General features: G+C 45.6%; 3 protein-coding genes across 5 annotated transcripts; 1 reads left to right on the top strand and 2 right to left on the bottom strand.

Moving 5' to 3' along the window:
* Window positions 1-14,683: 14,683 nt before the first annotated feature.
* SLC25A5 (solute carrier family 25 member 5) lies at window positions 14,684-18,402 on the bottom strand. Its single transcript, XM_075573357.1, has 4 exons — window positions 18,203-18,402; window positions 15,836-16,322; window positions 15,551-15,691; window positions 14,684-15,212 (listed from the first exon to the last, which is right to left on the bottom strand). Exons 1-4 carry the CDS (start codon window positions 18,311-18,313, stop codon window positions 15,055-15,057), a joined length of 897 nt encoding a protein of 298 aa, XP_075429472.1. The 5' UTR covers window positions 18,314-18,402; the 3' UTR covers window positions 14,684-15,054.
* Window positions 18,403-20,599: 2,197 nt separating this feature from the next.
* SLC25A43 (solute carrier family 25 member 43) lies at window positions 20,600-54,149 on the bottom strand. The gene is made up of 5 exons (XM_075573352.1): window positions 53,201-54,149; window positions 46,225-46,466; window positions 45,124-45,296; window positions 26,077-26,211; window positions 20,600-24,891 (listed from the first exon to the last, which is right to left on the bottom strand). Exons 1-5 carry the CDS (start codon window positions 53,470-53,472, stop codon window positions 24,685-24,687), a joined length of 1,029 nt encoding a protein of 342 aa, XP_075429467.1. The 5' UTR covers window positions 53,473-54,149; the 3' UTR covers window positions 20,600-24,684.
* Window positions 54,150-55,705: 1,556 nt separating this feature from the next.
* PGRMC1 (progesterone receptor membrane component 1) lies at window positions 55,706-69,272 on the top strand. Of its 3 annotated transcripts, none has more exons than XM_075573353.1 (4): window positions 55,706-55,776; window positions 56,514-56,870; window positions 64,471-64,626; window positions 66,740-69,272. In XM_075573353.1, exons 2-4 carry the CDS (start codon window positions 56,594-56,596, stop codon window positions 66,841-66,843), a joined length of 537 nt encoding a protein of 178 aa, XP_075429468.1. In that variant the 5' UTR covers window positions 55,706-55,776; window positions 56,514-56,593; the 3' UTR covers window positions 66,844-69,272. The 3 variants fall into 3 exon arrangements, with proteins under 3 accessions (XP_075429468.1, XP_075429470.1, XP_075429469.1); XM_075573355.1 differs by having other exon boundaries at window positions 55,741-55,776; window positions 56,487-56,870; XM_075573354.1 differs by lacking the exon at window positions 55,706-55,776 and adding an exon at window positions 56,150-56,276.
* Window positions 69,273-72,089: the final 2,817 nt, after the last annotated feature.

The following is a 72,089-nucleotide window of genomic DNA, read 5'->3' as shown; positions in this document are numbered from 1 at the left end:
TGTAGACACACACACATGTGTACACACACACACATGTGTACACACACACACGTGTACACACACACATGTGTACACACACACACATGTGTACACACACACATGTATATACACACACATGTATATACACACACATGTATACACACACACACATGTATACACACACACACATGTATACACACACACACATGTATACACACACACACACACATGTATACACACACACACACGTATACACACACACACACACACACGTGTATACACACACATGTGTATACACACACAAACATGTGTACACACACACAAATGTACACACACACACACTTATACACACACACACATACAATGTATACACACAAACATGTATACACACACACAAACATGTATACACGTGTATACACACATGTGTATACACACACACAATATATACATACACACAATGTATACACACACACATGTGTATACACACACGTGTATACACACACACACGTGTATACACACACGTGTATACACACACGTGTATACACACACACGTGTATACACATACACACACACGTGTATACACACACACGTACACATACACACACACACACATGTATACACACACACACATACAATGTATACACACAAACATGTATACACACACACACCCCAGCACCACCACATCAGCACACCGGTATCCCATGCCCCCCCAGCACACTGGCATTCTCGGCTCCCCACCATTCCCAGCCCCCATCAACACCATCAGCACCCACACATCGCCACCTTTGCACCTCCCCCATCGGCACACCCCACATCCCAAACATCCCGGGCAACGCCGGGGCTCTCAGCTAGTATATATATATATATCTTATACTATATTAGTGAAAGCACTGTATGTTTGCCTGCCTGGATGTCCGGTGTCCCTAGCGGCAATCTCATTGGTCCCTTGGGCCGCCCGCCCCCGCACACCTCTCATTGGCCTCACACACTCACACCACCCCCTTGGCCCGCCCCCCACACCTCTCATTGGCCTGAGGCGGAGTGACGGGCCAAAGGACACACACACACACACACACACACACACACACACACACACACACACACATCACTATACACACACACACACACATCACTATACACACACACACATCACTATACACACACACACACATCACTATACACACACACACACATCACTATACACACACACACATCACTATACACACACACACACATCACTATACACACACACACACATCACTATACACACACACACACACATCACTATACACACACATCACTAAACACACACATCACTATACACACACATACACAAACACACACACACACACACACACACACACATCACTAAACACACACATCACTATACACACACACACACACACACACACACACACACACGGTGTTACATACATTAGCGGGGCTCACAGTGTTAGCAGCACATCTCCCGCTCTCTTCCCCACCGGTCCCGGAGGCTCCGCCTCTTCCTCCGCCTCCTCCCTGTTTCCCCGCGCTTTCACCCCCCCCCCCCCTCCACGTGGGAGCTGCCGGACGGGTGAGGGAGCTGCCGGACGGGTGAGGAGCTGCCGGACGGGTGAGTGAGCGGTCTTCACGTCCCCTCACCCCCCTTCACCTCCCCCCACTCACTTCCCCTCCACCCCCCCCCCGGCGCCGCTACACTCAGCGGGGGAGCGGAGTGATCACCTCCCCTCACTCACTTCCCCTCCACCCCCCCCCGACGCCGCTACACTCAGCGGGGGAGCGGAGTGATCACCTCCCCTCACTCACTTCCCCTCCACCACCCCCGGCGCCGCTACACTCAGCGGGGGAGCGGAGTGATCACCTCCCCTCACTCACTTCCCCTCCACCCCTCCCCCCGGCGCCGCTACACTCAGCGGGGGAGCGGAGTGATCACCTCCCCTCACTCACTTCCCCTCCACCCCCCCCCCCCCCCCCCGGCGCCGCTACACTCAGCGGGGGAGCGGAGTGATCACCTCCCCTCACTCACTTCCCCTCACTCACTTCCCCTCCACCCCCCCCGGCGCCGCTACACTCAGCGGGGGGAGCGGAGTGATCACCTCACTCACTTCCCCTCCACCCCCCCCCCCCCCCGGCGCCGCTACAGTCAGCGGGGAGCGGCCACAACACGCTGCCTCCCGCCTCAGATCCACGTGGGAGCTGCCGGACGGGTGAGTGAGCGGCCTTCACCCTCCCCTCACCCACCCCTCACTACACTTCCCCTCCCTTCCACATCCCCTCCACCCCCCTCCACCTCCCCTCACCCACCCCTCACTACACTTCCCCTCCCTTCCACATCCCTCCCCTCCACCCCCCCTTCACCTCCCCTCCACCCCCCCTCCTCCCCCCTTCCCACCACCTCCCCCCTCCCCCCTTCCCACCACCTCCCCCTTCCCACCACTTCCCCCCTCTTCCCCCCTTCCCACCACCTCCCCCCTCTTCCCCCTTCCCACCACCTCCCCCCTTCCCACCACCTCCCCCCTCTTCCCACCACTTCCCCCCTCTTCCCACCACTTCCCTCCTCCATCTCCCCCTTCCCCTCCTCCATCTCCCCCTTCCCCTCCTCCACCTCCCCCCTCCTCTACCTCCCCCCCTTCCCTCCTCCACCTCCCCCTTCCCTCCTCACCTCCCGCCTTACCCTCCTCACCTCCCCCCTTACCCTCCTCACCTCCCCCCTTACCCTCCTCACTTCCCCTCCTCCACCTCCCCCTTTCCCCATCCCCCCCTCCGCCCCTCTTTCCCCCCTCCGCCCCTCTTTCCCCCCTCCGCCCCTCTTTCCCCCTCCGCCCCTCTTTCCCCCCTCCGCCCCTCTTTCCCCCCTTCCCCCTCTTTCCCCCCTCTTTCCCCCCTTCCCCCCTCCCCCCCTCTTTCCCCCCTTTCCCTCCTCCCCCACCTTTCCCCCCTTTTTCCCTCCTCCCCCACCTTTCCCCCCTTTTCCCCTCCCCCACCTTTACCCCCCTTCACCCTTACCTCCCCCCCCTTCACCCTTTCCCCCTCCTCCCCCCTTCCCCTCCTCCCCCACCTCCCTCTTCCCCCTTCCTCTCCTCCCCCTTCCCTTCCTCCCTTCACCTCCTGTCACCCCCCCCCCTTCGCCTCCTGTCACCCCCCCTCCCTTCACCTCCTGTCACCCCCCCCCCCCCTCCCTTCACCTCCCGCAACCCCCTCCACCTCCCTTCACCTCTCCTCACCCCCCCTTCACCTCCCCTCCGCCCCCCCTTCACGTCCCCTCCACCTCCCCTCACCCACCCCTCACTACACTTCCCCTCCCTTCCACATCACCTCCCCTCCACTTCACCCCCCCTTCACCTCCCCTCCACCCCCCCCTCCACCCCCCCCCCTTCACCTCCCCTCCACCCCCCCCTTCACCTCCCCTCCACCCCCCCCCCTTCACCTCCCCTCCACCCCCCCCCTTCACCTCCCCTCCACCCCCCCCCCTTCACCTCCCCTCCACCCCCCCCCTTCACCTCCCTCCACCCCCCCCTTCACCTCCCCTCCACCCCCCCCCTTCACCTCCCCTCCACCCCCCTTCACTCCCCCTTACAACCTCCCACCACCTCCCCCCCTTCCACCTTCCCACCACCTCCCCCCCCTTTCCTTTCCACCGCCCCCCCCCCTTCCCACCTTCCCACCACCTCCCCCCCCTTCCCACCTCCCCCCTCCTCCCCCCTTCCCACCTCCCCCCTCCTCCCCCCCCTTCCCACCTCCTCCCCCCTCCCCCTTCCCACCACCTCCCCCTTCCCACCACCTCCCCCCTCCTCCCCCCTTCCCACCACCTCCCCCCTCCTCCCCCCTTCCCCCCTTCCCACCACCTCCCCCCTCTTCCCCCCTTCCCACCACCTCCCCCCTCTTCCCCCCTTCCCACCACCTCCCCCCTCTTCCCCCCTTCCCACCACCTCCCCCCTCTTCCCCCCTTCCCACCACCTCCCCCCTCTTCCCACCACTTCCCCTCCTCCATCTCCCCCCTTCCCCTCCTCCATCTCCCCCCTTCCCCTCCACCTCCGCCCCCCCCTTCCCCTCCTCCACCTCCCCCCTTCCCCTCCTCACCTCCCCTCTTACTCTCCTCTCCTCCCCCCTTACCCTCCTCACTTCCCCTCCTCCACATCCACCTTTCCCCATCCCCCCTCTCCCCTCTTCCCCCCCTCCACCCCCTTCCCCCCCTCCACCCCCTTCCCCACTCCACCCCTCTTTCCCCCTTTCCCTCCTCCCCCACCTTTCCCCCCTTTTCCCCTCCCCCACCTTTACCCCCTTCACCCTTTCCCCACCTCCCCCCTTCCCCTCCTCCCCCACCTCCCTCTTCCCCCTTCCTCTCCTCCACCTCCCCCTTCCCTTCCTCCCTTCACCTCCTGTCACCACCCCCCCCCTTCGCCTCCTGTCACCCCCCTCCTGTCACCCCCCCTCCCTTCACCTCCTGTCACCCCCCCCCCCCTCCCTTCACCTCCCGGCAACCCCCTCCACCTCCCGTCACCCCCCCTTCACCTCCCCTCCGCCCCCCCTTCACCTCCCCTCACCATCCCCCACCACCCATCCTCACCTCCCCTCCGCCCCCCTTCACCTCCCCTCACCACCCTCCACCACCCCTCCGACCTCCCCTCCCCTCCTTCAACGCTTTTCGTCCGCCCTCCCGCCTCTGCCTTTCTCCCACCCGCACTTCTGCCTTTCACCCGCCCACCGCTCACACCCCTGCGCCACACAGCCGCCGCACGCACTAAACAGACCTGCCACACTCGACACACACCCGCCGCCTCTCACCCACCCCACACACTCGACACACACCTGCCGCATCCTGCCCCTACGCAACAATATCACTGACCAGCTGTCACCCGCACTCGCCACACACCCGCCGCCTCACACCCTAGCAGGACCCCGACCCACAGCCAGCACTCACTACCCACGCGCCACCCGTACTGAACACCCACCCGCCGCCTCACACACGATTTTCACATCACTTATGTCACCAAAATATACATTGTACTGTCAAACAAACAAATCAATATAAGCCCTCTAAAAAGCGCTGGCCTACACACTAATTAAAGTGAAGGTGGTTATATCAAAAAATGTGATTGACAATAATGTGATATAAATATAAATAAAAAGCAGCCTAAGGAACAAAAAAACAGCAGATTATTCCAAATCTGTACAAACAATACTAATACACAAATTAATCGTTCCTGGCGCTGTGAATAAAGTCCAAAAATACCGTGAACCAACAAGGCAGTCTCTAGTATAGGCTTCCTTAGGCAGGTTGATGGTCTTGATAGTGATATTTCAGACAGGGGAGTTGTAGTCCTTATGAATGATGTTCAGCTATTTCTGAAATAACAGAAAAGACAACAGGGCACACCAATTGCGTAGTGTGTTTCTTCAATTGTCTCCCTATCTAAAATCCTAGAATCCTACTTACAGGATATGGGCTAGCAACATTCAGTTGAGAGAATCTGTGACATCCGTCCCTTTCCTTCAGATCATCTCACGGATCCCACGTGGTCTGGTCTGCTGGAATCTCCCTCACTCAGTGTCGATTTTTCACTCCAACACTCCCACAGGTTCAAGAGTGGGAGGGGGGGGGGAGGGGTGGAAATTAAACAATACTAGTGTGATATCGTACAGGATTTAATAGCTCAAGAAAAAATGTTAAAATCACACTTACATAAATACAGGGTATCAAATACAGCACAAACTGCCGTCCGCAACCTGCACTGCTCCTATAGACTGCCGAGGAGAGAATCGCCGCACGCTACACTCGATACCGGAACCTCGAGTGACGTCAGCGATGCCGCAAACCGGAAACTGGAAACCGGAACTCTCCTCGCGTCAGGAACTACGGGTGCTCAGACGTTCCAAATCACTAAGCTCCTCCTCCCTACGCGTTTCGTGACCCGTTGTCACTTCGTCAGGGGATATATATTCATTGCTTGTTCAGTGCACCTTGCCTCCTCATTGCTGTGCTTGTCTCATGATTGGTGATGATAGAATTCACATATCTTGCATGCGTCGATATTCTTTTATTGTGTCAAATCGTATATTAAGACAAATCAAGAGATGAATCCATAGGGATTTACAAATGTATACTTCCATGGAAAATAATTGGAAAATATACCAGCCAGGCCTTTCACTATACGGGGATAAATCCTTTATTACACTAATCTTAAATACGTTTCTTCTTAAGTAGCCAAAATGGCCTGACCCTTGCTTTTCAGTATCAAGCTTCGATTGAGCAATTGGCTACTTTATTCATACACAGGCTTCTCCTCCAGCAATGAAATGGTTAAGATTTGTTATACATATTATAAGCATTCAGAAATTTTTATATTAAACAATGTATTATATATACACATATGCGTAACATGTAGCTAATTCAAATTTATAATCATGTAATAAACGAGAGCTATGATTACAATGGACACGCTTTCTAACACACACATCTTGTGTTGTATTAATGAATGAATTGTGACATCATAGGTGGGCGCTATATCAACGCAATGCCAGACCTACTTTCCACACCCCCTGAGAAAGCGCCCCATGAAATACGTGGGGGGTCCAGTGATGGACGTTTTCTGTTTTTAAAGCTGCAGTTCAAGCGACATCTTACATGTTTGTTTGTTTTTAAATAAATAAATTGTGTACTATGAGAAAATACTTGTAGCATTTTTTTTAAATAACTCTGAATTATATTTTTAATGTGTTATAATGTAACAGACATTTTTTTGTTTCTACAGCAACCATTTACAAAGTCACATCCCCTTCCTCTTCTGAAACAGGCTCTGACACACCCCTTTTTCAGCCCTACCCTCTCTCTAGCAGTGCACCAATTTTATCTAGTGACTGCCTGGTCACATGATCTTCCCCACAGAACTTTGCATCTTTGGTCCTTTTTCTGCTGCACTGACAGCCATTTTGTGAACCCCCCGAGCCGAATCTTCGCCGATCAATCACAGGAGAACAATCAGCAATTAAGCTAATTACTTATCATTGTGTGGCTTGTATTAATGCACATATTAAAGGGGTAGTAGAGAAGCAGCAGATTGGACTGCAGCTTTAAACACGTTTGTGTTTGAATAAAGCCTTTTTCATTTTTCTATAGTCGGGAACCTGAGCCTCTTCTCCTCGTCTGCCTGCTGTGCTGTGTGTGTTTCCGTGTTATCGTGCCTGCAGGCTGGAGGAGGGCTGCTTCAAGAGAGCCTGGGAATGACCTTGCTGTGCTCACATTTGAATGCTGGCCAAAGGTGGTCAACATTGTACAGGAGAGATTGGAAGAGCCCAGCTCGCTGATTCACTCAGCGCTCAGGTTGTGCAGAAACCTGAGCTGCTGAGGTGTCTCTGTACAAGGTGTGTATAAGGCGACTGTGAGGTTCGAAATACATTGACCTTGAAAGAGGGTATGATATATTTGTAACCCTTACTCTTGGGGAACCTGCTAATTATTACAAAACAACACAGATATGGCATTAATAAAGAATCAATACCAAATGAGAGGTGTTCACACTGCTACAATATGCAACAGGGCAGGGGTGCTCAACTTAGCTCCTCAAGCCACCCCCCCCCCCAAAAAAAAACAAGTCAGGTTTTCAGGATATCCCAGCTTCAGCACAGGTGGCTCAATCAGTCCCTGCTTCAGCACAGGTGGCTTAATCGGTCCCTGCTTCAGCACAGGTGGCTCAATCAGTCTTGGCTTCAGCATAGGTGGCTCAATCAGAGGCTCAATCGTTGATGCTGGAATATCCTGAAAACCTGACCTGTTGGAGGGGGGGGGGGGGGGGCTTGAGGACTGCAGTTGAGCACCCCCTGCTATAGGGCAATCAAAACAATATAATAATAATTGACTTAAATGACATAATAATAAACACTGGCACAAAGTCCAATAAAGTGTCTGCACATTATTTACAACTATGGTATAGATTGTATTCACTATGCACATTAGCTGCTGCTGCTGCTGCTGCTGCTGCTGCTGCTGCTGCTGCTGCTGCTGCTGTCAAATCATATTCATATTATCTGCAATTGTGAAGTATTGTTTTTCCCAAGGTTCACTATTCCAAAGGCGTTGGCAGTTCTTTTTTAATTGTGCAGCAACTTTGACAAATAAGTGTAAAAAGGGGAAGCTGCCCAGTATGGATTTTTGAATGGGGAGTTTATGGATTTTTGAATGGGGAGATTATAGATTTTTGAATGGGGAGATTATAGATTTTTGAATGGGGAGATTATGGATTTTTGAATGGGGAGATTATGGATTTTTGAATGGGGAGATTGTGGATTTTTGAATGGGGAGATTATGGATTTTTGAATCGGGATTTTATGGATTTTTGAATCGGGACATTATGGATTTTTGAATCGGGACATTATGGATTTTTGAATCGGGACATTATGGGTTTTTGAATCCAGGGATTATGGATTTTTAAATGGGGATTTTATGGGTTTTTGAATTGGGAGATTATGGGTTTTTAAATCGGGACATTATTGGTTTTTGAATCAGGACATTATGGATTTATGAATCAGGAGATTATGGATTTTTGAATTGGGAAATTATGGATTGTTGAATAAAAGGATTATGGCTTTTTGAATTGGAAGATTATGGGTTTTGTGTAACATTGGGTAAATTGCTGACCAAAACATTAACGTGCCCAGTGTTTCTCCTAATTTGTTTTATTTTGGGGGAAACAGATATATTTTAGGTGGGGTATTGCTCAGTCGCCTGTTTGCAAAACTAGAGCAGAAACAGTATCCGATTTACCAAAGAAAATAATCCCACTGGGAATAATGATATTGCATTTCCTTGAGAAATCTCACGGTACATCCTGCAACAGGGAGACTTAAATGACTTATTACTGAATAAACTCCCTCTGTATTTTTATTACCACAATGGCCTGCAATGAAGGTTGTTAAATCCGACTAGAGCTACAATTCCTCCACAATGAACTTTTTCACATGAAACACCTGATTCATCTAGAATAGCTGTGATAATATATTTACCTAGAATATTAGGAAATTGTCACTCACTCGATGGTATATACATGACGTTTCAGCTGAAGCATAGCAACGGAATGGACAAAGGTTACAGTACGTGTCAGGTAACTGGCACAGTCCCTATTGCTGATGTGTCAATAATACCGGTGTCCTTGGCAGGGGGGAGCAAAACGTGACCTACATTCCCGCAAAGGAGTTTTACAAATGGCACTTCGGTTATTGTTTGAAACCGGTTTAAATATAGAGCCGCCTTCTTACAGCTGGAGTGTAGGGACGGTGATCGGAGCCAGCACTGGATAGCAAAACATGTGCTAAGGTTTGTATTAAGGGACTTTCTGCACCACGCCTGCGCTACCTCCACGCCGTGTTATACCAAGGCGACGAGGTGAAACATTGTGTCCAATACTTAGCTACATATTAACCGAACCTCACGGTGTAGTAGGCAGACTTCCCAGTTTTATTTGATAATAGTCAGACTTTGTGTAGTTCTAGAGAAGTATTGGCGCCTTTGTGAAGAAGTGCCAGCTTCCAACCAACCGTACTGATGAGAACCAAAAGGTTGAAACAGCTGTCTGTGAGTAGGGTTGCTGACTCTGCACTTCTTTAACCCAGGCTGTGCTGAGAAAGCTGTGTGATACGGCAGGCACAAGGTTATAGGGTCCCATGTTAGGCTGAGTCCTGGTGTAGGGACGCGTGCGCGCGACGGAGCAAATGGGTCGCGCCCTGTCAGTCGAGCGATTTGTGGACTACAGATCCTCGCGATGGGGGGGGGGAAAGGGTGCGCGGCCAATAACGTCACGAGCTGGTTCGCCCTCGTTGGGCCGAACCACTCACGTTACCCGGCCGTCGTGAGACAAAGTTTAAAAAAATTATCTCGCGAAAAAACAGCCGCGCCGTTGCTCACGTGCGTGCGCTTTATCGATGTTTCCATAGACTCAATGTGTTTGATCGCGCAGTCGCTCTAAGCGTGGACGCAACCTTTGGTTGCGGCCAGGCAGGGAGCGAGCGCTCTGGCGCTTGTGTTCGGTGACGTCACGCTTCCTGCTCGGCCGGGAGATATGTGGCCGGCTAGGTGCGCACGCGCGGGGGGGGGGGCATATCGGGGGGGCGCGGCCATGACATCACGGAGCTGGTTTGTCCTCATTGGGCGAACCGCTCACTCACGCTGGCCACACACACTGCTGCAAAGATATCTCAGCTGCAGCACAGATGGCTCAATCAGTCCCTGCTTCAGCACAGGTGGCTCAACCAGTCCCTGCTTCAGGTCAAGTGGCTCAATCAGACTCAATCTTCGACTGAGCCACCTGTGCTAAATTGGGATATCCTAAAAGCCTGACCTGTTGGGGGGGGGGGGGAGATTGAGCACCCCTGCACGAAGTGACCGTGTCCAGGTAAAGGAGAGGCTGACACTCTGGTTAAAGCAGTGGTAGAGACTCAGGAATGTCTCTTTTAAGCATGTTCTTTCCTGAAGGACAAACCATGCACATTTGTTATCTGGTTTCAACCTGCCACAGGCTGCAAACCTGGCACCTTCAATCCGGCTTCAGCAAGAGAAGCTGCAACGTGTGACAGTCACATTCATTGTAAAGCTATCAATAAATGGAGAAGCTGGGTTATTGGAGAAAGACAGGTTGCTTTCACTGCACGAGACAAGAAAGTTAAGGTCACACCTTGATTTTTCGCCCCCTGGATTTGTCCTGAGCATTTTTTTCATACTGCGACACGCCTCAGCTTGCTGTGTGAATAATATATGTGTACCAACGACTTCACCTTCGCCAAAGGGGACTGCCCTGGCAATGTGAGGGTACACCGCACCAGCAAAGCCCTGGCATTCAACCGCATGCATGACCTGCCTAGTCTGGGTCCTGGATTGAGGTTAGGAGCTGAAACATATAAACAGAGATCACACTGCCTCTTTAGACTGAGCCACTTGTGCTGAAGCAGGGATATCCTTAAAACTTGACCTGTTGGGGGGTCTGGAGTTGCACACACCTGCTCTACGGTTCTGTTTTAATGTTGTCGAGTGACTAAATATTTTTGGAAGAGTAAATGCCGTGTAAATATGCAAAACAGACCTCTGATGTGTATTTTTTCTATACTTTTCCAGTTAATATAAATTCAGAGTACAGCCTAATTTATTTGCTATATTTTGTTACTATAATGAAACTTACAAACGCGCACAGCCCCTGTAAGCTTAAAATACTTTGGCCAAAGAATTGGACTAAACAACCCTTTCTTATGAGAAGATATACAGATAAGTATATAACTATATAATATGTTAAGTTAGATGTAGACAACACAAGACAAAAATACCCAATGCTACATCCAATATGACAAAAAAATATAAAGATAAATAAGGGTCATTTAGTTACATTCTTTGGGCAAAGCGTTATAAACCTGCAGCGATGTCAAGGCACGAACACTATGCAGGTCCTAATACCTGTGAGTATTCTCATTTACCTCTGCAGTATAGGGAGAAAAGTCTCAATAGACCAGTCCTGCACAGGTGCATGAAACCTGCTACTTAAAACGTGGAGAGGAGTGAGTGTAAACCCAGGGTGGAGGGGTCACTAACCGCCAAACAACTGTGACTAGTTGACCATTTACAAACACACACAATCGCTGCAAGCTCTTGCTTGGACGCAGTGGTTTCCAAACTTTTTTGGGTTAAGGCACCCCAAGTGAGATTCTGACGAACCCCCAACCACCTCAAATAGCAACTCTGTGATCGGATGCATTTTAAATTCTTCTGTATTTGATACAATTTTCAAACGACCTGAAAATGACAGGGAACCCTTTAGGGATGCCCAGGGAAACCCAGGTTGAAAAACACTGGCTTAGAGCTTGCAGGGATGGTGTGTGCAAGTTAGATGCAGCACTAGCCTTTATGTCTTTTGACCTATAATGAACCTTAGTAGGATATAGAGCATATGAAATGAATGCTTTTAAGTAGCGGCAACCACGTGCGCAGTTGTATAGCTATTCTTGGATAATATACACACAAATAAAAATTCAAATCAGATTCCCACCAGATGGAGCTTGCAATGCAAGACCTCTTGATCAAAAAAAATAATGGGCTACGAAAAAGGGGATTGGGTAACATTAATTTCATTTCCATATTTCACTTGAAATGCACAATGAAAAAAATCCCGATCGTGCATTTCACTTTTTCATTGTATTTATCCGACTTCCCCACCCAGCAGCAGCCTGCAGTAAATTGCATGCAGCAGCTTGTGGGTTTCCTGCAGCAGTGACGGCGTTAAATAAGACTGGGTGTTTCTCCGTGGGCTGGTACCGTCTTAACCAATAGAAAGCAGCCCAACAACCCTTGTGGGGACTGGCTGCGCTGTAGAGGTCATGACTCATATAATAGTATGACTGCTGGGTGCAGGCCTGGCAGTGCGTAGAGGGGAATCTTACGGTCAGCAGACAACCGCCAGTGATACAAAATGTCCTTCTGCATATCACACAGGCGCTCAATTGAGGCCCACTTTTTGCTCGCCGAGCTTTCTTCTCACCCCGATCACTACATTGTGAAATCAGACACTAGTCTCCCGTTTTCTTTCTAAAAAAAAACTTTTTTGGTGAGTTTGTATTTCTTAAGCCAGTGAGAATTCCCACCATTGTATGCATTGTAAGCTCTCGGGATCAAGGCCCTCAGTCTGTTTGTCCTTTGTGTATGTGACTTGTTGATGCAATTATCAAATCTGTGTACCCTCCCATTGTACCATGCTGCGGAACACGTTGGCACTTTATAAATAAACGATAATAATATGGAGGCTGCATCCAATATTGTAACATTTGAAATATGAAAAAAAATTGCTTTTTAACACAACCCCTTATGTTTGAGCTCACTGCTTCATTGGAACAATTATACTAACAAAAGCAGATTATTTGGTGTTTCTTAGCCTTTAAACTACAAATATAATAAGTTATTATCCTAGAGGTCGTAAGAAATAGAAGCTTGCAATTGGTTTCTCTTTTAGCTGAATTGCACTCAATTAATAAATCAAGTATATAATTTTTTTTTATTTCCACTTTGTTTGAACAAGGGCGATTAGTTTATCTATGCTGGAACGGTTATTAACAGCTACTAAGCTCAGGCATGTCGGGTATTTGTCACTGCAGTCATATTTAACATGCCCCGGCCACCACAAAGATTTGTCCAGCGTGTGGAAGCAAAGCTATGAGTTCAGCTGCTTGTTAGCAGGCACTTTGGCCATCTCTGGTTTCTAACACTATCCCAGCTATCAACTCGCTGTGTGATAAATTATTTTTATGCCCAACTTCCGTTTCACACTTGTTAGCTGTAGCTACAAATACAGCTGTCTCAGTACTGTAAGCCCAGGCTCAATTCTTTCTTCAATACTAGTCCCTAGAACAGGGGCACACACTCAACTCGTCATCAAACCCACCCCCAACAAACAGGTCAGGTTTTCAGGATATCCCAGCTTCAGCAAAGGTAGCTCAGAGGCTGTAAAAGACAGCCACCTGTGCTGAAGCAGAGATCCTGAAAAACTGACCTGTTGGTGGCCCTTGAGGCCTAGAGTTGGCCACCCCATGTCAAAAGATGGAGCACCCTGTGCTGAAGCAGGGACTGATTGAGCCACGTTTGTTGTAGCAGTGATATCCTGTAAACCTGATAGGGGGGCGCTTGTGGACTGGAGTTGAGCACCCCTGCACCGAATACATTATTTCTAACATTTGATAGGTTGTTGCAGTCATTTAAAAAGCATGGGTCACACTTTCAAGGAAGGTATGACTTTTACCCTACACTATAGCCCATCTATTCATTTTCAGCATTGGGTTTTCTTCCTTTCAGGAGAGTACATTTCTGTCCAGAACCCAGGTTTCATAATCCCAGCGATAACCTGGAGATTTGTCACTTGCCAACATTGGGATACGTTTCTCTTCATGTTGCAGGCGTTTTAGAGTTTTTGCTAGTCTGTTGAAACATTTTAGGGGACCTCAAAACTCTGCTGCAAAGACCTGTTGGCCACCCCTGTACTACAGAGACCCCATTCGTCTACCAACCCAACAAGAATGTTCAGATCATTTCCACCAAGGAGTCTTCGATAAACACATCGCATGTCTGAAATCTGCACTTAGACTGAATTCATATCTGTACCAGAATTAAAATGGTAGGGAGGTTGTAGAGAAAATTGTTAAGCTTCACTGACGAGCATATCAGGATCTTCTGCATTTTAACTTTCCTCCTTAAAAACCCAGAACCTGCCAAGGAACACAGGCATGAACCTCACTTAAGCCCTGACCAACAAAAGGGTGCCACGCTTCACCTAACATGCAGGTGAATACAGGTGTGAAAGCGGAGCACCTTTTTGTGAATCTGAGACTTTTTTGGGGGCTAGAAATCACTTGAACGTGTGTTATTCAAGATACTGCAAGTGCCGATTGGGTCACTATGGCACAAATCCCTAATGACTGAGGGACGTTTCGTTGTGGTAGTATCCTGATCAATTTCATGAATAAACTGGTGAGCAATGTGTCAAGTACATCGCAAATATTCTTGCTAATGCCATTTAACCCAAGGTTGTATTTTTTTTAAACGTTCGGCACAGCTTGTGCCTGGGGTCTTTTCATAGTGAAGGATTGGGGAATTGTTCACTTTTTACAGCTGCGGTGGTGACCGGACCTTTATTTCAGTAGAAAACTGTTCACACAACATGAATAATCAAGCACGACGGCATTGGATCCATATTTTTTATTTCCTCAAACCTAGGTTATGTAAAAACATGAGTGACTGAAATAAAAAATAAAGAGCGTTGAGTCCCATTGCGTGGCCCCCATTGCAGCCAGAGAAGCCTACACTACACTGCAAAGAGACTCACTGCAGGCCCCTCTTACAGCAATGGGGATAAAAGGGAATGGTTTATGTTAATGTATAAAGCTGGTCAAGATGCAAAATGATTGTTTCCCCAATTTTCAACCAGTACACTGTTACCAGTTGCATTTTATAAATAAAAGAGGTGGGTTTGACGAAAAACTGTCCATGAACGTTCAGGGTATATTACATAGTACAGCATGCCAGATCACGGAGGTGTCGGAACTAGGACATGTTCAGATGTACTTCTTCATCTCATCGTACAACACTAGCACGAAAGCACCACCCATGCCCCTGATCACGTTGGACCATGCGCCCTTGAAGAAAGCCTTAGAGCCCTCATCGCGAGCAATCTTCTTCCAGCAGTCGATTGTTCCACTGTACATGATATCAGCTGCACGGGAGAAGAGAAGATGGTGTTTACATTAGTTGGAACATATATAGCTGTACTCTGGACCTATGGAGCAGTGTGTCAAAGATACTAAAAAGTAGACCGTTTTAGATTACGACAGTCATTCAAAATGTTCTTGCACATGTGTTTAACATCTGACACAGCCATGTCAAGGTTTACCGGGTGCAGGGCAGACTAAGCACAATAGTGCTCGTCCTTCTACGGCTGTAAGCTCTGAATTATACCATTAAGGATATCTACAGGCCCCGATACAGAGCAGACTGGAACAGGCACATTACTTTAACTCGCCCAATACAAAGTTTCCCCGATTTCAAGCTCACCTCCTTTCCTTCCGGACTGCATCATCATACGACGACGGACAGTGTCAAATGGATAGGAGGTAAAGCCAGCAACGGCTGTTACTGTCTGAGCAATCATCCAGCTGACAATAATGTGTGTGTTCTTGGGGTCTGGAAGCATGCCTGGGGGAGAGAAAGGAAATGCAATGTTAGCAGGTTTAGAACACCAAATCTGGAGCATCTAGTGCAACAACCTTTAAACTGCTGGGTTTGCACAGCAATGTATCACAGGTCAGTAGCAACTGAGCACACAGAGCACGTCCTTACCTTTAGCTGTGTCATAGATGCCGAAATAAGCAGCTCTGTAGATGATGATGCCCTGAACAGATACGTTGAAGCCTTGATAAAGGCCTTTGATCCCATCGGATTTAGAGATCTTGACCAAGCAATCGGCAAGGCCCTTGAACTCTCGTCCAGCACCAGCCTTGCCCACATCAGCTGCCAAACGGGTACGGGCAAAGTCGAGAGGGTAGACAAAGCAGAGGGAGGTGGCCCCAGCAGCACCACCAGATGCCAGGTTACCGGCAAAGTAACGCCAGAACTGGGTCCTCTTGTCGACGTTGTCCAGGAAGATCTTCTTGTACTTGTCTTTGAATGCAAAGTTGAGGGCTTGGGTTGGGAAATACCGGATCACGTTAGCGAGGTTTCCACGCCAGAAGGATATGAAGCCTTGTTCTTTGGGTATACGGACAATACAGTCCATGATGCCCTTGTACTGCTTATCGACTGTGATCTGCTTGCTTGCATGTTGGACCTAGAAAACAAGATTAGGGAAGGAGTAAATACATGAGAAATTGATTTTATAGAACAGTTACACTGGGTAAGCATGTATAATGCCAGTAGAGCAGCCATGCTTAACTCCAGTTCTCAAGACCCCACCAAAAAGGTCAGGTTTCAGAACATCCCTGCTTCAGCACAGTCGGCTCAGTCGTCAACTGAGCCACCTGGGGTATTCTTAAAATCTGACCTTATGGCGGGGTCTTGAGAACTGGAGTTAAGCACCGCTGCTCTATGTGCATTTCAACACTGGTGATTAATTAATCACGTTCACCTCTAAAAAGACACCGCACTTCCTGTTTTAACAACTGGCCAAAAAGTATTTTTTTAAAAAGCAGCTACTAAAAAGGCTAGAAACTGTACTCATACATGTCTCTAAAACGGGAAAGGATTCATCAACATTAGTACAAAAAAAAAAAAATATTAGTATAAAAAAAACCTTTCAGGAAGTAGAGGGAAAAAAAAGGGAGCAGCCGAAACTGTTGCATAACCCTGTTCCAGGATCCACCTCCCTCCCCCACTCCCAGAGGGGCTGGCCAAATAATGGAATTAAAGCTGGGGGAGGGACAGAAGGCCCTGATAATATATGATTATGAGAAAGTGTGTACAGTAGTTGGGGCACATGAAATCAGTGACACCGCATTAGCGCGGTATACAAGAGGCCAGAAGTTTCCGGGTGCAGTTTCCTGCTGCAGGCCCAGCCCATTACCGAGCTGCCCAAAAATGGTGGTGCTCCTTCATTCATTGTGCCGGGCCGGCCGGGGGGAACACGTGGTTATTGCAGCATGTAAAATAAAAAAAGGAGGGGAGAATCCAGGGAAATTATTACACATCTGCAACTCTAAGGACAAGAGATCAGAGCCGCAGAGCAGCAGAGGGAGGGAGAGGGGTAGGCCTAAAGTGGCGCGGGTTTAAAGGAACAAAGGACACTGTATCCATACTGTCCTCACATCCCGGGGGTGCAGCATCCGAAGCATGCACAGATAAAAAGATAGGGCACCCTGGATTGGGTGCAGCATGATGGGCCGATTACTTCTGCGATGCCTTTGCACCAAGGTTGCACAGGGCCGTCTCCTTGCAGCGACCTTGGGAAATTGGGACCCCCCCCCCCGGATTCTCCCCGGGTAATCCCTCTGGTGTATAGAGACAGATCACATCCTCCCTGTCCTGCTGCTGACCCCAATCTGCATTTGCACGGAAAGGAGCCAAGGGCAGCGGGGATTAGCAGGGCCGCGCATCGCAGGGGAGGAGGCGCTAGCAAGAGATGCATCCCCGCACATTAGCAGCAGGGTGCACGCAACGCGACGCAAACACCGGCGGGTCACATTACACATTAGCGCGGGCACTGGCAGAAGGGGGCGCCGCGTAATCACACGGATTTCCTCAACTTCGGCGCAGAATAACCTTCCCCATAACCAGGCTGAGCGGATTAGCACGGCGCTAACCGGCACATTAACCCCTTCCTAGCGCCGGATGGGCCCACAATATGCTGACGTTGCAGGCACATTAACCCATCACACGCTGAATTACTCATTCCAGTGCCAGTGCCAGAAGCCCCCCTCCCCCACCCACTACCCCTGGAAGGGGGTCCCAAGAGACCCCCACCCATCATATCCTCCCCAGTAACCCTGAAAGGGGGGCACAAGAGGCACGCACCCATCATACCCCCCCAGTACCCCTGGAAGGGGAGCCCGAGAGACCCCCACCCATCATACACCCCAGTACCACCTAGAAGGGGGGCCAGAGACCTTCCCCCCACTATCCCCGGAAGGGGGCCTCCAAGAGACCCCCACCACCCCTGGAAGAGCCCCCCCCCGCAAGAGACCCCCACCCATCACGTCCTCCCCCTCCTCTCACCTGCAGGAGAAGCTTGACTCTTTCAATCGGTGCCACAGCGGTCTTAGAAATAGCAGCGGCCACACCGCCGGCCAAGAAGTCCTTGGCAAAGGAGATAACGCCTTCACTCATGGTTGGTTTGTTGGAAGGAGGCGGCGGGCGGCTGGTTAGATGCAGATGCGGCACGGAGCAACGAAGGCTGGGGAGAGCGCCGACGAAATGGCCGCTTTTTATAGCAGCGCCGGGCTGGGGGGCGTGGCCTGCCCTACGCACGCGGCCTCTTCCGCCGCCGCTGATAGGCTGAGGCGGGGGGTAGAATGCGGAGATGGAATGTCTGCCAGGTGTGCGCGCGCAGGATGGATGGAGGGCGGGAAGGGGGGTGGTCGGAACAGGAGAGGTCTGGTTTGTTGAGTGACGTGGATGGGGAATGTGTTGCTAAGCAACCAAGCTGCTGGGGTTGCTGCAGTGAGCTATGAGGGCCCACACTTGTAGTAACCAAAGCTGCTAAACCATTATACAACTACTAATAATAATAATCCAGCTGCTAATGTATAAACCAAGAACCCAGTGAAAAAGCTATTGTATTTGTATATATTATTTTTCATAAATCTGAGGTGTTTTGTTTTCTTTGGTATCCGGGTTGCCGGGGTAGAGAGGTGCAAACTTTTCCCGCCTTAAGCGCGCATCTTGCAAAATGGACACCTCTTGAATTCGTCCAGAAAGTTTGCAACCAGTTCGCTTAACGTGGGAAACGGGGAGAAACTGGCACTGCGCGTTTTATTACTTTCTATTTCCATCGACCTTGAACCCGGTGCGTGCCCCAAGACGTGGTCGTTGCGTCGTAGGGCATGGGGTGGCCACTGTCAGTCCTCAAGGTCCACCAGCAGGTCAGTTTTTTAGGATATCCCTGCTTCAGTACAGGTGGCTCAATCTTCGACAGAGCCACCTGTGCTGAAGCAAGGATATCCTGAAAACCTGACCTGTTGGTGGCCCTTGAGAACAGGAGTTGGTCACTTCTGCCCCAGGGGTCTGACACTCCAGCACAATGTAGTGGCTATGTCATTCCCAAGGAAAGCTTTTCTTTCAGCTTAGATGGCGTCCTGCGTTCCCATGCACAGGACGCAATCTGAATGATAAGGATATAGAAGAGGGTTAAGGGCCGCTGCGGTCTTGTGACCGTGCTTTGCAAGAGTGCCGCCCCGAGGTCCCACAAGCACTCAAAGGGATTACCCCACCCCCAAGTGCATCATTAAAGCACTCTAATCGATAAAAAAAAGGCGAAAATGCAAATTTTGGACAATTGGGCCCCTCTCCCTTGAACCTTTGGCACAAAAAGTCCAATATAAAGGTTTGCAGGTTTGTATGAAATTTTAGGAAGTTCGATTGCGGCAGCTTTACAAATCTCCACGGCCAAGTCCCGCTCCCGGGAGCGGTGGTCATTGCCACCTGGAAAGGCTTATTTATAAAATATAAATATATATACCATCTTAAAAGAAAATAGCGCAAAACCAGAAAATAAACCCTAGATTTAGCAGCACTCTGATACTGTGCTAGTGTTAGAGAAAAGGTCTACGCAGACACCGAAACGTCGACATGGAGGAAGGGTAGGGGTCGACCCAGAAATCAGTCAGAACTTCTGGTGTCTGTTGCCGAGGGCACAGGACGGACCCCCCTCTCAACAGTAACAGGTAGGGAGAGAATGGGGGGGAAGGTAGAGAATGGGGGGGAGAGAATGGGGGGAAGGGAGATAATAGAGGGGAGTGAATGGGGGGGGGGGAGAGAGAATGGAGGGGAGAAAATGGGGTGAAGTGATGGAGGGGAGTGAGAATGAGAGGAACGGAGCGAGAATGGAAGGAGGGAATAATAACTTTATTTCATGTAGCACTTTCCTCCCAATGGGACTCAAAGCGCGTCACAATGACAGTGTAGCGCGCGGTACGCAGCACATAGGAATTGTTACAGGCACAGGTCCCTGCCCCGTGGAGCTTACACTCTATGATTTTGGTGACTGAGGCACAGGGAGATAAAGTGACTTTCTCAAGGCCGCAAGGAGCTGACACCGGAATCATACCGCATAAATGGGGACGCTATTAGACAAATACCATTATATATATATATATATATATATATATATATATATATACACACACAGTGGTCGACAAATCACCAAAAACTCTACTCGCCGAACAAAAAAATCTACTCGCCACCTAGTACCACACGTGTGCTGCTTGGGCCAATAGGAGCTCGCCACGATGTTAAATCCACTCGCCCGGGGCGTGCAGATGTATAGGTTTGTCAAACACTGTATATATATATATATATATATATATATATATATATATATATATATATATATATATATATATATATATATATATATATATATATATATATATATATTTTTTTTTTTAGTGGTCATTTGTTTTATTAAATTATTTTCAATGTCCCAGTTTTTACGTTTTGATAATCGGCTCTCCCTAGCTAGTGTACAATGCACGTGTGGCTGTGTGCACGCGCGCCCGGCGGGGGAAAGGGGCGGCACGTGCACAGCGCTTCACCGCAGATCGCGGTCCTGGGAGAGAGGGAGAGTTTGCGACGGGAGGGGGCGTAGTGGGGGTTTTGCGGGGGCGTGGCCATGACCTCACGCTGCTGGTTTGTCCTCATTGGCTGAACCGCCGGCGGGTAAAAAATTATATATACTGTAATATATATATATATATATATATATATATATATAATTTAGTAAGATTAAGCAGATTAAAATGAAGCCGTCCTGCTTAAAATATAAATAGTTGACATATAAAATAAAGCTAAAACAGTCACACCGGTAACATCATCTTTGCAAATTACTAATTCATACATATATTCAGTGGTCGACACATCACCAAAAAATCTACTCGCCGAACAAAACAATCTACTCGCCACCTAGTACCACACGTGTGCTGCTTGGGCCAATAGGAGCTCGCCACGATGTTAAATCCACTCGCCCGGGGCGTGCAGATGTATAGGTTTGTCGAACACTGCATATATTTATATACTTATCAAGTGGGACTTTTAAATCAGTAACATCATAGTTTGTGCCATGTCTATCCTGATCAGTAAATTCAGTATTTCAGTAAAATCAGTATTTTATCTATATTCTTTCCTCATAAATATGGATCATTTAGTGCAACACTTTGTCCCAAATATTTTGAGCCTACAACCACATCACGGTAATCCCCATTTCAGTAGGTCTAATAATGTAGCAAAAAAAAAAAACCCATACATATACATATATATTTCCTATTCTTGCCGCAGCAAAAATAAATGCATCTCCACCACTCCCCTGAGGGAAGAGATCTCTTAAAGCAGCAGTTCAAGCTGCCGTTTAAAATCTCCACACAATGATAAGTGATTAGCTAAGTTGCTGAATGATCCGTTCTCCTGTAATCGATCGGCAAAGAGTCGGCTCGGGGGGTTTACCAAATCACTGTCAGTGCTGCAGAAGAGTACTCAAGATGCAAAGTTCTGTGGGGATGATCATGTGACCAGGCAGTCACTAGATACAATTGGTGCACTGCTAGAGAGAGGGCAAAAGGGGTGTGCCAGAGTCTGTCTCAGAAGAGGAAGGGGATGTGACTTTGTAAATGGTTGCTACAGAAACAAAAATGCTTGTTACATTAGAATACATTAAAAATGTCTTTAAAAATTGTTTAAAAAAATGCTGCAAGTATTTTCTCAGGACAAAACTGATTTATTAAAAAAACACATGTAGGATATTGCTTGAACTGCAGCTTTAAGTAGGATGGGCAAGCATACAAGGAGGAGCAGGGGTCATAAGACTTCTCAAAATTGTTTCCAATTTAGATTTAGACACAGTCATAACAAGCTCAGTGTCATTTGGAGCGCTACTGGGTTTGTGTTATTATTTAGTACATTACTATGTATTTTATCTATATTCTTTCTTCATAAATATGGATCATTTAGAGCAACACTTTGGCCAAAATATTTTAAGCCTACAACCATATCACGGTAATCCCCATTGCAGTAGGTCCTACACTACCAATATTATACTGTCTTAGGCCGCGCATATAGTGCCCGCGACCGGCGACGGGTTAAGTCACCCGTCGCCGCTAGCGAAAGTTATATTTCGCTTTGCGGCGGCGGCGCGGGCTTCCGGGCATTTGTTTTTTTATGGGGCTGTAAAATATTCCTGGCTTCCAAAGTCCGCGCGACGTCGCTCCGTCGAATTGCCGCCGTCGCGCTTACTAGAAGCGCACGCGGCGGCAATGTATTTGTTTTTGGGCGGCGTTGTGTCGCCCGTCGCGGGCACTATACGTGCGGCCTTATGGAGCAAAGAAAGGGGGGGTCGCCATGCTGGTCCTTTCTGCCAGGTAGTAACAGAGCAGGGAGAGGGAGTAAGGGGATGTGATACTTTTTATACGACCAACAAGTAGTTGGTATGCTACAAGCTTTCCAACCTCTCAGGGTAGGAGTTAGACCTGATGAAGGACCCAGAGAGGTTGGAAAGCTTGTAACATATCATCTACTCGTTGGTCGTATAAAAAGTATCACATCCCCTACTCCCTCTCTTGTTACTATACAGGCATACCCCGGTTTAAGGACACTCACTTTAAGTACACTTGCGAGTAAGTACATATCGCTCAATAGGCAAACGCCAGCTCACGCATGCGCCTGTCAGCACGTCCTGAACAGCAATACCGGCTCCCTACCTGTACCGAAGCTGTGCGCAAGTGGGGAGACTATAGAGCCTGTTACACATGTAAATAACACATCATTTATGCACGTATATGGCGATTGCAGTACAGTACATGCACCGATAAGTGGGAAAAAGGCAGTGCTTAATTTTAAGTACATTTTCGCTTTACATACATGCTCCGGTCCCATTGCGTACGTTAATGCGGGGTATGCCTGTACTATCTTATGTATTTCTTCCACTGCATAGAGAGAAAACAAAACACTGCATCCAAGAGCATAGTAATATAGTAATGTACCAAATAACTGCACTGTAGCTCATACATCGCACATTTAGCGCTTCTTACATTTTAACCCTTTAATCAGCGCATATACGTCACGCACCCCACGCTGTTGGTTGCAGTGTTCTGTTTCCTCGTCTCCATGCGCAGCGGAAGAAATACATAAGGCCGCGTCCATGGATAGTGCTTGCGGGCGTCGGCGCGCTTCCGCTCGGCACTGAGCCCCTACAGCCGCAATGAGAGCGGCTTTAGCAGGGGCTCGCCTACGCAAGCGCGCGGAAGCGTAGGTCTTAGGGAAATTTGAAATCTTCGCACTTGCCGGAGCGCAGGGCCGGTCACGTGAGCGGTTCGCCCAATGAGGGCAAACCAGCTCCGTGACGTCACTGGCCCGCCCGCCGACACGCCCCCGGACGGCGCGCTGTCTAAGGCCAGGGAAAGCACCCGCTTTCCCTCAGCCTCAGCTCGCCTCCGCCCGCCAGCAACAACCATGGCCGAGGCCTAAGATGTGTAATATAGTGCGCTACCAGGAGCGTCAATTATAATTGGCTGTTAGCCAGTCGTTTATATGCTTGAGACGCGCGCACGCAGGGCCGTGAGCGGTGGCGCGCAGACCAGGGAAAATACAATAAAATTGTATTTTCGCACTGCTGCCACGCCGCAAACCAATCACAGCGCGGCCTAACGCTGTGACGTCAGAGTAACGCCCCCTAACCGCGCGCATCACCACTTGCACCCTAACAACTAAACGCGCACACCACGTGCACGTGCAATGCTGGGCGCCCGACCACACACGCAGCAGCGAGGACTATATAACAAGCCTAAAACAGTATAATATTGGTAGTGTAGGACCTACTGCAATGGGGATTACCGGGATGTGGTTGCAGCTTAAAATATTTTGGCCAAACAAAATGATCTATTTTTATGAAGAAAGAACACAGATAAAATACATAGTAATGTACTAAATAATTTGTCATATTGGATGAAGCACAGATTTTTCTTGGCTTTTGCTGTAAACATCAGGTCACAAACCCAGTAGCACTTACACACACAGAAGTGGGTTTGCTAGGTCTAAAAAATAAATACTGTGAATAATGTGGGGAATTTTCACTTGAATACCTGCTCTGACCCTTGCTGGTGTCCTGGCAGCAGGACACAGGGGCAGGTTCATCACTTCGCGGCTTCCTTCATTGGCCTGTGAAATGGTTCAAGTATCTCAGTAAAACCCGCATCACTGCAAATTGGGACCAAAATGTGAGCAGCAGGTGCAGAGCTCCGAGACCGTACGGGTTTGGGCTGTAAGTACTTATACCTATTAAATGTAAACCCAGATGTAATTTACAGTATAAAACCCATTTATAGCGTACTATACAAAGTAACATTCACTTATATAAAAACTGTAAGTGCTGGAAACCCTCTCACCCCAAAAATCAAACACTAGAGCCTGTTTCCTGGAGAATACCCACATAAAAAGAAATTAAATATATGAATATATAGATCTATTCCGATGAAGTCCCTTCCCTTCCACACTCAGCTCTTCAATGCCGGTTTTCTGCTGGCAAAGTCTTTGGCTCTCAGAAATTTCCGCACTTCCTGCAGTTCTTGGGGTCGGAGACTTTGATCCACTCCTGGGCTCAGCTGGTAACTCAGAGGAGACACAATGTAACCGTTTCGGTAGAGACAGAACCGCTTGCAACATTCAAAAGTGCTGAACAACAGGCCAAAGTAGGGAACCACCTGCCAACAAAAGAAAACTGGCGTCAATGTAACCTTTAATAAAAGATATTACTAGACCTCACCGGAGAGGACCCACAAATAAAGCCATAGTTTAAATAAAAATAGCTCTCCAAACCATGTACCCAAGAAAAACATATCAAACTGTTGCTGACTTGTGTTCAGGACGAGGGTGAGCGTGACAACGCACTGTACCAACCTTCCAATTACGTATGTTTACATGGAGTTGCTCCTGAAATGTACCTAACCCCCTTTGTTTTGATTTTTTTTGTCTTTCTATATCTTCATTATGATATGTATTATTGTCTTTAAATGTCCCCATACCCGCCTCTCCCCGCCTTCCTTTTTGTTTCCCTTCCCCCAAAATCTTATTAATAATTTAAAAAAAAGATATTACTTTGTTATGAATTTTCAGGGGAAAACAAGCTTCTTTTGCAGGTTGTCATATGTCGGTAAATTACAAAGCCGCACGCCTATTTATACCTTGTTATGGACCAGAGTACGAGCTGTTTATAGATGCAGTGTATTTTTTAGTATCTGTATTTTAAGAATGATGCTGCCACTGTGTGTGTGGTCAGCAACATATACAAATCGAGACCACGTTGCATAATAGATGAGGTTGAAAAACAGGCACGTCCATCGAGTTCTGTGCAAGTCTCCTGATGCAGAGTGGATATCTTTCAGGGAAAAGGCCCCACGGTTTACACAGCACTACACGGTTTGCCGGTAAAGTAAATGCTTACGATTTAATTTGAGGTGCCGAGACACGGGGGAATGTACGAAGCCATAACACACTTTCCAGCCACTTCAAAGCCACAGGGCGGTTAGGGGTCTTTCAGCACCAGAAGGGGTCTCCTGGAGAAACCCAGAGATCCTTGCTCAATGTCACAAGAGCGGTCAGCATTACTGTACGACATTAGTACATTCTTTACACCCTTTGAACTTTATGGCTTATGGCGGGAGTTTCCAACTCCAACCCTTAAAAAGGTAAGGTTTTAAGGATATTCCTGCTTCAGCACAGGTGGCTCAATCAGTGGCTCAGTCAACGACTGAGCCACCAGTGCTGAAGCAGGGATATCCTTAAAACCTGACCTGTTGGTGGCCGGGGGAGGGCTGGAGTTAGCCACTCCCGGTTTATGGTGACTCCTGCAGTTGGTGATAAAATAAATAAAACATGAAATAATTCACCTTGAGCAGGTTTGCAGTAAGTCCGTTCCAAAGACCCAACACGCCTTTAGTCTTCACAGTTTGTCGAAAACAGTCAAGCATCCCGTTGAAGTGGACATCAACCCCCCCGCAGTGAGGTAGCGCCTGGCTCTGCGCCTGCGTAAAAAGAAAAAGAAGAAAAGTGTCAGAGGCTTTCGTCATTAACCCTTTGAGTGCCCAATTACAGCCACCACCATCATGAGGTCTGTGCTTTTTAAAGCTAATTTTCTGTGGGAGATGGCGGCGTAGGAGCGCGGAACGCAATCTGGCACGCAGGGAAACGGAAGAGGGAGACTCTTCCGTAAGCAGCGTCACTGCGGACACGGGATCGCGATGTGCCCGAGTGTTGTGCTGCTGCCATTACGGCGCCCAAAAGTGTTAAAGCGGCAATCCAAGGGCTTCTTTCTTTTTTTTTTTTTTAACCCAGGGGGTCTCCGGAGCTGCACCCCATTAATTTCAGCTCGGGGACCCCCTGCTTCCGGAGATACTTACCGCCGTAGGGGGAGCCGGTAGCTGCTCCGGCTGCGGGGATAAAGTAACGGCCGTTTTTCCAAGCTCCAGCGCCCTGCCGGGGCCAACAGGAAGTCGTGACGTCATCAGGTTCGGCTTCCTATTGGCCCGCGTGACGCGGGAGCTTTAAACCTCAGCCTGAGCGGCTACCTGCTACAGGAGGCAAGCATGTCTCCAAACAGGGGGTGCCCGGAGCTGAAATTAATGGGGGGGTTCAGCTGCAGAGACCCCCTGTTCAATCCTGTGTAAAAAAAAACAACAACAAAAACGCTAAGATTGCTCCTCAAAATCAACCCCACTCCGCTGCGGAGGATCCAATAACGCCCCGCAGAACAATGCGTTGTTGACCCTGAAGTGGTTAATGGGGAAAAGGGGAGAAAATAATGGACATTCTCACATAATGAGCTCTGAAATGAACTGCCCTCCACTGCCTTGTTTGTCCCTTGGTTATAGATACTTGCTTGATTTACTCCACCCTGTACAGGTTGTTCTTGTTTGAAACCAGGGCGACACTAAAAATCAGGCTCGGATACCAACTTTAGGCAAGGCAGTCATCTCTTATTCTAATGTTTCTGTTCAGGAGTGAGGAGGGATAGTTGCATTAAAGCTGCAGTCCAAGTAATATCAAACATGTATTTTTTTTTTTTTTTTAAATAAATCAGTTCTGTACTGTGAGGAAATACTTGTAGCATTTTTTTTAAACAACTCTGAATTACATTTTTAATGTAGTATAATGTAACAAGCCTGCTTTGTTTCTATAGCAACCATTTACAAAGTCACAGATACTGAGTCAATACTCCTCTGCAGCCATTTAGTGAACCCCCGAGCCGAATCTTCGCTGATCGATCACAGGAGAACGGATCGATCGGCAATTTAGCTAATTACTTATCATCGTGTGGATTGTATTGATGCATGTATTAAAGGGAGAAAATAAAAATAAAGAAAATAAAAAAATGCAGCTTGGACTGCTGCTTCAAACAGTGGGACATCTTGTATTCCCATTATTTTGGACCTCCTTGCAAAGGAGGAGTTTGGTTACCTATAATGTTTATATCTATATAAATAGACGAGCACACAGGAACACCTTTCATGGTGAAGTATATTTTACTCTCTCAGAATAAAAACACACACACATATGCACTCACAATAAAAACCTAATCTGGACAGGGGGTCTCAGTCCTTTGTTGGGGTTCCTGTCCGACCCACGATGGTGCTTGTACCTCCATGTACCAGCTTCTCTTGCCTCCCAGCCCGAGCATTGCTCCGGGTGTCCGGCTGGCGTGATCATGGGACATTTATGCCATAGTCTGATTGTAGACGAGAACTCTGTTCCTCGTGTCTATTCTATCTCTATGCAGTTGCCAACGTTACATTTCTGTATTGGTTTAATGAATCAGCAATGAAGGGGTTAATGGAGGTATTTAAGGAACACCCATTATGAGGTACATCGTTTTTCCCCTGATGAAGCGAGAACCAGCCCCGCGAAATGCTTAGGGCGGAGCTACATGTGTTTGTAACCATGTATCCGTCATCATATCTCTGTGCCCAGGACGTACTTGAAAACGAGAGGTAACTCTCAATGTATTACTTCCTGGTAACACATGTTATAAATAAACAGAGAAGGAGGTGGGTCTCTTCTACGTTCTCTGTCGTGACGTCAGCCGCAGATTTCCGCTGCACATAACACGCCAGACGCCCGGGGCAACGCTTGGGCTGGGAGGCAGGAGGAGCGGGTACACGGAGGAACATGCCCCATCGTGGCTCGGACAGGAATCCCCAACAGAGGAGGGAGCGACCCCCTTTTTCAGATGTGCCTTTTGATGACTGTTTTATTGTGAGTGCATGTTTGTATGTGTAGCCAGGTCACCTTTTTCCCTCCTTCACCCCCCAGGGAGCCTCCGTGGCCACGGACGCTGTCGGGTACTGCCAGAGGCAAGCGGCAAACCCGACGGCCATTCAGGAGGGTGGGGGCCGAGGAGGGAGCTCGCCGGAGTGCAGGAGATCTCCGGCGGCTCTTGCACAGGGCGCCGCCATTGCGCTTCAACTCGCGCATGCGCAGTGAGTCCCCGGCGGCCCAGTTAGCTCGCGCATGCGCAGGGAGGCTGCGAGAGACAGGGCAGAGTCGCGCATGCGCAGGGAGAACCCTAGAGCCAGGGAACAGTTGCGTGAGGGCAGGGAAGGCGCAGGAGAGTCGCGCGAGAGTAAGGGAAGTTAGTGAGAGGTTGCGGCGGCCATTACAGGTTTGTGTAGGCAGAGGGAAGGCACGCACGAGGCCTCAATGTTATTGTAGGGGCCTCGGGACTACAATTCCCATGAGGCATAGCGAGGCCGGCACCAGGTGCTTGATAGGAGCCAATAGGGCTGCAGGACTGCCCTGGAGGAAAGAGATACATTTTCCCGGGCTTTGCATGAGTCACGTCAGTTGGAGCAGAGGAGCTGAAGGGGAAGGAAGGATGCGGGGAGTGAGTGCAGCTCCTGCATCCTGATAGGTACCCTCACCCTCCAGGTAGGCCCCAACTCCCCACCAGGTTAGTGGGTAACTGATAAGGGACGGCCCTAGATAGGGAGGTCACCCTTAGGTGTGTGTAAGGTGCAGGTTTGGCAGTGCCACAGCGGGTAGTGCTGTGCGCACTGGCAAATAGGCACAGTGTGTGCAGTGTGTTTGCTGCGGGTCACTCAGGTTAGTCGGTTGTTAGTGGGAGTCAAGACTGGGCCTCGTTAGGGGAGTAGGAATACTATTACCCCTTAGGTCCCAGATAGACTCTCCCTCTCCAGTGAATGGTGTGTACCGTTCTGTGTGTGTTGTGCTGCATGTGCTGGGCGCAGTGTGTGCAGCGTGTGTGATTCCCTGCAGGCTGACAGTGTGAGCTGTGTGTCGGCTGCAGGTGCGTTAGGCTGTTAGGAGTATCTAGTAGTAGTAGTAGATACAGTTAGGGACTGGGTAGCTAGGGGAGTGGGACAGGGTATTACTCCGCAGGCCCTAGGAGATTTCCCCTAAGCCACCCAGGTTGCGGTTCATCAGGGACAGGCCCTAGGTTAGGGTTCCTGTCACGCTAGGATTAGTTAGGGATAGACAGGGATAGCGGCGTGGCTGTTCCTGTGGTTCGGTTGCTGTACCAAGAGACTGTTGTGTTCCCATGAAGCGGTGGGACCCTCGTTGGGGTCCACTGCAGAAGTACCTGGATAGGATCAGACGGACGTCTGACCCTTTTAGAAGACAGTTGCAGTCCCGAGCATCGGAGTGCTCGGAAGGTACCTCTGTATATATTAAGTGCACCACCGGGCCCCAACACAGGGAAGCGCTATCCCTCACACTCACACTGGTCTTTATTGCTGTGGACATTCCAGAGACTGAGGGGAATGTGATGATAGACATGTGGGTGGGGGGGATGGTACGCAGTTGTATTGATGCACTGGTATTGATATAGTGTTTTGAAGTAAGGTGTTGTCATTGTTCATTCAGTAAACCTGTTATCCATAATACTGTGTATGTGGTTTCTGAGTGGGTTCCTATGTAGGGTCATTCTACATTTCCATAGAATCCTACATAGGTGGAGGCGCTGCAAACGAAGATCCGTTCCAGAGGATTCACCCCAGGCTCTCATTAGCGGAGGCTCAGACCTCCTGTGAGCCTGACAGGTATACGCACCACACCGGTAACACTACAGGTTCTACTCACCCACACTATATATGAGATTGGGTGGGGTGGAATACCCGTTACATATGTATTATGAAAGATTAAATATACTACACAATGAAAGGTTTTCTGGTGTGTTCTTCTATTATGTAGATAGGTGGGAGGGGAAGGAGGGGTCACAAACCTCCAAAAATTGTTTATACATAGAAATTTACAAACATACAAAGCCCCTGCAAGCTCAGAGACAACCTTTTAAATGGCAGTTCTTCTTAAGCACCCGTGAATGACCTGTCTATTAGGACAGTTCTCCCTCCATCACAGAAACAATGAGAGCATTTTTGTGGCTGCAGTAGCAGCGTTAGAACTTGCAGAAGAGGGGATACTGTGGTGTGGTTTCTGTAGAAACTACAAGTACATCCAATCTAACTTAAAAACAAACGTCAACCACAGATCTTTCTTCACCTTATTTCTAATTCACACGACCCCTGCAAGCTCAGAACCCAAACCCACCACACCATATATCTGTGTCAGAAAGCAGCGCTATGGAGGTTGTGACCTCATGCAATATAACAAGAGACAAGAAGCCGCAGTGCTACATCCAGTAGGACAAATTATTTAGTGAAATACTTATCTGTTTTTCTTTACATAAGTGAGGGTCGTTTAGTGTCATTCTTCAGCCAAAGCATTTAAGCTTGTATCCCCTCTTCTGCAAATCCTAACACTGCTGCACCCACAAAAAGCTCTCCTAACCTTGCTAATGGAGGGAGAATGGTCTTAATAGACAGGTCAGTCACAGGTGCTTAAGAAGAACTGCCATTTAAAAGGTGGGATGAGGGAGCTTGAAACCCAGGAGGAAGGGGGGTGGGGGGGGGGTCACAAACCTCCAAATTGTTTATAAATAGAAATTTACAAACACACAGGACCCTGCAAGCTCAGAGACAACCTTTTAAATGGCAGTTCTTGTTAAGCGCCTGTGAATGACCTGTCTATTAACACAGTTCTCCCTCCATTACAGAAACAATGAGAGCATTTTGTGACTGCAGTAGCAGCATTAGGACTTGCAGAAGAGGGGATACTGTGGTGGTGCAAGCTTAAAATGCTTTGGTCAAGAAATGTAACTAAACGACCCTCAGTTATGAAAAACAGATACGTATTTCACTATACACTTTGCCATATAGGATGTAGCACTGAGGCTTCTTGTCTCTTGTTATATTGCATGAGGTCACAACCTCCGTAGCGCTGCTTTTTGACACAGATATATGGTGTGGTGGGTTTGGGTTCGGAGATTACAGGGGCTGTGTATGTTCATAGAGTTAGTGGACAAATACGCCTTTAGAAACTACCCCCATGCAGGGTCATCATATTGAAATTGCTGTGGGGGCAACTGAAAAACAAAAACAAAAAGGCACCACCTATAGTCATTCTCAAATGTGAAGAATCAAACGGTATTTCTCCATACTGCATTATAAATGTTATTTTCTTGTTGATTAAGTGTTTTAAATCCCCCCCCCCCCCAGAGAATCTTGCACCCCTGCAGTATGGCTGGCACAGAGAAGTCTTTTCGGAAAGCAAAACGTGTTAAACAAAAATCAACGTTTGTGCGAACCCGAAAATGTTACTTTGTTGAGTAAATCTATATTTTATATTATTTATATATAAAATCAGGAACAGGGCACACACAAAACAGGGTATGGAAAAAAAATAAAGGGAGGCTGCATACTGTCCAAAAAGGTGCAAAAAAAGGAAACAGGACAGGCACGCCTATACTCAAAAAAAAAAAAAGGGTGACGTTTAGTGACTCAACGTTTCTGTCCCAATGGGGAGTGAAACATGGTCAATAAATTTCACTTCTTTTGAGTATAGTAGTAGTGCCTGATCTGATATATATCTATCTATACGGTACTGATAATATATATCTCCAGTCCCACATTAATATATTTAATTGTGCCAACAGGAATGCTACTGGGAAGGTCACCTCCAATACACAGCAGTATTGGAAGTAGTCTGGGTCGTTTAGTTCAATCTTTTGTCCAAAACATGTTAAACCTGCAAAGATGTCACGGTCAGACCCTGTCACCAGGTACCTACACTACTAATGTGATACTATTTGTTTCCTCTTCTCTCCGTGCAGTGCAGGGAACACAAGGGACACCTTGTGTTCCCTGCACTGCACGGAGAGAAGAGGAAACAAATCAATTATATAATCAATATCTTGGGATGCGCAGCATGATAGCGGTGCCTACGGGGTTAAAAGGTTGAAGCACTATATGTGCGAGCTACATACACACCTCCCAATTGGCTAATCCCTCCTGGTGTCTTTTTGATGTTTTTGCATAATTTAACCAGTTTGTTTTCACACAAACAGTGCCAGAAGAACCGGTTTGTCCCTTTGTAACGCTCAGATCAGGTACTCTTAAATACAAAGTTCTGAATACACAGAGATCAGAAATCCCGCTCTGAAGGGGCGCAATGTTTTGCATCAAAAGATATGGGGATATGATATCCATATACAAGTATATTCAGGGTCCATACAAGGAACTTTCAAAAGAACTATTCATCCAACGGGCAGTACAGGACTCGGGAGCATCCCTTAAGGTTGGAGGAAAGGAGATTTCACCTGCAACAAAGGAAAGGGTTCTTTACCGTAAGGGCAGTTACAATGGGGAATTCGTTACCCATGGAGACTGTGATGGCAGATACAATAGATTTGTTCAAAAAAAGTTGGACATCTTTTTAGAAAGGAAAGGAATACAGGGATATACCAAATAAGTAAACATGGGAAGGATGTTGATCCAGGGAGTAATCTGATTGCCAATATTTGGAGTCAGGAAGGAATTTATTTTTCCCTTTATGAGATATCATTGGATGATCTATACATATATATTTAGGCACTGTACAGTGTATAGGTTTCATTGGATGTGCACTGAGCTCTGTCTGTGTTTCATGTTCTGTCTCTGGTTTTAAATATTATAAATACAAATATAGGATAAAGTATCTGTCGTCTAAATTTAGCATAGTTTGAACTTGATGGACGCATGTCTTTTTTCAAATCTCATCTACTATGTAACTATGTAACCATGATCTAGAACTCTGACGATCCAGACATCCTCCGTTACAACAAAAATGGACTCAAGGTTATGTCCAGGTGTATAACACCCTCTGCTTATTACAATGGGGCACCAGTGTACTGGACTTTCAGCGGCCAAACTTATTTGTTGTTGCTTTTTTACATTTATTTTAACGTTTCTATATATTTTAAAAACAAAAATAAATAAAAAAGTTGTTACGCACACACATTTAGGCCATTTACACTGCAGAGAAAGGTTCAAGGGGGGACCTCTCACACTGGAAACGTCCATCCAAGTTGAATCTCCGTCCTGCCCTGTAAGATTCTCAGAAGGGGGAATTTGATCCCATGAACAGGCCAGGGCACGATTACAAACAACAGCGCCAAGGAACTAGATATCCCGAGAAATATTAGGGTGTCCAAGACGAAGCCCTACCTGTGAGGGTGAAACGCGTAGAGGGGGAGATTGCGGTGTTAGCCCTTGTGTGTACTACCAATAAAGTTGTTTGAAGAACTTCAGGAGTCTCTCTGATCCAGACATGCGCAGTTGCGCCGAATCCACCATTGTTTCCAGCCTACACTAAAGACGGTGGCACGCAGGAGCAGCCGAGGGAGCAGACCCCAGACCGGAGTGCAGGTGAGGTAAGGCATCTTCATTTCCCCTGCACCGGTTGTTATTGAGGCGAAACGGAGCTCCCCCGTGTGATGCCCCCAGTGTCTGACGCATTCAGAACACTGCCCTGCACACGGAAGCGCAGGACAGACACATTGACAATTGGTGTCAGATAAGGGGCTTATACAAAAATATATCAAAACAGACCCGCAATATTAACACGTAGGAGGTAATTGATTAAACTGCGATGAGTTTCCATGTGATAGCGCCCCAACCGGCACTATCCCAGTTGAATAAATGAAGCTATAAAAGAGATGTGAGAACGTTGTATGGACAATGACTACAATACGGTATATACCCCCAATAGCTTACATTATATCACAAAAAGGCTCTTCACTGAATATTTGAAGCTGGAAGCCACAGGAAAGGCTGTTGAAGATGCCGCCTGTTCAAATGATTTTGCCATAAGCAGAGAAGGCAAGATGTAGAAATACTCATTAGTAAGGGGTCACCTTTTCTGGGGAAGTCCTTGTTTCCTTTTCTACACTAGACATGAAAAGCTGCAGCCTTATCTCCAAGCCCCGTGCAAAAGGGTAGTTTAATTTCCACTCCTTCATTGCCACTGCAGACCCCCGCCCCAGTGCCACAGCAAAGCATTAGCCAACATCAAGCCACATCTAGGCTCTCAACACGTTTGCAGTATTCTTCCAATTCCTTTATGGTCGTCGGAGCTTGGCTTGACCCATTGATGGGACCATAGAAGCAGTGGTGACATGATTAACATGGCTCGTCCTCCATAACGCGTGGCCAACTCCAGTCCTCAAGAGCCACCAACAGGCCAGATGTTAAGGATATCCCTGCTTCAGCACAGGTGGCTCAACCAGTGGCTCAGTCAAAGACTGAGTCAAAGCTGAAGCAGGGGCTGATTGAGCCACCTGTGCTGATAACTTGACCCGTTGGCCTACCCTGCTCTATAACCTCCAATCAGCTGAGAGAGGAGCAGCAATGACCGCTCACTATAACTGTGTGATTCTACTGGTTGTATATGTGACGGTAAGGGGTGGGCGGTCTGCATAATAAAAGGTTAAGCCCGACTGGTTACCCCTGAAAACCGTGGGTCTCTGGCACCAAAGTAGCACCATAAGCCAGGGGCCATGTAATGTAACATGTAAAAGTTAAAGTGTCCCATGCTTTTTCACTTTTCATGTTCCCCTTGCCCCAGATTCCCAAAACCTCAGGAGTGAAAGTCTTAGGTGGGATATTTGGGTAGAAATGCAGTTATTTTGTTTGCAGGAGTTCGGGGCCAAAGTTACCATTAGTCCCCTAATTCTCCCTGGCGTGCAGGCATGATTTGCCGGTACGCAGGTTGAATTACACCGGGACTACCCAGTGTCCCCCAGACTCCTGGTTTTCGAGCCCAGATACCCCAGAACTATTTCCCTCACAGGTATGGGTCTCCCCAAGTCATATTATTTATTAAAACATATTTTATTGTGTTTGGTGCATTTTCTATATATTCTATTCAGTCAGCCCGGGCATCCACATAGGTGCCGGGATGTCTGGACAGACAAAGAGGAGACGGGATGTTGAGGTGTCTGGCTGTTAAGTGGTCAGGGCAGGGCGGAGTACTGGGTCCGGAGAACAGAGACCCCCTGCGGGGAGGACACTCTGGTTTGCCAGACTCAGTGGAGCCTTCCCAGTAGGAGGCAATGGGTTGACTGGGGGAAGCCGTAGACGCGTTTCCCATTGGTCAATCCGTATGTCCCGCCCACCCGGCATCCCGAGCCGGCTTGGCACGTCCCCGTCCTCTGACGTCAGCAAAGAGACAAGCCCCCGTTTCTATTGGCTAGTGGGAGGGAATTCCCACGCTCTGATTGGCCGCTCCTCCTTGCTGAGGATAGAACAGCGGCGGGTATGTAAGGAGTTGGCCGAATCAGAGAACCAGACCGCCTGGTGGCTTGTGTCGATGACGCCAGGGCGGGCTTTTCTAAGTTGCTCTGCCACGAATAGCAGAGCAGCCGGCTTCGTTTTGAAGCTAGGAAAGTCTGCCCCGCAGAGTCAGGCGTCAGGACCACGGTCTGAAAATCGAACGTAGTGGTCGCAGCTAAGGGGTTTAGCGAAAAGAGGACCAGGAAGCCCAGGTGTATATGCCGTCAGGGTAAGCCTTCCGAAGCAGGCGCCCTGCACCTATTTGAGCCTAGTTTTCACCCCCAGACCTCCAGTAAGTGTGTGTTTTGTCTGTATTTTGTATATTCATTGTGTGTACGCGGGTTTACCCGATTAAACTTCATTTTGTTCCATTACTTTGTTTTGCTCGGTGAATGATCCCGGTTAAAAGTCCTGCTCTCCCGTGACAGTACATACTGAACAAAACCGATGTTGCATTTGTAGAGCAGGCTGCCCAGCACATTACTGCACAAGCTGTGATCAAAATAAATATCTTGTGTTTGATCTGTATGAGCAGCTCCTGGCTCTCTATGGAAACAGCCTCGACACAGGGGAAACGACAACAAGAAGTGGGGAGTTGTGTGACAGGGTCGGAAGGTTCATGCAGATATTGTTTGATCAAAGGTCACCCTGATGCACAAGCTTTGCAAACCAACGTACTTCTTTCATTTACATGGGAGTCACCCACAGCCTTTTCCAGAGAAGCCAAAGAGACCAAAGTCTCACAGGAGGCTAAAGATCACACCAGGGGAATTACTTGAAGCATGACTTGTCCCAATGAAAGACGGCGCTAATCCATGCCCTCAAATCTCCCATACAAAGCCCCGCATTCCATTAAAGCTGCAGACCACGTGTTTTTTTTAATTTTTTTATAAATCAGTGCTGTACTATGAGAAAATACTCGTAGCATTTTTTTTTTAAACAGCTCTGAATGAGATTTTTAATGTATTATAATGTAACAAGCATTTTTGGTTTCTATAGCAACCAACTACAAAGTCATATTCCCTTCCTCTTCTGAAGCATGCTCTGGCACACCCGTGTGAGCCCTACCCTCTCTCTAGCAGTGCACCAATTGTGTCTAGTGACTGCCTGGTCACATGATCTTCCCCACAGAACTTTGCATCTTTGGTCCTCTTCTGCTGCACAGACAGCCATTTAGTAAACCCCCGAGCCGAATCTTTGCCGATTGATCACAGGAGAACAGATCGATCTGCAACTTAGCTAATCACCTGTCAGTGTGTCGATTGTATTGATGCACATATTAAAAGGGGAAAAAATATAAATAAAAAAACCGGCAGCTTGGACTGCAGCTTTAAGGAGTCATTAAGCCACATGCAAAAATTACTTTTTTTTAAATGTCCTTTCCAGTGTTTATATAACTATAAAGTGGAGTGTTGCGACTCTGCCCTAAGCCATTATCTACAGAAGATATACCAGAGAAGATAAAATAGTGAGCCTATTAGACGGACTGCAATTAACCTGCTGTAGGATCATCTATCCCTTTGCCCTATGTAAAATTTTATTTGGATGACTTTTTCTGCTGCTATTTAAAATGTTGTATTAAAATACTCAAGTTATTTGTGGGCTATTCCTAGCCAAATGTATTGCATCGTCTACAATAAAAAATATTTGTAAAAGTTCTGTATGGAAAATCTCAGAATTCTAAACATAGCCACAGGATTCTATTTGTCAAGTTCTGTATTACATTTTTATTTTTAAATAAAGCATTTTGGGGTCTGATTAAAGAGGAACATACAGTAAATAAGAGCTTCATCTTTTCTAGAAAGGGAAGGTTTACAGGGATACCCCAAATAAGTAAACATTGGAAGGATGTTGATCCAGGGAGTAATCTGATTGACAATTCTTGGTGTCAGGAAGGAATTTAATTTTCCCCTTATGAGATATATCATCTAATGATGTCACTGGGGTTTTTGGTTTGCCTTCCTCTGGATCAATATACTGTAAGTACGGATAAAGGATCTGTCGTCTAAAGTTAACATAGGTTGAACTTGATGGACGCATGTCTTTTTTCAACCTCATCTACTATGTAACTATGTAATACAATTGTTTCTCCAAGCCCCTGACCTCCGGTTGGTAATTCATTAAACTGTGAGCGATCAGGGCACTTTCGCGTGGAAACTCAAGTTGAAGCCAATGAAAACAATCATTGTACACAGTTTCCTGAAAAAAGGGTCCCCTTTCGTTTTTCAATGTATCGTATTTTTTGCTCGCTCAATACGCATGACATTTTGCACACTTGTAGGTCTGTTGTGTAGATTAACACTATATAAGAAGCACAATGTAACGATGTAATGATTGTAACAAAATTGATGTCACTATATTATGTTAACAAGTACCAGATACATTGTGTTGAATTGTTGTAATCTAATCTGAAACACTAAGATTACTATAAAGTTTAAATTCAAAGTGTGTGTTCAAAATGTCCTTCTGCTGAAACGCCCGAAGACAAGAACGCCGCTGACTGATTGCATCATCGATAACGCGCTGATCCAGCTGCTCCCACTCCTGAACAACACGTTCTTTTAGAAAAACGATTTTTTTCAGTCCATATAGCGACCATCCCTTTATCAGGAAACACTTTATGAACGCGTTTTGGACCATCATTCTTTGTGTCTTAAGCACTTTATAACGTGCTTATCTTCTTCGCTAAACACCATTTTGGAACTGCCACGTGATGTGGTCATCACGCCGTCACCAATTACAAAGAATATTTATTAGATTATCAAATCATTCTTAAAAGGTCATAAACTAGCGGCCACAATTAGGGAAGATCAGAGCATTAAAAGGTATTAGAATTGGCGAAACAGAATACAAAATCTCTTTATTTGCTGATGATGTGATCCTGATCCTCGCGGACCCCCACGTCTCCCTCCCCAATCTCCAAAGATTGCTATCCCAATTCGGCACAGTATCTGACTACAAAGTCAATATGGACAAGTCAGAAGCTCTAAACGTATCCCTATTAGACCAGGAATGGAGACTCCTACAAGCTAACTATAAATATCGATGGAGCACTACCCATATTAAATACCTAGGAGTCAGAATCTCAAGCACCTATAGCTCCCTATACCAATCCAACTACCCCCCCCCTTGTTTGACCAAATCAAAAAAGACCTGGAGAAATGGAAAAAGCTCCAAATTTCCTGGTTTGGAAGAATTATATCAATAAAAATGAACGTCCTGCCGAGACTTCTCTATTTCTTCCAAACACTCCCTGTCCCCGTGCCAATCGCAGCCCTGAAACATATCCAGGCCCTTATGTTCTAATTCATTTGGAATGATAAACGGCCAAGAGTACCAAGGTCTGTGATGTTGTCCCCCAAGACAAGAGGAGGTGTGGGGGTCCCCGACGTGATCTGATACTATTCGGCGGCCCAGTTGAAGCGGGCTGTAGTTTGGAACTACGACCCGGCCTCCACCTGTTGCTAGCGATCGAATCACATCATGCTGCACCTGCCACCCTCCAGGTTCATCTCTGGTCTCCTGTGGGAAGGGAGGGAGGACCACGGAGATTCGCTCTGGGGGCAATGAGATGCACATGGGATGTCTGGCTCAAGAACAAAAGGAAATATGGCCTACTAGCTACCCCATCCCAACTTACCCCCATCTTTGGAAACCCACACTTCCCGCCTGGGTGTTCCAAAAAACAATTCGACCAATTCCAAGGTCTAGGAATAAGGCTGATTGCCGATCTGCTGAAAAACGAGGAGATCCTCTCCTTCCAAGAACTCCGCGACAAACATAAACACCAAGGTCTCCATCTGTTCAAATTTCTGCAAATTAGGCACTTCCTTCTATCCCTAGCCCCAAACGCTAAATTCCCCCCATTAACCAGGTTTGAATCCCTTTGCGGCAAGGGCTCCTACCAGAGAGGCCTGATCTCAGAGATCTATAGGGGGATGGAGTCGGCAACCAGCCCCCCAATCCACAAGTATATGCAAAAATGGTCAGAGGACCTCAATGTACAGATAGATATGGACGAGTGGGAGGATATCTGGGAGTTGGCCACAAAGACCTCAATCTGTACAGTGACAAAAGAGAACATCTATAAAATACTATTCCAGTGGTACCTGACCCCGGCTAGGCTGAGCCAGATCTTCCCCGGCACTCCCGACCTGTGCTGGAGGGGATGTGGCCAAAAGGGGGACATGGCCCACATTTGGTGGTCATGTCCGGAGATTCAGAGGTACTGGACAAAGATGCAGAAGCTTCTACAAGAAACTACGGCGCTCCTTTTCCCCCTGGACCCCTTGACCTTTGTGCTGAGCAAACCTATAGAAGACCTGCCCCCCCCCCCCTGAGTAGACTAGTATCAGCTATCCTAACCGCAGCCAGATGCTCAATAGCGGCGGCGTGGAAACACACCAAAGCCCCAGCGAGAAACACGGTGTTGAGAAGAATAGACGAGGTCATGGCCATGGATAAACTTACAGCAATGCTCAATAAAAAAATGCCACAGTTTCGGAATACCTGGGACCCCTGGAGCGGCCCGCTAGGACTAGGCCTGCATTAGGCCGTCCTCGTATTGATGGAAAGGGAGGAAGAAAACAGTTCCCCCATCCCCCCCCCCCCCCAAGTATGTCTTCCCCCCCCCCTTAAGACCTTCCCCTCCCCCCCCCCCACCAACTGAAAAAAAAAACATTTTGAGACAACATGTTGTTTAACTCCGTTGAAAAGTCATGTCATGTGCCTATGACATTGTCGTTATCATTTGGATGTATGTTGTTCTCAATAAAAAAAAAAGTGTTATAAAAAACACTACTGCGGCAGACCTAGAATTGCTCAAAATTTTCATGAAAATGTAGTGATTTTTCTGCAAGATATGACGAAAAAGAAAAGGGGTCCCGTTCTTCTGAACACAGTGTATATAGGATAAGGCCCTTATGGGGTTATTTATTGAACTGCAAGGTTGCTGTTCTCAGCTGAACAACCCCCTAGACTTCAGTGGGGATTTTCAGCGAAATACGGCCATGTCAGCAGATACACAATTACCCCCTAACAGAAATATGACGCGTTCTTGTGATCAGACGCATTTATCAAGTATTACAATGCGACTAACAGAATATATATATACGGTCTTATTTTTAGGAGCAGCGGTGTAGAACGATGTTTAAGGGAGACGGAAGAAAGGGGTCGGGAATTTTCCTGAAGAAATTCCAAAAAGGTACGAGACTCTGTGGGAGCTGCACCAATTCTTCCAGGGTTAGTAGTAAGGAAATCTTTAAAATCAAGGTCACCCAAGAAAACAGTAAAAGCAGTCTTCTCTCCTTTCTCAGATTACTGCGCATACAGAATGGTTTGCCAACATTTTAGGTATACATTTGATGGAGTTAAATCAACTTAAACGTCAGGATCTGCTATGGCAAGGGATGCTCAACTCCAGGTCTTCATGCCCCCTCCCAACAGGTCAGGTTTTCAGGATATCCCTGCTTCAGCACAGGTGGCTCAATCTTTGACTGAGCCTCTGATTGAGCCACCAGTGCTGAAGCTGGGATGTCCTGAAAACCTGACCTGTTGGAGTGGGGCTTGAGACATGGAGTGGGGCACCTCCGCGCTATGACATCATATTTTAACCTATAATTGCAATGAGGCGATGGAAGGCCCAAGTTATTATACTGTAAGATAATGGTCTTTCTTAGGCAACTTGATTTCTGAAGACTGGCCCGACTATAAAAAAGTCAAAATATCAGTTCATCCTCTTCCCGTTTGCGACGGTTGGGTGTTACAGCAAAGAATTCCGTGTATGTTTCAAATCTACTGCACAAAATCCCTCCGCCCAAAAAAACAGTGCAACTAAATTATTTGTCTCCCCATCACAATTCTTATTTTTACATTTTATTTCTACTTAAACGCCTATTTTTTTTTGAGGGCATAAAAATAAAAAATGAACATTATGATTTCTGCTTTAAAACAATTTAAAAGTAGAGATCACGCCCAAAATAATCGGAATATTAATAGTAACATATGTTAATATCTACCTCCAACGTCATTCTTTAAGCGCCAAAAAGTTCCCATGTGACCCTTTCAGAGGACCACATCTCGCGGGTCATTAAGTTTGGAAGGGTGTACAACACCAATATAGAAATCGGCATCATGGTAAGAGATCTCTCTGCTGGCTGGTGTCCAAAATTGCTTTCAATTCCCAGATGGCCAAATACAACACTACCGAAATGTCAGCCCCCCTTCACAGAAGTGTTTGTAAACAGCCTGTCACGGTGTGTACATCACTATTTATCTTGGAAGTCGTTCTGTGCTAACCTTAATTTGGACTTAAAGCATGTTACAACAAAATATTTCAGCACTTTATTAATGCAGTTTGTTCGTGAGCTTTTGAAAACCTTACAAGTCTATTCCCCAGATGTCGTCAAAAATGCAGGCAATGTTTTTTTTATATAAATCTACTAAAGGAGCAAGCCAAGCAATGTCCTATGTGTGTATTTATTAAAAACCAGAATGAACAGGACAGACACGGGCCCATAATTTCACAATTATTGTTCTGACTGCACAGCACTGGCAATGTACAGACCATGGTATTTACAGACACAATGTATTCTTGCACAAACAGCTTACACTCTACCTACTGGTGCCTGAAGCACTCCTATCCAAGGTCACTTGCCCAAGGCGAGAAATGACTCGTAACTGTCATTAAGTGGGATTGGACCACTAAAAAGACCAGTATTTCAGTGCTGAGGTTCGACCCAAGTTCATTTCTAGAGCAACACAAACTTTTAGAAAGTGCAGAGTTGCCTCTAAAACCCTATGACTTATCTAGGGCAGAGGTATCCAACTCCAATCATCAAGGGCTAAAAACCAGGTCAGGCTTTTAGGATATCCCTGCTTCAGCACAGGTGGCTTAGTCTTCGACCTGTGCTGAAGCAGAGAAATCCTGAAAGTCTGACCTGTTGGTGGCCCTTGAGGACTGTAGTAGGCTACCTCTGATCTAGGGAATATGCAGAGTAAGTACAATAACAAGCAGCACATTTTAGCTGCAAGTGATTGTAAAAACAAGCTCCCAGCATACAGTACATTCCAATGTGTGTTACAGAGAAGCATGTAGCAGGCCTGCAGGCTACAATGCTTCACTACTAGACCATGACCAGTTTCTTTTCTTATAGGGCCACCTAGTGGCCAATTAATATGGTGCACCCACTCAAATGTCAAAATAGAAATAAAGGCTAATTAATCCAATCACTACAGAATTTATTTTTAAATGGTTTCATAACCCGTCTATGGTATGTTTTAACATGCATCTCTTGTCCCTCCCAGGGGGTGTGATTCAGTAAGGTCAGATAAGGCGTATCGGCGCTTCATCCCGCGTTTTCTGGCATTGACTGCAGAATTGCGCTCCAGTAACCCAAGCTTAGTAACCTTCCCCCCCCCCCCTGTGCTTCAGTGACAATGCAGAACACCCTACGGAATATTTAATTTCCCGGTCTCCCAAGTTACCCATACATCGTCTTAGATCAGGAGAGAAAGGAAGTTTCCCGGAAAGGAGGGAAAGTAATTGCGAGGAGCAATAATGTGCTATGAGGGTCCGTTTGGGGGAGTATCGGAGAGAAGAGGCGGGCTGGTGCTCCCCTCCGCTGGGAGACCACCGGAGGAAGAGCATATGGGGAGTGTGAGAGCTGGAAAGAGAGAGAATGTGTTGGATGAGGGAAAACAGGACAGGTGTTTGTCCCTGCATAGGGTGCCAGTTAATGAGGGGAAAGGTTTTCTGTAGTAAAAAATGTATTTGAATGTTGAAATATGAAATGTATGGGTTGCTGTAATGAAAGGGGGGGTTTGTTATTTTCCGAAAAGTAACTCTGTAAATTAATAATATGTATGAATAAAAATATTTAATAAAAAAAAAAAAAAAATTTAAAAAAAAAAGGGATCAGGAAAGTTGGAACAGCAGGTGCGTGTCCCTAATTTCTGGGATAGCGGAAGTAAACCCAGTGGGTGCTGACGACAGACAGTGATTCAAAATCATTGTTTTTAATCTAACTGAAAAAAAAGGTGTTAATTTGGATTTTTTACATTATTTTATTTTAACCCAAATCAGTCAATTAGAAATTAAGTTTTAAATAGCAGTTCTTGTTAAGCAACTGTGACTGTCTATTAACACAATTCTCCCTCCATTAGAGAGACTAGGAGAGCATTTTGTGGGTGCAACAGTGCTAGGACTTGCAGAAGAGGGGATACAAGCTTAAAATGCTTTGGCCCAAGAATTTAACGAAATGACCCTCACTTATGTAAACAAAAACAGATAAGTATTTTACTATATAACCATCATACTGGATGTAGCACTGCGATTTTACTATATAATCATCATACTGGATGTAGCACTGTGATTTTACTATATAATCATCATACTGGATGTAGCACTGTGATTTTACTATATAATCATCATACTGGATGTAGCACTGTGATTTTACTATATAATCATCATACTGGATGTAGCACTGCGGCTTCTTGTCGTCTGTTATATTGCATAAGGTCACAATCCCCAGTAGCGCTGCTTTTTGACACAGATATATGGTGTGTTGTGTTTGGGTTCTGAGCTTGCAGGGGTCGCGTGAATTAGGAATCAGGGGAAGAAATATTTTTTTGTTGACATTTGTTTTTAAGTTACAATGAATGTACTTGTAGTTTCTACAGAACCTAATGTCAATTCCCATCCAGTTCTGTACAACGCTAAAACCTTTCATCGCGGATCATATTGCACCTGAACGCAGCACTCTCACTTTACCCGACTCTCCTTTAGGTCTATACATGATGGGAACCACAGATCTCAACCACACTTTTCTCATCTCTGGGTTACTTCCTGGGTTTTAAATCTCCCACGTCACATGGGCCGAGATGCAATGGATGATGTTGCGGCTTCCTATTGGCTGGCGTGACGCGGGAGCTTCAAATTGCCGTTTGCTTCCCCCCTGGTGGGGAGTGAAGCGCCACTACCTTCACCAGTAAGAATCTCAGGAAGCAGGGAGTCTGCGCCACCTGTGCTGAAGCAGGGATGTCCTGAAAACCTGACCTGCTGGTGGCCCTTGAGCACTGGAGTTGGCCACCCGGAGCTACAGGGACCCCAAAACTCTCATCCTATATATCAATACCGAGCGGCCAAGATTGCTGCTTGAAGAAACGCAGTCTCCGATTTGATCAATTCCCTGCCCAGAGCTCTGGAAAAGATGTGCACCGATATTAAGCCGCCTGAAAGTTTAGCAAAGAGACGTATTAACAGATTGTCTTTACCTGCATTTTCCTCTTCACGGTTTCCAAGGGGAAAGATAAGGTCTGTGCCACCCCTGCTGCTAAACAGCCATTGACAAAGTACTGCAGGGGGGTGAATTGGATGCCTGGGTCCTGCCACATTCTATCCAAGCTGATGTCCATCAAAAATAAGCCCACGGAGAAAGGAATTGCCCCTGGTAAAGAAACAGAGCATAACATACAGTGTTATAGGCGAGAAAAAGGAAACACACACACACACACACAATATCACGTGTTATCATAATCTTCTTAAACATCTGGAAAAAGTAACACAACTATACACACGCACACACACACATATTTATAAACTGTATATAAACTCATTTTATTTTTAAGGAAAAAAGTTTTGCAGGAATTTGATATAGAATGTCAAAAATAATAAAAAAGTACTGGTCCAAATAAGGAATTAAGTGTTGGATTGTGCACTTCATTAGCCCATGCTCTGCTGCACAAGCTGTATTATGCAGGATGTACATGTCGGCGGAAGATTAAAGCAGCAGTACAAGCTGACGTTTTTTTAACTTATTTTTTCCCCCTTTAATATGTGCATCAATACAATCCACAAAATGATAAGTAATTTGCTAAGTTGCTGATCGATTGGTGAAGATTCAACTCGGGGGTTCATTAAATGGCTGTCAGTGCAGCAGAAGAGGACCAAAGATGCAAAGTTCTTTGCTTTTTGAGCGTTTTTTGAGCGCGACAGCCGCGTCACGTGAGCGGTTCAGCCAATGAGTGCAAACCGCTCATGTGACGTTACGGCCATGCCTCCCTGTCTGCCTCCAGCCTGCAGTGACTGTTTCGCGTGCGCGTCACGCGAGCATGCACTATAATCGCGGCCTAACCTTCGCCGGAGGGTTCCAGAATGTTTAGCCGTAGTTTACGAGACCGATTATACTGATGCTAAAAAAAACTCAGCAAAGTAGCAAGCTGGGAATAAATGTGGCACGCATTTAACCCAAGGCCCTAGCAGTACTGGTAGTGGCCAGCAGAAAGTGCCACTTAGAGGGAAAAACATATTAGTATATTTTACCCATTCTTGCATCTAAGAACTGAAGACTTACTAATCATGTGTTCACGCCTTACCAAGGACTGTAAGTGAAACCCCTCGATAGAGAGAAAGGAATCCTTCTTGATAATATATAGAACATAGAGCATGGATGATCCCTCTGTAAGTTGGTTGCAGGCTGTTCTGTACAATCAGTCGCGTTTTGATGACATCACTTGGGTAGATCACAACGGCCGCCAACATTCCGGACAGACTCCCCGCAGCAAGGGCCTTCCATTGAGAAATGTGCCCTAAATCATCCATAAACAGCACCGTGAACCTAGAACAAAATAGCGACATCATCAAGAAGGGAATAACTGGTGTTATCAGTACATTCGCAAACATGGTGCATTATGGGAAAGAGCGGGGCGTGTACCAATTTTTATTAATGTCTCTGCTAATTTACTGCCATGGGGGCATGTAAAGCATTGAAAAGCTACAGTATCACAGGGGTGCTCAACTCCAGTCAAGACCCCCCACCCTCCAACAGTTTTTAAGGATATCCCTGCTTCATCACCAGTGGCTCAATCGGTCCCTGTTTCAGCACTGGGGGCTCAATGAGTGGCTCAGTCTTTTCCTGAGCCACTGGTTGAGCCACCTGTGCTGAAGCAGGGATATCCTTAAAACCTGTTTGCGGGGACTGGAGTTGAGCGCCCCTGGAGTTGTGCTGGCCCATTTGAGAAGTTAAAAGGTGCAAGATCACCGTCTTAGTAAAAAGCAAAAACCGTCCCCATGACATGTCCATTCTAGACATACACATCATTGTGAAATATGCTAGTAGTAGGTTTCCACTTTGGAGAAATAATGTTTTTTTTTGTCCGGGCGGTGGGCCTCTTAAAAACTGGTTAAAATAGCAAGTTTTCTATGGACTGGCAAATAAACGGCAACCTTCAAAGTTCACCTTTCCTGTCTTGCCTTCAAATACTTTCTGGGCAAGCTACCCGCCTATCTGAACAAGCTCCTCACCCCTACCACGTGCAGCACTTATCACCTGAGATCTGACTCCAAAAGACTGTTCATGATCCCAAGGTTCAACAAAGTATCCGGACGCTCCTCCTTCTCTTACCGTGCACCCCACACCTGGAATAAATCTACCGGAGACTCTCACTGCCGCCACCAGTCTAAGGGGCCTATGCAGAGAGCAGCGCTAGAATAAATTGGAGAGTTTAAGAAAAAGTAGCTTTAATGGAGAGTTTTATTCTCCATATGCAGAAATGGGCGAAATCCGCTATTTTTATCATTACTGCATGTGGAGAATTGTAAATGAGGAGATGCACGCAGCTGAAAGGGGGGGGGGAAAATCACGCATTTTTTTTTTCCCCTATAGCCGGCAAGCTCCTGCTTCTTGCCAACTTTAGTTGGCGGAGAAAATTGAAGAAAATCGCGCCAAAAACAGCCGCTAGATGGCGAGCGCGCCTTTCTGAATTTGGATATTTTTCAGACTGGCGAGATGTAGTTTCTCGCCAGCCGCGCGGCGAGATTTTCAAATAGAAAAAAAAATGGCGCTTTTTTCCTACCTCGCCATTTTCAGCTGTTTTTTGCGTGATTTTCGCTGGAAAATGGCGAGATTGTAAATAGCGCTGCTCTCTGCATGAGGCCCTAAGTTCTTTCAAAACTAAAGCTGTCTCACATTTTAATCGTGTCTGTAACTGTTACATATGCCTATAATATACCTGTATATATTATCTCTTACTGGGCATGCAATGTCTTGTATATACGGTAATGTATAACCCTGTTCACTTATGTAACTATGTATTTGTAACCATGTATTTGTCATCATAACTCTATGCCCAGGACATACTTGAAAACGAGAGGTAACTCTCAAAGTATTACTACCTGGTAAAACATTTAATAAATAAATAAAATATTACAGTAGGTGGTTGTTGGTTGTGTGATTTTCAGAGTTCTTCCTGCATTTTCAGAGCTAATAAAGATTTTAAAAAAATGATCAAAATGATGAGGGTGGGGGGGGGAATATTCTGACAATGCTACATGACCGAGTACTTTCACTTTATTAAATCCACTTTGTGCTGACGAGTAGAACTGTAACATTAAATCAAGTATTTGTCTGAATTTCTTTGTGGATTTCCCTCTACCTGTTATTAAACCTGAATGACATTTTAACATGGACTTATTTTGCTAGCGCTGCATTAAAAAAAAAAAGGCTACAAGTATTTTCTAATAGTACAGAACTGATTTTTTTTTTTAAAACACACATGTTGGATATTGCTTGGATTGGAGCTTTGAGGAACCCCAGACAGGCCAGGTTTTGGGATTAACCACCAAACTCTCCCTTCCTCAGAGTGTTCACGCGTTTCCACGTTTCTTTGGAGAGAGACCTGGAAAATCCGGCTCAGAAGACTGGATTCATAACCTCTCTCAGCTCTATGATACATAGTCATGTGCCAGACATCAGGCATAGTTTGCTGTGGGGGTTGGTGAGCAAAAAGATCTTTGTTCAGAAAAAAGAAAGAAGTGATGTCCTCTGAGAAATGACATTCAGTTCAGCTGATAGCACAATATTTGGACTTTTGAAAGGCGAAACGAATGGTTTCAAACAAATATATTTTTGTCGGAAAATAAATCTGTATTTAGTTCAATATAACCTTGTTCTAACGAAACAAAATGTTTTTTGATGGGACGTTTCTTCCTATAAAAGTTATGGAAAAGGGAAATATCAAATGGTTATATTAATATGTTGCCATTTAATTGGAATCATCTTATATTTCAAAGTTCTATTTGTCCTGAGTGTAGGATAAATAGTTGTATATACAGTATCGTTATACCTCTTCGCAGACCAGTATGAGACTTCTTCATTGATTACATAATAGTGTATGCAGATTTCCAAACCTCACAGGTCTCTTTTTCATCTGTACTCACATGAAAAGATGTTAAGTTTCAAAGGCATTTTTACGGTATAATATAATCTATGAAAAAAGTTGGTTCAGTAAGAGTCATCACAGCCAAACCTAACCTTGGCTTACCCTAAAAAGTGATAGCTGAAAGAATATTGGATACATGTGTGCTACAATTTTAATTAAACAAGGGTCTCTCAAACTTTTCCTTCTCACAGACCAATGGTAATATTCATGCGGAGGATCACCCTCAACAACTGATCTGCTCATCCCCTTTATTTTTATTTGAATAACTAATACAATTCTAAGTTGGGGGAGGAGGAGGAGGGAACTGATATGCTCACAGTTAAAAAACAATTTAGGCTAAGGCCCCGCTCCCTCAGTCAGCGCGCCCGCACTGCAGACAGGCGGGGCGCTGACAGACACAGACCGCGATATGCGGTCTGTAGGGAGCGGGAGCCGGGGCGTGGTTTAAGCAGAGGGGGCGTGGTTTAAGCGGAGGGACCCGCTACTCCCCGCCCCCCCCCTCCACGGGCTCGGGCTCCCGGGCTGCAGGAGGGAGCTGCTGCGGGCTGCCCTACTCACACGCTGACACTCAGGCACACACACTCAGGCACACACAGACAGGCACTCACGCACTCAGGCACACACACACACACACATACACAGACAGGCACTCACGCTGCTTTCCCTCCACACTCTCCTCCCCGCTCCCCGAAGCCTCCCCTCCTCCCGAAGCCTCCCCTCCTCATTGGCTCAAAGCCACACCACGTGACGCGTCGACGCTTGGGATTACAATTCTCTTGAATCCCCTAGCGGCTGACGCGTCACAGCGTGTAGTGAGCTGTGCTGTGAGGGGGGACTGGGACCGGCTCGGGAGGATTCCCCTGCTGGTGGGGAACGGTCGTGCGGCCGCCCGCGCCGCCGGGCGCAGCGGGTCCCAGGCCTTAGGCTGCAGATGAAAGCTGCTTGAATTTATTTGGGGGGGGGGGTTCAAGGACTCCCACACAAGTTATTGGGGTACCACTGATGAGGCAGGGGCCACAGTTTGATTACTACTGAATTAAAACCACAATGCCCTCAAAAAGGTTTTGAAAAATTAAATAAATGAAGCAGGACATTTTGTTTGTTTGTTTTGTTGCATGTTTCCTTAACAGTTGTAGAAGGTATATTGGACGTGATAACAGCAGCCATTTAATATCCCCCGAAAAATGCAAACATCGCACAACAAAAAAAAAAGAATCAGCAGAGGGTTGACGAAAAGCAATATTAACATCTTTCTTAGAGCAGCAAAATATGCAAAATCTTTTTTTTTTTTAAATAAATCCATTCTATAGTATTAGATAAGAGTGACTGTTTTTGATATTTTATTCAACTCCTAATATCATTTTTAATGAATTTTAAAGCATCCTTTTATTTTTATGGCACGTTTTAGCCCACCTCCTCAGCAGTGCAAGATCTTTGCAACACTTTCCTATTTGTGATCAATGTTGCCAATGTTCACAGCAGTTTGAGCTGCAAACTGTAACAATAGATAACATTACCTGAGTAATATCAGGATACATTGTAGCTGCTACGGCCGCGCGTATAGTGCCCGCGACGGGTGACGTCATCCGTCGCCGCTAGCGAAAGTTATATTTTGCTTTGCGGCGGCGGCGCGGGCGTACTGGCATCTGATTGGTTCAGGGGCTGAAACGAGGCGACAGCCCTTGAAAAATCAAATATTGGCAGCTACCAAAATTCGCGACGCGACGTCACATTGTCACCGTCGCGCTTACTACAAGCGCACGCGGCGGCAATGCATTTGTTTTTGGTCGCCGTCACTGTACGCAAGGCCTAAGTTACACTGACTGAAGGATTGATTGAATCTGAAAGACGGCCATTATGTTAGGCACACAATCAGGATTGTGACAGATGTATAGCAGGAGCACCAAACGATTGCCAGCTTAGGTAAGAATGTAGAATTATACATGGCCACAGGCCTTACATATACAAATAATAAAAACGGTGGGGGTGGGGGGGAGAATGTAGCATTGTTGCTCTAAATTGAGTGCAGACAGCAAAGTAAAGTCTCTTCTATTGACGATAAAAGACACATATTCTAAATGCACCTTATCATCAAGTTTAGGGCAGAATTTGGCTTGATACAACATCTAGGATATTTTGAGGTCACTTCTATAGCTCATGGCTCTAGCGCTTACCTAAGGGGATGTGACTAGGAGGCAGTAATCTATTCTAGCACATGTGCATGCTAACATTAGCTGGTGCAGAGTTACATGTTCTCTGTGTGACGTGTTTCAGCTCATCCCTCTTATATCTGGATTGGATGGCAGGCAGGTGAGCTGAGCTGTGAGCCCTCCTCTAGATGCACTCAACTAACCTACAGTAACCCAGTAGCAGGGGGGAAATAAGCACAAATATAAAGGGGCATGCACTTTCATACACAGGACCTATGTATGTATGTATATACATATACACACACACTGGGTGTGGGTGCGCGTGTATATATCTCCAAAGTAAAACACACTGTTACCCAACATTTCTGTCCCCTGAAGGTTTGGGGACCAAAACATCGGGTAACCGCGTGTTATGGGTTAATAAACACACTTTATTTTGCTCATACTTTGTCCAGGGCTGCTATTTTGAATACTTCGGTTTTCGTTTACCTGTTACATACTCCTTTTTATCTAGCACGGACCCCATCTTTAGGATGCGCAGTACAGAGGGTGCAGCCATCTCTTAAGCATATGCATATATATCCCCCCCCTCCTAAAGAGTTACTAGCATGGTTAGTGTATGCTAGGCCCAGCCCTGGCTTGCTATGGGAATCCAGACATCATGCAGGGGTATTTAAGGAGAAGGGACCATAAGGTTAGGTTCCAAGAGGACAACAGGAGAGGAACCTCAGGGAGAGTCGATATAGATGTTCTTAAAGTAATAGTATAGACCAGCCCACCACTCCTATTTTATTATTATGTTATAGACCAGGATAATGTCCTTGTTAGTCAGGATCCCTAGAGAAGACTAAGGGAGTCCAGTACAAGTCTCCAAGTATGAAAACGGCAAACGACAGAGGGCCACAGTAATGAGGATTCCTGGATGCCGGTGGATCGGCTCTCACTGGGGATTTGCATGAACATTCCTTTCAGGCTGAAGTGGCAGTTACCATAAAGGCCAAGGTATACAGAACCCGCTTGTATCCCCAATGGTCTAGTATTACCGAGATAATGAGGCGAGATGTCCCAAACCAACGAGGAGGGGGGCCTGGGTCTTACCACAGTGAAGAAACAAGATATGTATCTCCATTCGAGTGCTAAGAGTGAGCACTGATGGAAGAACTATATTCATGTATATCTGATATAAAATATAGTACAGCCCTGCTTTTCGGCACTCTGCTTCTCGGCGTTCCGCTCATACAGCGTTTCCCAATGTATAATCCATATTCATTAGGTTCGGCGCTTGTTCCGTTTTTCCGTCGATTTTCGGCATGACGTGCTCAGCAGATGAGCATCCGGCGGTACCGAGAAGGGGGCCGCCATGTCTGCGCAGAACGGGGACGGACGAGGTCGCGCATGCGCAGAACTGCAAGTCTGCGCATAAGCCGAAAATCGCAGGTTTCGCTTCTTTGTAAAAGTGAGGGGGTGAGAGAGGGAGGGGGGTTACAGTACGATAAAAAATTTAATTCAGGGGGTGGGGGGAAAATCTCAGATGCGCGATTAGAGAGGGTTGGGGTTCCTTACAATGCATCTGATCTCAGACGCGCTATTAGAGAGGGTTGGGGTTCTTCAGAATTTTACAATATTATTAAAGGGTTCCATAACCAAAAAAAATAAATACAAAAAACACTGGTATAGTGTGTTCAGTCTAATCTACAGCAGTAATTATTCGCCTTAAAGAACTGCGGAATCCTTTAAAATGTGGTTGTGAATCCATCTGTATCACTATACTATACTAATATGTATATAAACACGCGGTTTTTCTTTAAACAGAGAAGCATCTTAATATATTACGTATAGTGGGTAGCATAAGACATTTTAATAAACAATACCATATACATCAATCCTGAGGACAAGTAATACAGTGACTAGCAGTTTGTAGGATGCACAGGGTGACACTTATTGCAATGCCCAGGACAGTTTGCAGGACCCACAGCACTTACTTGTGATAGGCTGACACTTGGATGGTGCTTAAAGGAAACAGGCGCACACAGGCAGTGAAGTTCCCCTTCCAAAAAGCTCTCACCCCCTCCGCCTGACACAGCAGCTGAAAGGTCCTGAGGAAGCCCTGCTTGGAGTGAAAAGTGCCCACCTGGGTGAGTACCTTCACCACATCCAGGGGTGCAGTGACACTGCGGCTCACCACCCCAGCAACACCCCCACACAGGGTGCCCTGCCAGGAGCTCAGCCTATTATCCCTCTTTAAACTTGCCATAAATATATATAAATGAGAGGTGCAGAGATTCCCTAGGAGGGGTGCAGTGAGTGCCAAGGAGGGGTACAGAGATCCCCTAGAAGTTTAGTAATCCCTATTAGAGGTGCAGAGATCCCCTACAGATACAGAGATCCCCTAAATGTGCAGAGATCCCCTAGAAGAGTTGCAGAGATCCCCTACAGATAGAGATCCCTAATAGAGGTGCAGAGATCCCTATTAGAAGTGCAGAAGTCCCCTATATGTGCAGAAATCCCCTATTAGAGTTGCAGAGATCCCCTACAGATAGAGATCCCTAATAGAGGTGCAGAGATCCACTACAGATACAGAGATCCCTATTAGAAGTGCAGAGGTCCCCTACATGTGCAGAGACCCGATACAGAGATCCCCTACAGATAGAGATCCCTATTAGAGGTGCAGAAATCCCCTATTAGAGTTGCAGAGATCCCCTAGAAGAGTTGCAGTGACTTCATACCCTTCTCCCTGCAATAAGTCTCCCTATATCCAGGAAGACAGGCGGCTCCGGGGCAGTGTGTGATTGCACATGATGAGATTCCTCTTTAGGATACCCTGGGCTGGGTCTGATGCACGCTCCTGATTGGCCGGTTGCAAACACCATGTTTTCTTGCTTCTCACTGGTTAACTTGAGGACAAACCCGCCCATAAGTGACAGGCCGGGGCTGCATGTATTATTTAGCACGGAACATGAGCGAAACCACTGTTACATTATTTATGCATCAAAATAAAAACGCCTACAATTAACCCCTTCAGGGGCTGCAATGCAATATCAAGGGTGGCAGCCACTCCTGTGTATTGCAAGCAGCTTGCATTGCCTATAAAGAACATTCATTTATATGACATAATACATACATATATATATATATATATGACATACATTATATATATATAATGCTGTATTTTATGAATGCATGTCGCCGCTAGGCCTCTTAAACTACTGCGCATGCGCATTGCTTCCCTCTCGGGACCCAAATGCACCCAGAACCTGTCTCATCTTCTGCGCATGCGTATTGTGGATTTATAGCCACATGGTGTCGTTCTTCCTACATACGCATGCGCACTGTGAATGTATAGCCCAATGGTTATAATTATAATAATAATAATAATAATAATGGCTAATGGCATGCTGCGCTTGCGCAATGCACGCTGAGCGCGTGGATGTCGGTGCTGTTACTTTGATCCTCTCGGTTTTTTTTCTTTTTTTAAATAAACTTTATTTAACAACAGTAAAGAAGAACAAATGACTGATTATATAAGTCACCATATAATACAGATCATTTTGATAATATAACATGAAATGCAATAGTTAAAAAATATATATATTTTTTTTGTCTGTCCCAATGAGTATATAATACATAGTGGTTTGTTTGTCCCAGTGAATATATAATACATAGGGGTTTGTCTGTAACACTAAGCATACTATACATAGGGGTTTGTTTGTCCCAGTGAATATATAATACAGAGGGCTTTGTTTGTCACAGTGAGTACTGTATATAATACATAAGGGGTTGTTTGTGCCAGAGAATATAATAAATAGGGGTTTGTGCCACAGAGTATATAAAACATAGGGGTAAGTATCCTTTTCTGGCTTAGAGGAGGGTAACTTTTATCACATCATTGCATTTAATTTATTGGGAGAGTGAACATAAAGCTAACATCTGCACTTTTTAATTTCATTTATTTTCTGAACTGCTCTCAGCAGTCCCATACCTCAGCTGTTTCTGATCAGGAAAAATTGAACCAGGGTTGTATATTTCTATATTACCTGCTGCCTAGTTTCTGAGGCAGATACAAGAAAACCAAGTGCCTTTACAAATACTAAGCACCCTTCTGTGCGATTACTGAGAACTGTTACTGATAGACGGTACATAAATAGTAAATATCAATGCATACTGGTTGGAATTGTAGACCACTGTGTTTTTGTATATTCACAAATCTATAAAATTATACAAGTGCTAAAAGCATTTTAAAAAAAAAAGGAGAGAGGAGACACTGGTGAGAATATACATTGCCAACACAGATTATTAGGGCTCAAAGCTTTAAAATCTACATAAAAATCAATATCTGCTGTGAAGCGCTATGTACATTAATGGCGCTATATAAATAAAGAGATATATCATGTGAAAAGCCATTTGACCTGGAATAGAAAGGGAAAAAACCTTCTTCCTGTAAAAAAAAAAAAAAAAAAACATCCTGCAATAAATACCCAATCCTGTAGGTTTGCCTCCAGGTTTTCAGTCGAGCTGGGAGTGACCGTGGAAGCAGCAGAGCAGAGCACAGCAGCACAGGGTAAGTTGCAGCTTCTGGGGCTTTTAAGGGGATTTGCTAAATGTTGCCACTTTTCACTGTTACATAGTTACATTATGGATGAGGTTGCAAAAAAGACGTCCAACCAGGACTGCAGGAACAATATGATGGGGGGGGCTGTACATATATTACCATATTATATACATTCAGGGCAGGGGGGTTGTAACACCCCCAGTGACAGCCCCCCAACCCCCTCCCCCCCCCCCCCCATGTGTCCAAGCTCTACCTAGCTTACAGTTTGGGAACTTAGATACTCATCTTATATTTCTATTGATCCAGAGGAAAGCAAACAAAAAAAAAACCCCAAGTGAAACATTAGCTAATTAGGTCTCATGAGGTGGAGAAATAAATTCCTACCTGATGCCATCAACACTGCCAATTATTAATGCACTCCCAGTGCAGGTCCTGGTTACTGTATGCAGTTGTTGCATAACTCTGTAACAATATAATGCTACGTTATCCGTATGGATTGCAGCCCTAAGGTGACTTTTCCTGCACTTTTTGCTTGTATTCTTTTGCACTTTTTAAAAAAAATGTATTTTGCATAAAAATATATATATATATATATATATATATATATATATATATATATATATATATATATATATATATATATATATATATATATATATATATATATATATATATAATTATTATTATTATTATTATTATTTTTATTATTATTTTTTTAGTGTTTGTTCTTTTGGTTTGTTCTGCAGACACCTGAAGCCAAAAACAGAGAGGGCGAGATTTTGAATGTTGTGGTTTTGAAAACCGTGAGCTAAAAAATAAATAAAAAATGGCTGAAGAGAGTAGTATTCTGCTGGAGATCTTCACTTCTCCCATCAACATCTGCCTCCTGTGTCTCTGCCTGTATCTGCTCTACAAAATAGTCAAGGGAGATAGCCCCAGTAATGTGGAGGAAGACAAGGAGGAGAGGCTGCCCAAGATGAAGAGAAGAGACTTCACCATGGCAGAAATGAGTGAATTTGATGGCACCAAAAACCCCAGGATCCTGATGGCAATTAATAACAAAGTCTTTGATGTCACCCGGGGCAAGAAGTTCTATGGTCCAGGTAACGATGCTTCATCATCGAGGGTTAATGCACGAAAAGCTAGGGCTTTCATGTCCTGTGCGCAGACTGTCATGGTACTTGGGGGGGGGGGGAGGGGGAGGGGGGGGAGAAGGCGGTCAGGGAGTACCAATTATTATTATTATTACTTTTATTTACAACTTCCAATAACACGTTTTCTGTTGAGACACAGTTCCAAATGTTGTTTAAAAGGGAGATGGAGTTTGTTTAGGACGTTTTTTTTTCCCTAGATTAAATCTTGCAGAAATGTGGTCGAAAAACAATGTTCCGATATTCAATCCATCTAGACCTTTTGGGACATGGCACAGTATCGCTACTAAAAGCCACTTTGACTACCAGTTATCACTGACAAGTTCTGACACTGTCCCCCCTCTCCCCAAGATGGCTGTGTAGCAGGGAAACTTGGCTTGCTGGGGCTCTGACTTGCACAGCTAGAGCCTTGATATTTACTCGCTGCTGTAAGTCAATTACAGCACATTTAACCCTTGGTGGGCAACTCCAGTCCTCAAGAGCCACCAACAGGTCAGGTTTTCAGGCTATCAGCACAGGTGGCTCAATCAGTGCTGAAGCAGGGATAGCCTGAAAACCTGACCTGTTGGTGGCCCTTGAGTGGAGTTGCCCAGTTACTTCTGTGCGCCTCTTGTGGGGAGTTCCAGCAAGTATGTGTGACTGTGTATAAGTGCTTCGTGTGAATGTTTAGGTAATTCTCGATGTCCCTGCACACCTGCTAAATTCGCCCCCGTGCATTGAATTCAATCTCACGCCTTCCTTTTTTAATGATCTTTTCATCCATTGTGCAAATGGCACTTTCTTTATTTCCTGGGATTAACCGGTGCTGCCGTCGTTTATCTCTGTGCTTTGCCAGCACCACTATTTGGATATTAGAGGTTTGGGAGTGTCACATTTCATTGCGTAACTTGAAAAGCCTGTTTGGAAGCCATAATGGAAGATGATTTAGCTGATGATTTTACACGAATGCAAGGTTATATGGGTCGATATATCTTGGCATATTCAAATATAACGCAACTGAAATTATGAGTACAAAATAATAAACCCTTCACTGTGGTGGCAGGTTTGGTGCATTAATACTTTATTTCAAACCATTTCCCTGCTGCATGAGAGGCCAGAAATGCAGTAAGAAGTCAGGTTATATGCAGCTTGTATAACGGTCACACTCACGGGGTTCCCTAAATATTTCAGCAGAGTATACATTCATATTGTTAGAATAATACATTTATGTTCAGGTACAAAATACCACTGAATATAGCAGGGTTCTTCAGCTGGCGGACTGCAGCGTTTGTTCCTGCAAATGTTATGTGCGTTGCATAGGCAGCGCAGAGCTGTTTTTCACACCAACTCACTTGTAATGTAAATATATATGGTGCGGATGTTATACATGCTTACAAAATGTTGAAACATAATCATTTTCATGTCATTAAAGAGGCACTTTATTTATTTTATATAGGTTTGAAGCAGGGGGTCTCCGGAGCTGAACCGCGTTAATGTCAACTGCGTGGACCCCCTGCTCCCCTGAAATACCTCGGAAGGGGGGTGCGGTATCTCTCGGCTGTTTTTTTTTTTTTAGATGTCCCGCTTCACGTGGGCCAATAGGAAAGCTGCTAGGGATTATGTCACGGTTTCGTATTGGTCCGCAGGACATTTAAAGCCGCCATTTTGATACCCCTTGTCTGTGCTGCAACCGGCACCCCCTTCCGAGGTAAGTATCTCAGGGAGCAGGGGGTCCCCGGAGCTGAAATGAACGCGGTTAAAAGAGTGCTTTCTTTAAATGTATCTAAAAGTACATTACACATAAGCTTCTACTTATAAATGTTCTCTGATCCGGCGTCTTTGTAGAACTAGTTGAAGGTTTCGTGACTTGCAGTATTCCAATGTTGATGGGTATAAGGCAGGGGCGGCCAACTCCAGTCCTCAAGAGCCACCAACAGGTCCGGTTTTCAGGATATCCCTGCTTCAGCACAGGTGATCCAATCAGTCCCTGCTTCAGCACAGGTGACTCGGTCTTCGACTGAAGCAAGGATATCCTGAAAACCTGGCCTGGTGGTGGCACTTGAGGACTGGAGTCGCCTCCCCATCCCCCCGGCATAAGGCTTCTGTTTCAATGTTACCGTTCTGTAGATAGAACATTGGGGACGCTTTGCGACGACGTGAGTGTGACAGAGTGCTCGGGACCTTTGTACTTTGCATGTTGTAAGAGGGTTGCTCATGAAACCAGTAGTAAGGTTCAGTTTAGGCTTTTATCAGATTGAGTTGTTATGCACTGAATTGTTGAGAAATTCAAAATCTTGTTTTGACGTCGCGGAGTGTTTGATTAAGAAAAAAAAAAAACAATTTATTTACTTGTTGTTTTTACTCTACTTCTCTGTATTACATCATTACAGACCCGTACTGTAGCTTTTATTCAAAATATTCTCTTTTTCAAACCTATGCTGGTCCCTTTAAAAAAAAAAATTGTATATACCAAGACGGCAAAACAGGATTGTAGCGATAGATTAATATGGCGGTATTTATGTTTATGGGAATTGTAACATAGCATCCCTAACATCAGCAAATGTCGGACACCCTTTGGGGAGACTCGTGTGGTCTCGTATCAATATGAACTTAATGTGAGCAGGAAAGGATCGCTGCCTTAAAGCGGCAATCCATGATCTGTTACTACAGCGAAAAATGTTGGGTTTTTTTGGTTTTGTTTTTTCACCCTGGATTGAACCCCATGAATTTCAGCTCCGGGAACCCCCTGCTTCCTGAGATTCTTACCTTTTTTGTAGTAGGTGCCGGTAGCCGCTCTGCTCAGCTACCGGGGTTCATGTTATGGCGACTTTTCAAAGCTTCCGCGTACAGTGGGCCAATAGCAAGTCGTGACGTCATCAGGCTTGGCTTCCTATTGGCCCGCGTGACGCGGGAGCTTTAAACTTTAAAGCCCAGCTAGCTCAGCCGGAGCGACTAATGACGCCTACTACGGAGATGAGTATCTCCGGAAGCAGGGGGTCCCCGAAGCGGAAATTTAATGGGGTTCAGCTACGGACACCCCCTGCTTCAATAATGTGTTCAAAAAAAAAAAATAGGTTTGGCTTGCTCCTTTCATACATCCTTCCAAGCTTTTAATCACTTCACTTTTAATAGTTTACAATATTGACCTTATTAAAGTAAGTACTCAAATCTTTGTCTAGGTATCACATCATGGCTGTTATTTGCTGCACGAAAATCCCCCTCTTCCTCCTCCACGATTCATAAGCATCTCTTTAGATTAATAATGTTTGTTCTTTCATGTCACGCCGTGCTCACCACAAACTAGACGAGACCCCGGTACTGAGATGGGAATAGAAAGATTATCCAAGGATGGCAGCGGAGCACAGCTGAAGGATGGGGTCAACACCAGCAATGAAGGGGTAAAAGTATTTCTTTAATGAAACATGGTGCACAACGGGGGGAGACAACAAAAACTCTAACGCGTTTCAGGCTATGAAAAAGGGCTGCATAGCCTGAAACGCGTTAGAGTTTTTGTTGTCTCCCCCCGTTGTGCACCATGTTTCATTAAAGAAATACTTTTACCCCTTCATTGCTGGTGTTGACCCCATCCTTCAGCTGTGCTCCGCTGCCATCCTTGGATAATGTTTGTATATACTGACTCAGCGTGATGCACGCACAACATGGATCAAGGTTTCCAAGAAGAGTTTTGTTTCTCCCCACCTATGGAGTTGCTGACCAGTAACAGTGCCGCAGGTAAGAGAGTTTTTTTCTAGTCTGGTGATGTGCTTTTCGAGCATTACAAATATACCCTCACCAAAGACAGATTACTCTATCATACCACTTCCTGCTTTATGATGCACTGGGTCCAATACTCTTTATTACTTATTCAAACCTTGTCCCAACTTATTTATCTACATTTTTGAGCAACAATTGCCATTGTACCCCTTTTTTGCTGTAGCACTGTTTATAGGGAATCTTTCCCTTACCTTCTACTGAGATGGGAATAGGTAAACACCAGCCACAGACACGGGGGCCACGTCCGGAGTGCAGAGTTGTCTTGGTAGCCGGGTCTGGGGCAGGAGAGATCAGAGTTGTCGTTATACTTGCCGAGGTCAGTGCAGGAGAGGTCCGGATCGTAGATGGAGGTATAGCCGAGGTCAGGTGTGGAGAGAGACGAACGGTTGAGGTACAGAGCCGAGGTCAGGGTAGAAGAGTGGCGGATAGCCGAGATCAGTAGTCCAGAGAAGCGGTAGTCCAAAGGCAAGCCGGGTCGGTACACAGAAAATCACAAGGCAAGGCAGGAGATCTAGACGACAGGAGAGGTAAGCACAGGGAACACGAAACTATGCTCAGCCAAAGTGCCAGTTGCACAGCTGAGCATATATAGGCAGAGGGAGCCAATCCCCAAGGGGGGGTGGAGCAGAGGCGTGGCCTCCGCAGGGGCAGCGATAGGCTGGGGAGTAGTTGGGCAGGTGAGGATGTTAAAAGCTGATAGTTTTCTTGACACGTCGCTTGGGAGCGTCACACGCCGATGACATGCGACGCGACATGGAATCCAATCCTATGCGCGCCGTGCGGGTAGAGGGCGCCGCTCCAGCGGGGGAAGCCCAGCGCGGGATTCCGAGGAGCCGGCAACGGGTGCCGGAGCAAGAGGTGAGTGGCTGCGCGTGCGTCGGTGCCTTGCGGGAGCGCGCGGAGGTCCGTGCGGCTCCCGAGTCCTCACATTTCAAAAGCATCAGCACGTTTTTAATAGGTAGGATTGCAAATCTTACAAGGGCCATTTGTGAATAGTTCATGCTTATCATTAGTAACAAATAAATCCCCCATTAAAGCAGCAGTCCCTAAATATATTTAGAACTCGTGTTGAAGTATAATATTTTTGTTATGTTCATGTATAACCATAACCAGGTTTTTGTTTTTCCATAGCCATAAGGCCGCGCTTATAGTGCCGGCTCTGACGTCACACTGCGGTCGCTGGAAAAATCAAATTGAAGTGACTTCCAGCGATCGCGACCAAGCCGTCGCGCATACCAGAAGCGCCCGCGATGGCGTCAATACATTTGTTTTGACACTACGTCGCTGTCGCCGGCACTATAAGCGCGGCCTAAAAAGTCATGCCTTGTGTTACAGTGCATTATGGGTTGAAGTGAAACGGTGTGTGTGTGTGTCTCTATCTCTCTTTCTCTTTATCTCTCTCTCTCTATCTCATACATTACTAGCAAAGGTAAGAAGACAACAGCACTCAGTGGGAAGACCTGAGGAAGGTCCCGTTCTGCGGACTGAAACATTGGATATATGTGCAAGTTTATTGCTGATTATACCCACTGAGGTCTGTTGTCTTCTTACCTTTGCTGGTAATGTATGCTTTATTACTTTGACACAAGCACCAGGCTATACCATTACAGGAGTATTGCGTGTTTCCCCCCCCCCCCTTCTTTGGTGGGCCCTTCGAGTTTCTCACGCTGGGGGGGGGGGGGGAGGAGATGAGGTAGCCTTGCAGCTGAGTGCCCAAACTGGGGGGCGCAGCGGTTAGAGGCCCTGTGCTCTTCGGCGTGAGGCCTCTGTAAACTTACCAGGCTTTGGGCCACACATCTCCATGGCAACGGGCGTCAAATCACGCCGCGAGGTCATGTATCGTGACAAAACATGACCCTGCTGGGTCATTTGACACCACGTTAAAGGTAAGTGGGGACCGCGCAGACGAGGGGGGGAGGGCAGCGCAGGAAGTTTGTGCACCCCTGGCCTAGCACATGAGTTTTCTTTTTTCTTAGTTTGCTCAAATACATTTTAGAATATAACTGTGTAAAAAGAAGATGAGACGTAAGGTGCCCAATGAAGTCATATTGACTGATTTTGTGAAATGATGCATGCCCTCCCCTTCGGGTATAAAATAGAATGTTTAAAGCTTATACTTTAGTGCCTTTGTGTTAAGTCAGGCAGCTATGTTTTGATTGTATATAAATGCACTCTTGCTACAGCCAAAAGTGTGTAGACAAGATTGCTTTTCCTAAAGGATAAGCGTGGAACTCCGTTTTTCCTTGACACATGGACATAGGTGTATGTTCATATCAACTAATATTTGGTGTCCTTTTAAAAAACAGCTGCAGCTATGGGTTTTCTCAGAAGGGCTATCTAGCATTGCCCATAAGAGACTGAAATCTCTGCAGCACATTCTGCATAGGCAGGGGTTCTCAAGACCCCTCCCCAGCCAACAGGTTAGGTTTTCAGGATATCCTTGCCAGCCACTGATTGAGCCACCTGTGCTGTAGCAGGTATATCCTGAGACTCTGACCTGTTTGGGGGGGGAAGGGAGGGCACGGCTATTGGGGACTAGAGTTGAGAACCACCTGTGCTAAGGGCCAAAAGAATCTGAAGACAAACTATTATAATGTAACATTTTGGATTTACAAAGTCTGTGCCGTACATATTTGTATTGCCTTCGCTTAAAAGCGAGTTTTCAGTGAGAACAACACGACAGAAATTAGCAGTAGCACATAATCTAAGGCAAAACCCTTTGCAGGCTGCACGTTGGAAGAGTCCTGCACTAGATGATGTGGCACCTTTGCAGTCACCTTGTATTTCCCATGCATGTAGCATCAGGGGAGGGTAATCACTACTTTACAACGTCTCGACGTTCATTTTTAAACTGTATTAACAGGACGGAGCCCATCAAAATCCAGCTTTAAAATAAGACATCAAAAAGAAGAATATACAATGTTTGTACTACGCCTACAGTTCAATGAGATCAGTTAGTATAGGTGATAAGTGTAGGTTGTGTTAATAATTACAAGAATGTAGTTCAAAAGGTACTCCTGTCTGAGAGCATTGCAGAATTGTACTTTCGCCTGCGTGTAAAACAAACACGCTTCGTGCCAAAAAGGCGCGGGAAAAGCCATTTCAGTGCTAGAATTTGGTACGGTCCACGAAGATTGTTCTTTGCACTCTCTCGACCTCATAAGTGCTGCAGGGCATTACAAGCCGCATGTTACATACGTGACAAGAACATATTGAGTGTCGTATGCGGCTTGCATAATGTCACTATACGGTCATCTTTAGAAAACATTGTGACAATAATTTGCAGGTGCAATTACCAGAATGGCGTCCTACTGTTTCTGAACGTTCTTCCTACCTACCAATTAGATTGTAAGCTCTTCGGGACAGGGACTCTTCTTCCTAAATGTTAATTTTATGTCTGAAGCACTTCTTCACATTGTCTTATTTATTTTATTATGTCACGTGTATAACTGCTGTGAAGCGCTACGTACATTAATGGTGCTATATAAATAAAGACATACATAAAATATAATAGCATGTTTTTCTTTTTACACAACTTCAACTCAGGACTTATTACCACTGTTTCCTATAGTAAGGATTAGCAATGTTATATTATGGGTGGGTAGCCGTGACGGTCCTTTCTTCCATGCAGTAGTAACGAGAGAGTAGGGGGTAATGATGCCTTTTATTGGACCAACAAGTGGCTATGTTACACGCTTTCCAACCTCTCGGGGTCCTTCATGCTTGATGTTTTAGTTCTGCTGGTTACTCTGCATTGCACAATATATTAATTGTGACTTTTTTTTTTTCTTGTCTGAAGAGGGACCATATGGTGTGTTCGCTGGACGTGACGCGTCAAGAGGTCTCGCCACCTTCTGCCTGGATAAAGAGGCGCTGAAAGATACTTATGATGACCTCAGTGACCTGAGCGCCTCACAGCGAGAGACCCTAAGTGATTGGGAATCACAGTTTACCTGTAAGTTTTTGTTTTGTAGGTTGTGGTACCACTTGGAGGCCCAACATTGAGGCACGTTATATAGTGCCGGGCAGCGCGCGGATTTTTAGTTGGCTGACGTCAGTCAGCCTTTCTATAGAAGGGCAGCGCGCGCGCACGGCAGGGAGAGGGGAGCCGACAGACAGCGGCGAAGATGAAGAAATTCATCTTTTCGTGTGTGTGTGTGTGTGTGTGTGTGTGTGTGTGTGTGTGTGTGTGTGTGTGTGTGTGTGTGTGTGTGTGTGTAAACTTTAATAAATATTTTTTTTTTTTTTCTTTAAAAAAAATCTATCTAGGACTTGCATTCACAACCCAAGCACATACATATACTCACGCATACATACACATATACACACACATATACCTTACCTGCAGCTCCCGGCACTATATACAGGAAAAGCATGCGGCACGTGCACGCGCGTTCGCATAGGAACGCACGCCGCATCCTGTATATAACAGGCCTAAGGTTCTTCAGAGAGATTGGTCTGTACAGAACTTTCCAAACCTCAGGCATCTTCTTTAATTTTACTGTCCCCATACAATTCCATGATGCTTCCCCAACATCTGCAATCACTTTGCCCTGAAACCCCCCATTTTCACGGAGCACTCTAACATGCCCATGATTTGGGGTATCTCGGGCTCCTCTTGTCTACTGTGTAAAAGCTGATAAACTGTATTTGTAACTTCTACAGTATGTTATCGAAAAACATATCTCCTTAGCTATTTGACTGCATCTTTAAATCCATGTACTTAAAAATAGCATTTTTCCTACATTGTTGAAGTCGACGCTGTCTAAATTTACCGGTTTTTTTTGTTTATTTTTTATTTAGAATAATTTCTTTGGGGAAAACTAATTGTAGCAACATGTGGAAGTCGGCTCTGGCTTCCACATCACGGTCTCTATTGCAATATGTTATAGTGAATCTCATCTATAAGGCTGCGATTAGTGACAAATACCTGAATCCAATGAAGCAGCAGATAGTACCGCGATGAAGCAGCAGATAGTACCGCGACGAAGCAGCAGATAGTACCGCGACGAAGCAGCAGATAGTACCGCGACGAAGCAGCAGATAGTACCGCGATGAAGCGGCAGATAGTACCGCGACGAAGCGGCAGATAGTACCGCAATGAAGCAGCAGATAGTACCGCGACGAAGCGGCAGATAGTACCGCGATGAAGCAGCAGATAGTACCGCGACGAAGCAGCAGATAGTACCGCGATGAAGCAGCAGATAGTACCGCAATGAAGCGGCAGATAGTACCGCGATGAAGCAGCAGATAGTACCGCGATGAAGCAGCAGATAGTACCGCGATGAAGCAGCAGATAGTACCGCGATGAAGCAGCAGATAGTACCGCGACGAAGCAGCAGATAGTACCGCGACGAAGCAGCAGATAGTACCGCGACGAAGCAGCAGATAGTACCGCAATGAAGCAGCAGATAGTACCGCGATGAAGCAGCAGATAGTACCGCGACGAAGCAGCAGATAGTACCGCGATGAAGCAGCAGATAGTACCGCGATGAAGCAGCAGATAGTACCGCGATGAAGCAGCAGATAGTACCGCGATGAAGCGGCAGATAGTACCGCGACGAAGCGGCAGATAGTACCGCGACGAAGCGGCAGATAGTACCGCGACGAAGCAGCAGATAGTACCGCGACGAAGCAGCAGATAGTACCGCGATGAAGCAGCAGATAGTACCGCGACGAAGCGGCTGTAGCCAGAGACTACAAAATAATGTTTTTAGATGCGCCGGCCGCGACACGTGACCTTCGCGCGCACCGTGGCCTGCACTATAATCGCAGCCTTAGAAGAATGGATTCTAGATACATTAGATGCTACACTATATAGAATACTTTTATTTATTTTTTATATATATATGCTTCCGAACACAAACCTCAGGTAGCCCAACGCACAGGCCTTTCTCAGATATGTTCACTTTAAACAACCACAAAATCCAACAACTCTTTAACGTTTTGTAAACTCTGTTTTCTATCGGAATCTAACTGTGAACACGGAACGGCTGCCGCGTTTCAGTCGCAGATAAGTGCGTGCGAAATGTAATCGCACTCTGTAATTTTTTTTTTTTATGTTCTAGTCAAGTATCACCATGTCGGGAAACTACTGAATGACGGGGAAGAGCCAACGGAATACACCGACGAGGAAGACGCAAAAGACGCTTCAGAACGGAAGAACGAGTAGAGTGAAATCTGAAAAAGCTTGGTTCAGTACGCTGACGAGACCCGGCAAAATTCCAGACCTCTCGTGCATCATTAATGCTTATCCACAGTACTATATTACCATTTCTTTATTTTGAAAAAAAAAATATTCCTTCATTCTAAGGAGTCTTGGTTGAGAGCCAAGTTAATCCAGCTAGTATTATAAAAACCTGAATTGCTTTCCACATTTTAGGAGCTTTGGTACATAAATGAAGGCACGTGTAAATTGCAACATGCCTTGAGATGGTCTGGGAATATCCTTTTGTGCCTAGTTTATAAAGCACACCTTCTGCAAAATCTTAAACACACTTATTTTTCATTTTTGGGTGGGGTGGTTTAGGAGAGTCGCACTTGAGAGAAGAGCTTTTGGGGCAAAGAATAACAAAAAACCCTCCACCGTATAGCATATACTATACGGTGGAGGGGTTTTGTCACTTTGTTTACCCACCATAATGTATTTAAGGTGTGGTTGAAACCTATTCCAGATATACATTGCAAAGCCAGTTTAATCATCCTCACACTGAGACCCAAAAGGTCGAAACAGCTGTTTGTAAGTAGGTTTACCGACTATGCACTTTAACTCCGGCTGTGTAACGGGGCAGACATATGCTTAGGTCCATGTCAAAATGGATTAGAAGCAAAAGGTGACAAGGTGTGCTCATTTGCCTGTCATTTCCCAGAATCCCTTGCTGCAGTTGAAGCACTGTATGCTAGGAGATAATTGTGTAAAGCAGGGTTGCAGACCTGTCCAAGACGTGATGTGCTCACAAGTGGTACTTGCTCTTTATAAGAATTTCAAAATGTTTAGTAATCAGTTTTGTTATGGCATCCAATATTGAGCTTATTGACCAACTAAAAATCAGTTTCAGTTTGTAAAAGTTTTTTTTGTTTTTTTACACCAGCACCGGACTGAAATAATTAACCACATGCATAAATAAGATGAATTATACCATTCAACATTATCTGAAGTAGCAGCAGCATTTCAGAGCAAAAACCAAAAAAAAAAAACACCAATGCATACTGACGGAGTGTGAAGAACGGTTACATTTTGTGATTTCATGGCCTTAAACCCTCTTTAAAAGACCTTGGCTATATTGTCCTTGGATAATATCTTCTTTCTATTCCATAAACCAGCAACATTATTCTCTCCCCCGCTCCCTTTTGCTTTCAGCCAGCGAACGATAGAACAGAAATGTTTCTATTAATGTAGCATGTAAGCAGCTAATACACGCAAGCAAACGCAAGTTCATTTCATTGAGGAATAACCAATGTTTTCGTTTAACTCTGCACAATATTTGTTTTGTTATTTGTTGTAATGTGCATGCGATTCTTATTTGAAACTAGATGTATGACGCAAGTCAGAGGTGGCAAAGTCCAGACAATATTCTGACTCAGCCACTGATTGACGCCTGTGCTGGAGCAGGGATATCTTTAAAACCTGACCTGTTGGTGGCCCTTGAGGACTGGAGTTGGCCGCCCCTGGCCTACAGTACGTTCTTAAAGATTTCTTGGTTACCCTTTCAATCAAAGGTCAAGTAGAAATAAGCAACAAAATAATCAGCGGACACTAAACTTATTCACAAATGTGTACAAACCAGTCGTTGCCTTTTGAATAGATATTAAACAATAAATGCCATTACATTTGAGTGACAAATGGGGGGGGGGGGATTCTACATACTTGTTGTGTAGAATTATACTCTAAAGTCCTTAAACATCAAATAAAAGCATAGCAGCTGTTTATATAGGTTCTTCATATGTTTGATTAAAACTGTGCCATCGGGTAACACCCAGGTGTCACATGAAAAGGTGCAGCCGGCAATTGTGTGGCCTTTTACTTTTGAGATGCACAAGTGAGGCAAGAGCACAATTTGTGTAGTAATTTGTACGTCTGCAAAATAAACTGCTCTGTAAATTGTGTGTCGTAATATCAGGGATACAAATACTGCACTTATCAGAAGTGGGCCAAGTTCTTGTTCATTATTACTTCAAAAGGCCATAAACGAGTTAAAAAAAACAAAAAAAGTATTACCTCCAATTATTAGATTATGACAGGAGTGTGTGTATATATGTATGTACACACTCCTTCAGTGCGCATACTGGTAATGTAACATACTGCATTATGATGCAGAATTTCCGAGTTTCCATAGGAATCAATGGCGGTGGTAATGCTGAAATACCAGAACATTCCACCGTAACACACTAGAGGGATCAATCAAGACTTCAACACTTGGGTGTACACAAGCATGTGGGGGCTGCCCCCCCCCCCCTCCCGTCCCCACCCTTTACAAATGTCTGTACAAATAATTATGCAATAATTGAAAACCCACATGTATAAAACATATTGAACTTTGTACATCTGTACTGTTTGCAAAATTGAATAAATGTGTTTGGGGTACACCCCCCCCCCCTTTATTGCAATTGTTCATTTGGAACCATGCTCAGATTCAGTATGGTTAGTTTCTATACTCGTTGCAGAAAGATTACATGTGGTAATGAGTGTCCGGGTCCGAACATGCGAGTGGTAAACACACACCAGAGTTTGGCAGTGCTGCACCGTTTGTTTGCACTGTTTACTTTCCTGCTCTTATAACAGTTTGTTCCCATATCTGCAGTGCTTGCCTTGGCTGATATATTTTAATCATTCTTAACCCATACAATGCTGAGCAAGCAAAGCTCCACGTGGTTTGTATTACCATTCATGAAAAGTGTGCTCAAGCAAATCAAACTTCAGCTCGGTCCGGTTTTGCAGGCCCAGTGGAACAAGTTGGGCCTAAAACAATGACCTGGATCCAATGTTTCTAATGCACTGCTCTCTGTTCCTGGAGGTATTCTATGTCAGATGTCTGGTATAAGTTTGTATTCTACGATGCTGAAATCTATTCTTTCCAGAAATACACCCAATGTAATCCAGAGTGCTGGGTGTCCCGCTTAAAGCCGCACTCCCGCCTGTTTGTAATACAGTATTCCAAAAACTTTGAGTGGAAACTACCCAGGGAGGTGCAGGTTTCCAACAAGGAAGCCCTTTTGGTTGGAGACTTTAGGTGCATTGTACTCTGGGCTTAATAAAGAATCTAAGCTTAGGGTTTGCGATACCAGGTGTCCTAGAGACTTCTTGCTGTGCTATCCTCCATGAAGATTACAATCTGCGATGCGGCCATAGATTAAGTGTGGACATTTAAATAAAAAAGGTGTAGATTGTACCCTGGTAGATCTTGGAAGAATGAGTTTATCATCCGGGGTTTAATGATATGCAGTATATTTATAAACTTCTGCTTGCTTTTGATATATACAGAAATATAAATAACAGAGATATAAATGTATAGATATCTACGAGATATAAATATATTATCAGAGAACATTCCTAGCTGTCATAAATCGCATACTGCACAGGGGGGAGGGTTAAGCTTCACCCACAGAGATAACATTCCTAGTTGTCTGGTTTGAAAGTAAATTTCTTGGCTTAATCAATTGTAACATCACCGGAAGAGGGCATCACTGTATCTCGAAAGCTCACACAAATAAAAGCATTTCGTTAGCCACAGAACGGTATCGACTATTTGTTTTTGGTTAAAAATATACACACACAGCTAAATAATACAACTATCCTCACCCACTCTGGTCTGTGGCATTATGTCACAAGTCATGATAGCGCTTAACACCAGACCACTGTGGTTTGGTGCGTTTGGCATTAGTAAAGTTGAGCAAACTATTGTACTGAAAATCCAGGTATAGATCACGGCTACTGCAGCCGTGTATGGGAACACGCTCTATGCCTCAATATCTGAGGACAGAGAAATGTCAACATAGTTTTAGGCTATCTCACTTTATGTATTTATACTAAGACCTGCAGTACTATATTGTCTCACTATCCATCAGTATCCTATTATACACTCGTTCAGTTGTTACAAACATTCTGGAATAGCAGACAATAGTACCGCCAGTTGATCCAATGCAGGGATAAGGGGTTTGTGTATTTATTCCACTTTTGCCCCTACCAAGGGCTTTTCTATCAATATAGGATCATATGACGACAATTTTTAGTCAATTATATACCTAGATTTGATCGTGAGCACTCTTACAGTGTCCATCCAACGATCAGTCACTACACATGTTTGTTTTTAATACCTTTTTTTTTTTACATTCCTTTTGGACATTAAAAATAATTTTAACTACTTCATAAATCACCATAGGAACAAGAGAGAAAACCAGCGCACTGCAAAAGTGGGTCCCAAGCAAATGAATAGTAAAAATCTTTATTTAATCCATCTAAAAGTGGAGGTTAACACACTCCTACAAGTAAATTTAAAAAATCCTTGATAAAGTGTATGTTTACACGAAACGCGTAGGAGGGTGTTAACCTGCACTTTTAGATGGATTAAATAAAGAAGATTTTTACTATTCATTTGCTTGGGACCCGCTTTTGCAGTGCGCTGGTTTTCTCTCTTCCTATTTGCTTCCAGAGACCAGCATCTCTCTACGAGGCCGCATGCCTCACAGGACATGGAAAAAGGGATTTTGTGAGTATTATTCATTATTGAATACTTATTGTGAGTCCAGAAACCATCCCAATGAGGGCTTGATCTAGGTTATTTTAGCCTTTTTTCTTGCCCTTCAGGGATTATTGGTTTGCTTGGGGACTTTACTTCTATTTCTCTCACATACCCTTATGTCCCATACTGTTCATTTGTTTATTACAATCATACAAGGGATCAAACGTTGAGCGCCTTTATCACTTTAATTTGTTATTCATAAATCACCAGACAGTGATTGAGTGCTAGAAACTAGGTTTCCTGTTCTTGTGTATTCCTATATCATTACCTAGTAAGCACCTCATTTCTACCACTTAAGCTGTAGCGGGTTACGCTTTTAGTAAAGAACGTTATAATGGCATGTGGGTGATTGAAGGAAGTTCATTCACGGGACAGAGAGGACTACAGTTCCCAGAAGCGCTGTGTTCTGCAATATCTTGCATACTGAACATTAATCTAAAAATGTATTTAACAAATCCAAAATGCTTTGTGAGTTTAAAAGAAAAGTTGACGTGTGTATCTTCATCTAATCTAAAAAGGTAAGCGATGGAGTGTCCCCCAAGTTGTCACCCTGAGATATGTTTTCTTTATTTTATTAGAGGCCCAACTAAATGCATGCCCTGAAACCTTCCTTCATATACATGGAGAGATACATGTGTACCTGCAAATACATTCAATTAATACTTTGGGGGTGTTACTT

Source organism: Ascaphus truei, chromosome 16 (genome assembly GCF_040206685.1).
Source record: "Ascaphus truei isolate aAscTru1 chromosome 16, aAscTru1.hap1, whole genome shotgun sequence".
NCBI classification, from domain to species: domain Eukaryota; kingdom Metazoa; phylum Chordata; class Amphibia; order Anura; family Ascaphidae; genus Ascaphus; species Ascaphus truei.
Note: the sequence above shows the minus strand (reverse complement) of the source record. Positions and strands in the feature narration are given on the sequence as shown.

Excerpts from the sequence above, each read along its gene's own strand:
- SLC25A5 (XM_075573357.1), bottom strand. The coding sequence starts at position 18,313 with ATGAGTGAAGGCGTTATCTCCTTTGCCAAGGACTTCTTGGCCGGCGGT. Across the intron at positions 16,323-18,202 it reads GAGTCAAGCTTCTCCTGCAG|GTCCAACATGCAAGCAAGCA; the intron begins GTGAGAGGAGGG and ends CTTGTTTTCTAG. Across the intron at positions 15,213-15,550 it reads GCAGTCCGGAAGGAAAGGAG|CTGATATCATGTACAGTGGA; the intron begins GTGAGCTTGAAA and ends TCTCCCGTGCAG.
- PGRMC1 (XM_075573353.1), top strand. The coding sequence starts at position 56,594 with ATGGCTGAAGAGAGTAGTATTCTGCTGGAGATCTTCACTTCTCCCATC. Across the intron at positions 56,871-64,470 it reads CAAGAAGTTCTATGGTCCAG|AGGGACCATATGGTGTGTTC; the intron begins GTAACGATGCTT and ends TCTTGTCTGAAG. Across the intron at positions 64,627-66,739 it reads TTGGGAATCACAGTTTACCT|TCAAGTATCACCATGTCGGG; the intron begins GTAAGTTTTTGT and ends TTTATGTTCTAG.
- SLC25A43 (XM_075573352.1), bottom strand. The coding sequence starts at position 53,472 with ATGGCAAGTTTAAAGAGGGATAATAGGCTGAGCTCCTGGCAGGGCACC. Across the intron at positions 45,297-46,224 it reads GGTTTCACTTACAGTCCTTG|GGGCAATTCCTTTCTCCGTG; the intron begins GTAAGGCGTGAA and ends TTTCTTTACCAG. Across the intron at positions 26,212-45,123 it reads CCGTGAAGAGGAAAATGCAG|GCGCAGAGCCAGGCGCTACC; the intron begins GTAAAGACAATC and ends CTTTTTACGCAG.